This window comes from Pholis gunnellus, assembly GCF_910591455.1.
Source record: "Pholis gunnellus genome assembly, chromosome: 19".
Lineage (NCBI taxonomy): Eukaryota > Metazoa > Chordata > Actinopteri > Perciformes > Pholidae > Pholis > Pholis gunnellus.
The window spans coordinates 14468676-14540764 of record NC_136546.1 but is presented as its reverse complement, the minus strand read 5'-3'; the positions used below and the strand labels follow the sequence as shown (position 1 = coordinate 14540764).

The 72089-nt window shown below is 42.2% G+C and overlaps 3 protein-coding genes across 5 annotated transcripts; 2 read left to right on the top strand and 1 right to left on the bottom strand.

Annotated features, from left to right (window-relative positions):
• Positions 1-15003: 15003 nt before the first annotated feature.
• Positions 15004-19692, top strand: chrna2b (cholinergic receptor, nicotinic, alpha 2b (neuronal); the record flags this gene model as incomplete). The annotated part of the gene is made up of 6 exons (XM_079180713.1): positions 15004-15046; positions 15863-16047; positions 16666-16710; positions 16887-16996; positions 18099-19266; positions 19567-19692. 6 exons carry the CDS (start codon positions 15004-15006, stop codon positions 19690-19692), a joined length of 1677 nt encoding a protein of 558 aa, XP_079036839.1.
• Positions 19693-21532: 1840 nt separating this feature from the next.
• ptk2bb (protein tyrosine kinase 2 beta, b) lies at positions 21533-39154 on the bottom strand. 3 transcript variants are annotated; one of them, XM_079180322.1, is made up of 31 exons: positions 39045-39154; positions 33481-33707; positions 32960-33138; positions 32754-32841; positions 32285-32364; positions 31948-32010; positions 31637-31691; positions 31370-31510; positions 31194-31268; positions 30439-30540; positions 30168-30285; positions 29959-29998; positions 29690-29721; positions 29524-29565; positions 29334-29431; positions 28535-28616; positions 28345-28445; positions 28019-28134; positions 27037-27137; positions 26752-26841; positions 25669-25873; positions 25407-25515; positions 25236-25295; positions 25034-25159; positions 24712-24864; positions 24439-24474; positions 23620-23644; positions 23479-23513; positions 23089-23223; positions 22860-22940; positions 21533-22097 (listed from the first exon to the last, which is right to left on the bottom strand). In XM_079180322.1, the coding sequence occupies exons 2-31, from the start codon at positions 33670-33672 to the stop codon at positions 21882-21884; spliced, it is 2976 nt and encodes a 991-aa protein (XP_079036448.1). In that variant the 5' UTR covers positions 33673-33707; positions 39045-39154; the 3' UTR covers positions 21533-21881. The 3 variants fall into 3 exon arrangements, with proteins under 3 accessions (XP_079036448.1, XP_079036447.1, XP_079036449.1); XM_079180321.1 differs by having other exon boundaries at positions 24439-24864; XM_079180323.1 differs by lacking the exons at positions 32285-32364; positions 32754-32841; positions 32960-33138; positions 33481-33707; positions 39045-39154 and having other exon boundaries at positions 24439-24864; positions 31637-31686; positions 31948-31969.
• Positions 39155-66080: 26926 nt separating this feature from the next.
• On the top strand, positions 66081-70930 carry bmf2 (BCL2 modifying factor 2; the record flags this gene model as incomplete). The annotated part of the gene is made up of 3 exons (XM_079180952.1): positions 66081-66309; positions 67564-67781; positions 70814-70930. The coding sequence occupies 3 exons, from the start codon at positions 66081-66083 to the stop codon at positions 70928-70930; spliced, it is 564 nt and encodes a 187-aa protein (XP_079037078.1).
• Positions 70931-72089: the final 1159 nt, after the last annotated feature.

The window sequence follows — 72089 nt, the reverse complement described above, 5'->3', positions numbered from 1 at the left end:
AACCCAGCTGCCTCTGGCACTACTCCAGACATGTGCACTATCTTTTCTTGCCGTTTTGCTGGCTTTTAGTCAGCATTGAAGAGACAAGAACATCTGTGGACCAACTGCAACTTTTCATCAGACATATCCTTAATTTATATTCCGAACCTACAACAAGACAGTTTATCGTCGTAGGACAGTTTGTTTTGTTTCCTTTTGATTTTTGGATGTATTTTTCGCTCAGTTGCATCACGTATTTCCTTTCATGCAGAGTGTTATGTATGTCGGCTGCTTTTGGGGATGCATTCAATTGCAACGTTTTTTGCGGGTCGTTGTTGGTGCTTGTTAGTTGAGGTCAGTCTGGTGTGTCAGGGCTCTAAGACAAACGACATATCCCTGTTAAAGAATATCCACTAGCAACAGCCCTTTACATTTCACAGAACATTTCCAGTGTCAGATGTATTCATCGTTGCACACATTTCGACATGTTATAGATTTTTTTAAAAGAGCGTTAAGCACAAATCCCTGCCCGTTACTGCCAAGGCTCCCTAATCTGAGCAGTAAAAAAGGGAACATGGACAAAGTGGCAGAGAACACTGGTTCTGGGCACTAAAAGAAGAAGCCTGAACTATGTTGGGCTCCCAGAGTGGATTAGCAGAGTTTATCAGCTCCAGCACACTGTGGCACTCATTGCTTGTGCACTGCTGTGGATAAGTGGCTGCAGAGAGCACAGAGTCCTTGGCCCTGGTCAATAACAGCCCTCGGGGTACAGAAGGTGCTGGTCAATTAGAAAACGCTGAAACAGCTTCTCGGTCAATATATTCACGGTCACAGTCTAATCTACTATGTATTTTGCAGACGCTCCAGTGGAACGCTGCGTGAATTCATATTTTTGCTTTCATTTCAAATCACAGACGGTATCGTAGACAGTGTTGTTACAAATATTTATACATTATATTAAAGTATATTGAACAAGATTAAACTTGAATATCAACAGAATGTTTTGAAAGTTTTCTTCAAATTAATTTGTGATGCCTTGCATACCGAATAAAAGAAAATAAAGTTATAATTATCCAGCTTTAATCATCAGAACGCGCCGCACAATACAAGTCCTCTATGTCTCCGAACAGCAAATCACTTCGAGGTTTTTAAAGGACATTTAGTTCAATAATCATCTCCCTTTCAAAGAAGAAGGACAGGATCTTTTTAACCTGTTGTAGAATTCAAACAGATATCTCTAAAAACATTTTTCCTACAAACTTAATGGAAACTGCTGTTTCATGTAACATTCATTGCAGAAGTCAAGGATTTTGCAGTCAGTCGGGCCACAGTGCTTACATTGAGAATGATAAACGGCTCCCATATGGCGCCTTCCTTCCTGAGTAAAATGGAGCATCTTGGACATGCTACATGCATGTCCAAACATGGTTGAGGGCTTTTAACTCTGTGATGGTTGACAAGACCATCTCTGCAATATGAGGGCAACACGTGTGTGACTCAAAAAGGTGCTGGTGTCAAGCTCTTTGAAATGTTAGAGTAAGAAATATGCAAATAATACAATACAAACAGGAAATGATGATGAAATATGTTTTTCTGTTGACGTTATGAGAGGGCATATAAAAACAAGTTTAGTAAACTAAACATGAACTATTACACTAGTATGTAAATCATTATGTTGATTTAGATAACGAAGGAGGCTCTCACATGTAACCGTACTTTAACCTCGCACAGCGTCTCCTCTCCTCATCCCTCTCTGTGTGTGTGCGAGTGGAGGCATACCTCAAAGTCATGTTTGTCAGCCCTTTCCCCCTAAACAGCCGCGTTTTGAGGCTGCTGTCTCCGGGCATTAGGCACCGCCTCTTCATCAGTGCCCGGCTGCAAGCCCTCACGGATTAGACTCCGGCATAAGCAACAGTGACAACGACTCAGCAAGATATTTAAAACAAAAACAGAGCTAAAAACGCAACAACGCTACATTTTTATACCAAACTAACGATGCGAAGGTGACCTAAATACAACGTGAGGTGAGGATAAAATGATGGTTTAATATCATATCCTCATTCAAAGCTACATTAAAGGGTGCTTTATGGTTATGAAAGCATCCTAAAAGGGAAACCCAAAAAGGTAAATATGTACTTTCAACACAACAGCCAGACAGTGATGACACATGCCTGTATCTGGTATCTCTATCCGATATTCGAATTAAATGTGTTTAATCCTCTTCTTAGAAAGCTTAAACATGCCAGAGACCCGTCAATGTTGTTGTGTCTTGGTTGCCGATTAGAGGTCGATAAAAATCATAGATCTCTTTCCACGCCCTTTTAAAATTCAGCCTCTGGTGAGATATTGTTCTGCAGTAGGTTTTTTTATGAATCAGTCAAATCGTTGCTGATCTGGATTATTGGCAGCCATCAGCAGCTGTCATTAATTTGTACCTCCAAGAATAAGAATTGAATTTCTTCTTCTTTCTTGTCTTGTCAGCCAACCCACCGGCCTGTGGCACTATTCCAGAAACATGTAAATTATCTTTTTTTAGCTGTCTTTTATCCTGCATAGAAGAGACAAGAACATCTGTGCAGGGTGGGGGAGAAAGACAAAATATCCCATTAATCCCTGGCGTTAAAAAGCACTCTGCCTATATAACATTGTCAACAAAACAAACACAGCTTGGTCATTAGATGAGAAACTGTTCCATCTCCATTTTATTCTGAATAGTAGGCGTTGTCTTTTATATTGTGTTGTGCAGCTGCGATGCAACAATAGACGGTGGAAGCAGGTTGCATTGATGGAGCCAGTCAAAGACACACTTCATCAATTTTACAAACAAAATATCAGCAACCGTGTCACCAGAGGAAGGTTGTTGTTTACAGTTTTGCAACTATGTAGTTCCGAAGTGCATTTTGGCCGATTCATCTTTTGCTCTCCACACAGACGGTTTACCTGCATGCAACCAAAGCCTGCTCAAAGGTGATCGGTCAATACTCCCAAACAAATACAAATACTACAGACGGACCACAAGCTGAAACCAGAACACTTGCGATACCAAAAACGTGTCCTACAGATTCCGCTGTCATATGTCGATATCTGTTTATAGAGATAACAGAAGAATTAACTTAAATCGCCGTCAGGTAAATTACAGATAGAAGGGCACAACTTTACCCTTTAATACCAGGTGTTAATGGGATAAAGGCTCCTCGGCCTTGCTTCAACCGAAAAACATGTGGCGTAACTTCAATAAAATACCTTAATGACAAATTGGTGAAGGAATTCAAACGCAAAACTGATCGGTTTTTCGTATCATTAGTCATTTTTCATTTCGTATTAAAGAAATGTTCTAAATTCAGTTTCACTAGTGAGATAAGAGGGGAGAACTAGACCCCCTTTCAAGAACTCAGTGTCCTTTTAAGAATACATTTCATGAAAGAAAATACAACTAGACCACATTAACGGAGCTTCATCAACCCTGCCCACTCAACTCAGTGCGTTATTAATCTGTCACCATTGCAGATTGTCTTGGTTTGGAGGTCATAATATCTGCTGGAAAAAAGCTTGGTGTTGTATTTCACGGTTTAAAATACTTCTGACATATCTAACGGGACACTACCTAGAATGAATGAGAAATGCATATACAGCACGGTCATAAAACGCATTTCCCCCTATGCTATGGAACCCTCGAGCTTCCTCTGTCCCCCACCAGAGCCCACAGATGTGAAGTAGATTACTCCCCCTCTTTGCCCCTCCTTTTGCCAGCCCCTCTTTCCACTGCAAAGAAAGAAATCATTCAGTTTCAGCCTTTTTTACAAGCATCCCCCTTCCCTACCTTCCCCTCCCAGCAGCAGTCAGGGGCACACAGACGGCCACGCTCTCCAGCCAAACCCTAATTGTGTGTGTGTGTGTGTGTGTCTGCATTTTTTTTCCCCTGACATGAAGAAGGAAACGAAGTGAGTATTTGTTCTCTGAGCCTTTTTGAATCGTTTGAGTGGACTGAGAAAGTGGAGGTGGCAGAATTTAGCTGTGAAAAACTGGAGTTTTGGTAAGTTTTGTTTTTTTGGATTCATAAAACTTTAGTTATTGTGTTTAATGGGAAGCTTGGGCTTTCTCACCTGGCGCTGACATCACTGGTAAAAGGAGAGAAACATAACTTCAACTTAAAAACAACCCACTGCTAATTTCATAGGACACCTATAAGTATCTTATATGGATAAATAAGTTAGTGTTTGGTTGTAGAATACTGTAAAGGATGGTAGAGAAGTGACACTTCTATGTCAGATGGTATTTATGTTCTGTCGACATATATGTACGTAGATGTGCTTTTGTGTGTGTATGTGCAAACATATCTTTACTTATCTCTTGACTTATTATGCTGACAAGTGTGTCTCTACTTTACATGAAACCCATCATTGAAATGTACATCAACACTGAACCTGTGAGGCCTCTCTATGTTGAATTGTCTCTTTGGCAAAGACCTAGCTGTCACAACATTGAAGCGGTGCAGTTTTGTGACACCTGTGAAACATACCTGTTCAGGCTTTGACAAGATCGGGGCCACAGGGTTGAGCTGCAGCTGCATCGCAAACAATCAGATTTCTAGTGATTTCAAGATGCACTGTGACAACTTAAAGGCTGGAAAACAGTTATTTCATTGGTAAAGATATCAAAACCATGCAATTGTGCCAAACATCCCCTTGTTTCAGCTTCTGAATCGTGTGAATTTGCTGCTTTTCTGATCATTAATTGAATAGATTTTAGTCCTAGATAGGTTTTTTTCTGACATGTTTTAGACCAAACCAAAAATGGAGAAAGTAATCTCAGTAGTCCTGATTAATTTACTCAACAACGAGGGGGGGGGGGGGGGGGGGGGGGATGAATCCTGATTTCTTCAAGGATTGCATATTTTAATGTCATTGTGCAGCCTACACTACAGTAGCATCAGTGTGCATACTGGCTAAGTTGTTCTGGGTATTTAATTGACATCTAAAGTCATTTGAATTATAATAGTAAATCAATGAATCAATAACCACTGCACTGGTTACTGTCACAAGAACCACTAAACAAGGTGCTTTTCTTTGACAATTAAACACACGTGAAGTATACTAATGAACTTCTTTCCCTCTGCAGGCGAGCTTCTGCTATTTTAAGCCAGAAGAAAAGTCAGCCTATAAAAGCCAGTTCCTTCACAGCAGAGCCAAAACAGTTCACCACAGGCCAGTGTCTAACACAAACACTGTTTCAACTGAACCATATAGACGCCAGCGTGGAAATTGTGCAGATATTTTCCAAAGACAAAGGCCGCTGCTCCTGCCAATCTGTGACAGAGACGAGCACGCGTGCTTCTAGTTAGCCGGCCTTTTAGAGACCCAATAATGTCACTAAATGTCCTTTGCCGTTTACTGCCGAGACGGTAATTGAACACAGATACCATAAAGCGATATTTTAGGATGAATTATATTTCCATTGGCTTCATTCTGTCATTAGGCTGAATAGGCTGTCACTCTGTGCCATGAGGTTTTGATATATATACACATCTCAACAAGAGCAGTACAAGTTCAGAGGAATAAAGAACCTTTGGACATGCTGTACTGCAGCTCTCCCATGAGAAGTGTGTTCTGCTCTCACTCATCTTATGTGTCACAGTAAACTCACCTACAGGAGGGCTTTCTGAATCATGCTAACCCAAAGTTAGGTATAATGGAGACTCTAAAATGTTTTTGCAAAGATTTGCACACTTGAGGGTTCACATATATATGAGTGGTGGGTTTAAGGACAGAGAATGACTAGTCAGAGTGAAGCAGCAGATATCTATTGTAATACAAAGGTGTTTGTAAATGCTCATGGCGTGAATAATATCTGAAATATTCAATCTGTCCAAATAACCGCCCTCAATCATTCCTCATGACATGCGTCTCCTCTGGAAATAACTTGATAAATCAGTTTTATTCTAGTTGATTACATCGGCCCGTCACTTACAATGGACATGTCAATCAAAAGAAATGAGCAAATGCATTACTCAAACGTCATGATGCAACGCTGCTGGATTGTGCCCCTGCTTGCAGTCTCTAGTGGTTTGGATATTTCTGTTTACTACTGTTCTTACAGCTGCTGTAACACATGTGAGGTCAAAGTAATCAAAAACAGAGGGAGGCAGAGAGAGCGGCCAACAGTTGGTTGCTTTATGGGTCCGGGCCACGGCCCAACTCATCTTAAAATAAACAGACGATTTTACGGTGTCCGTTGGAGCGAGCATGACTGGGCACTCGCTCTGCGTTTCTCGACAAAAACGTGGCAAAAAGGTGCAAGTCAACAACCGAACTCAAATTTTCGTTTCAGCGATGAGAAGTTATAATTACAGTCTCAAGGCTGCTGTTAAAGTAGACTGCAACTGAAACCAAACGTCTCCTCCAACAGCACAGAAAGCTCTGCAAAGCCGCTACCTCACAGGCCGGGTTTGGGTTTTTTTTTAATATATTTCCAGACGCACAAGAGAGAAAATGAATGGCGCTCTGCAAAATGGTAAAATGACACCGTTGCTGTCTGACTATTACACATGCTGAGTGGCAAACAGTTTGAGAAAACTGAATCCATTTGTAATAAAGTCACAACTGATGTTTGACATTTTGTAAAAAGCAGCTTCCACACTGTACTCTCGTAAGTTGTGAGGATTTACGAGGTGAACAGATTTTATGAAAGATCCCCAGACAGCCGCTAGTTACCAAAAGCAACACAAGCACAGCTGTAAAAAGGGGTTTGTCGGCTTTAACAGGCCTACGTTCACACAACTCTACTGCATCTGTTCAGCCACGGCCAAACCACAGAGTATGAGGTCATCTACAGCATTTAATCACAACACAAGCAGCAGAACTAAATGCTGTTTACAGCTCTGGTGTTAGAAAACTGTGGAAAAAGCATGAATAAATACCTTTTCTCCAGGAGAATCTTTCTCTTGAAAAGCAAGTTTCTTAAATTGAATGGGCGAAAATCAGGCACCAAATTCGACATCTGAGCTACAGAGGATTCTTCTTCATGGACAGGACGTAACCTGATCGGACTGAGGTCTGATGGATCTTTCATAGTCTCCATGTCAAAGTTTGAATTTTTTATCTTGAATTTTGGTGTCTCAATTTCTCAGGTTGAGAAACCACATTGTTTCAGGTAGTGATGGTTTACAAAGATAATACATCAATGCTCTACATTCAGTGGGATTTTAAGTGAATTTCAACTTTAAGTATTCAACATTAAGAGATAAAAATTTGCCAAAAAAGTATTACAAATTTGATTAATATGGCGTGTACATTCCATCTCTACTAACAGAGTGGCACATGGGATTTTTCCACTGAATTTAAGATTATTGCAGAATATATTTCTTATTTCTGATTCCGACTGAGAAATGCACACAATAAATGTCTTAAGGTCCTGAAAGGTCAGAGTTAAGTCGCCTCAGTGTGGTTTAGACTTTAAGGCCACAAGAGAACTTTTCTTTTGGCATAAAGCAGTTTAAAACATGGAGATGCAGAAAGTACAATGGATAGACTTTAGATTAGACGTTTAGCTGTGCTCATGCACTGAATACACAGCCGGTGGATCTTTGGATTCACAGTTCAGGAAAAAATGTAAATGTTTATCTCTGATTACTGAGGAGGCCGAGTGGAGAAGCTTTGATTTAAAAAAAGGTGATAGTGGACAAATGAGGGTGCACACTTAATATTCCCTCAGTGCTCCAAAGTTCTGCAGAGAACTTTTAAATGTCTTTAAACACGGATTTAAATGTATTTATCTTGGCGTCGTGACTTATTTGGTAATTAATAATTGGTGCAGTATAAAAGTTACTGATCTTTATACTGGCTGGTCAGTGGATTTTGTTAATTTTCATCAGCGCACAAACCAGCCTCGCTGCTGGTTGTAATCTTGCATTTACCGTTAAGACACGAGCGTGTCATCAATCTCTTCATCTCACCCTCAACAAGCGAGCGCATCAGCATATTTCCTCAAATGTGCGACAACTCCTCAAAGGCGCATCTTTACCTCTTAATCAAGTTCACAGAAGTTATTCACAGTCACTCACCTCCTCCTCCTCCTGCTCTTTTTGCAGGTTACCATGTGGTGGTGTTGGACGCCCTTCGTCTTGGCCTGGGTATCCATGGCAACCCCAACGTTCTGCCAAAGTGGAGATTGGGGTTCAGGCTTTGACATCTACTCGGCGATAATGGCCGCCAATGACACGTCTCAGGCCGTCGGTGACGAGCCCGTGAGGATGGGACACCATCAGGACCGGATCACACCGGCAGCTTCCTCGCCGTCACTTTCGCCGACGCTGCGGTACGAGCCTCAGCCGGACGAGTGCTCGGTCCACTTCAGCACGAGCGCCGCTGCGGCTCGAAGGCTGAAGGCCCGGAGAGAGGAGCTGGCCTATCTGCAGGCCATCCAGCATGGCAACAAGGCAGTGATGGAGAACCTGGTGCAGTTTGTGGGGGCGGAGCTGGGAGACCAGAGCTACGAAGATGTGATTAAGGAAAATGTCATTGGCATCGCAGAGGACAACAAGAGTTGCCATGAAGCTGTGGAGAAGGCTGAGGAGGATCTGGAAAAGCAGCTGGAAGGGGAAGTGTTGAACGTCGGAATGCAGAAGTGAGTGTAATGAATCTGTCTTTCAAGACGTTTTCATAGAATGTTGAATGTGGCTGAGCTTCATAAAAAGGTCACGGCTGGAATGTAAAGGGAGCAGCTAACAAAAGATGTGTTCTTGGTTTCTTTTTTAGCGTACTGAAGACGTAAAACGTCGGGAACAGAAATTGGAGAAATTGTGGGCGAACATCTGCGTTCGACTGACGGCAGAGACAGGCCATCTCTAGCCTTTTATTAAAGCATAGACGACTGTGTTGATGACTGCCGTTTCATCCGGTCCTCCATAATGCACGTCAATCAAAAGAAATGAGCAAAAGTATTAATATCTTGTCGCAAGGCCCCTGCATTGTGTCTCTGCTTGCAGCCTAGATTGGAATCACGGTTTGTGTTTGCTACATGAATACTAAAGAGCATTCATGTCTACACATACAGATATTATTATACAAGGTATGGTGCACCTCTAAATTGACTGTCTTTTTGTCTCCACCGTGCTTTGCTATATGTCTTTCCTCTTTACACAAGCTTTTCCATTACATAACCAGCATTAACAGCAACCATATGCATTACCCCCCCCCCCCCCCCCCCCCCCTATAATGTATTTAACGTCCTCCGCTTCTCTGTCACTTACTCCGTCTCTCTCCACACCTGATCGCTCCTTCCTTTACCGTCCCTCCACCCGGTGACCCTGGATTGTCCGTCTGTCTGGAGCAGAATCAGAGAAGAGTCGTTGGCCTTTGAAGAGATGTTCCGCGTTGCGGCGGACATCGCCAACAGGCTGGAGGTCTCCTCGAAGGCCCTGCACGCTTCGTTCAACAAGCAGCTGAAAGACATTGCCAAAATGCATCGCTAAAGAAGTGTTGGGGAAAAAAGTTTGCTGCTCTTTTGTCATCCTCCAACTTGGTGAGCATGTTCGGTATCAACAGTGAGTCATGGTCGGGCATTACATCAACTGTATAAGTTGAAGAGAAAGTTAAGAGAATGAATGATTGACACAGCAAAAACGTACGGTATATAACCCCTATGAAATATTACTTTCCATCCAGGCCCTACTCGTGGAATTGGGTGAGGTCACATGTGGTAACAGTATGTGGTGCAGGTTTGAGCCAAGTTGAGTGTGCATGGATCAGACTAGATTGGCGGTCAGAGACCAAACATAATGGCTCTGTTAGTTTTCTCCAGAAGAAGGTGTGGATGGACCATCTGGTTCCTGGGTGAGGATGGAGGCCAGGGTACGCTTTAGAATGAGTAGTGGACAATTTGTTTTCGCCACAAAATTGTTTATGTGTTTGTTATGAAGCATTGTTATCTGTTGTTTGCAGGAATGCAATAACCTGTGAATGAGGGAAAAGATATTCTCAATTAGACGACTTCTGTGATAAGGAAGTAATGAGAAGGAAACACCAATAAAAACCTGATTAAGCTCTTAAACCATAGCACCTCTGAATCTGCACAATGTTTAAAGGAATGCTTGCGAGGTTTTACACAGAATATAAACCTTAGGATCAGAAAAGCAAAAACAATTTTTGGGTCTCAGCTGGATTCACCTGTTCAAATGTGAGAAATGTGCTTTTTGTTGTGTATCCAGCTCCATTGTGCTATTCTCACTTTAGCCTTGCCAGGATTCACGAGAGGGAATGCTTTCATGTTTGAAATAATAAAATGTGTAATGAATTTGTACAATGCATAATGAAATATGTTTTATTTATTGTTTTTGTTTTCTGCATGTGTTGCAAAGGCTTTTTCATCTTCTACTCATATCAATATTTAAGGGGGACTAAATCTTCACAAGGCATATTCATTCACCTAGTCTGCCCTCTAGCTGTCTCCCACAGAAACAGGGGTGTTTCAGTTGCGTGTGGCATGTATTTATGTATTCTAATGTTTTACAAAAACAAATAAACTATCAGTCTAGTACTCATTCTGAGAAAACGGGATGCAATTTGAGTTATTGGTCGATAAATTCCCACACATGCAAGTTACCACTTTTATGGTGAATACTGTGTGTGTGTGTGTGTGTGCGTGTGTGTGCGTGTGTGTGTGTGTGTGCGTGTGTGTGTGTGTGTGTGTGTGTGTGTGTGTGTATGCGCGCGCGCGCGTCTGTGTGCACAGTTGAGGAAGCGCGAGAAAGGAGGAGGGACTGTTATAGGTACCAGATGAAAGACGCGAAGTACTCAGACGTGTCCTGTCTTCTCACACTGGATGATGCGGTTTTACGGACCCAGCCGATACCAGAGTGGCCACTAACAACGCTTCTAATCATGGAAAAGAGCGAATTAAAAATGTAATGGATATCGAATACTTAAATCGGAGCACCAAGGACGCGTAAAATCTTGGCACCGTGCGTAAAAAGGTGAAATTGTTTGGATAAGACATACACAGCAATAAAGCCGGACTCATTTTCGTCAACGAATTACTTGATATCTGAGTTAGGCAGTATTATGATCTGGTACTTTAATCTGCAAATACAGCAGAGGTAAGATACGGTGTTCCGCTGCCGCTCCCTGATTCAGCACCGGATGGCTCACCAACTCAGGCGCGCGGACAGGCTTTCGGAGCGCGCAAACAAGAGGTGCATGACTCGCTCTCATCCCGTCTAGGCAAGGCTATAGTGCGAGGAGTGACGCATACATCGATTCGGAGCTTTAGGGGAAAGTTATTCAGTCAGAGTATCGTCATACTCACTCCCCGCCCACAGAAGTAAACGCTGCTCTACTAACGGTACCGGGCCAAGTTGTCCTGATATGCCTCCCGGCTGCGAAGATGCCAGGTTTTGCTCACAAATCACGGTTTCACGGTAACGTTTTGACAGCGGACGGAAACGTCTCCGTGCTTTCCGGTGAAGTGGGACTTCTCAATAGCAGAGTGCAAAATGGGACACGACCACCTGTTCTCTGCGAGGATGACCGTTCTATACTTGCTGCTCTTAAGTCAGTCAGGTAAGCACTTTTCTTAAGTGTAAGTGTTTACAGCGGCTTCAACATGACTTCTATAAAAGGAGCAGTAGGTTAACAAGCATGGAACATGTTTAAACCCACATTTTACCTCAGCGATAAGCTAACTCTCTGTCAGAGTGCCTCACAACATTTATTTGCACTATAGTAAGTGATAAACGTCGAGTAAGTAAAAAAGTTACGAGGCTTAAAAGTAGTTCATTGTAAGCTCACCTGTCAGTCTCAACACCTGCACGCTTGCTTTCATCGAAAACTCCCACAATGCTTTTCTCTTATATGCATTAAATCATTGCCATAAAACACAGCGCTAGCGTTATATACTCAAGATGAATGAAGCAAGATTCTTTCTGTTCCCATCTGAGAGTTTGGAATCCGTACCCGCGCACATTTAGAAGTTGTCAGAGAGAGGCAGCTGCGCTTCACAAAAAAAATGACAAATCCTCAGAAGAGTGTGAGAAAATATTCCACACAATATGCTGCAAAAGCTTAGTAATAGTCATATTTTCAGTAGGTGTTAATGGTCAGATTTGTTTGATCGAAACAGCAATGGATAAGAGAAAGATGCATATTTCTAGTCAGAATTTGGAGCAGGTTTCAGGGTTCAAGCCCAGAGTTAATACCTTTAAGGCGAGCTGAAATTTAGATTCCCTCACTGTAAATATACTCCATACATTGTGCACAATTTTCAAGAGAATATATTTGTTGGAAATAGAATCTAAGAATGTATTAGTTTAGAGCTGCAACGATGTATCGATTAGACAACTATTTGCAACTATTTTGTTCATCAGTTTTCAGTAATTTTTCAAGAATTCTCTGATTCCAGCTTCCTAAATGTGAATATGTTCTAGTTCCTCTATACTCCTCTGTGCAGTAAACTGAATATCTCTGAGTTGTGGGCAAAAAGAAGACATCTGAGGACGTCATCTTGGGCTTTGGGCAACGCTGACTGACAATAATTTAATCAAGAAAATAATCAACAGTCGTAAAAAGGTTACTTTCAGTTTGACTCTAAAGCCATCATCTAGACAGTGGAACTCAGGGCAGCTTTATTTGATTCAGAGCTTCTACATTGACGTTCCCCTTTAACTCGAATGCAAGTAAGAGTTAAATGGACAAACCAGTGCTCACTTAGAGGTCTAAGATAACGTATGTCTTTTTGTGGCGTATGTGAGAAAGGGTTTAAAATGTACCGTTGCTCTCTTGACTTGCTCCAGCAATCACATGTGCAGGTGCTTGATGTCGTGCCAATCTCATTATGTCACTGACGGAGTTCAGCTTTCTGAATTTCCTGCAATTTCAGTCAACTAACGGCCATTTTTTGCATGTTGTTTTTTTAAGTGATCTTTTCACTCTTAAATATTTGACAGCCCAATTTCACAAGATTGCCTCTGGCTTGAGAAGCTGCTGACTCTTATCATCTAAACTGGTCAGTGTTTTCAAACACCTCGCCAAGGGGGTTGGCCACGGTACAACATGCACGGCCCAATGTGCTGGATGTCGGCGGTGTCATCTCATTTCAAGTCTCTGCTGGCAGGAGGAGCCTTTGATCTTTGGCACCCAAGAGCCTTTCTTTTGTCAAGTCCCACATCTGGTCCTTCCCCAGATGCACGGACAGATGAACATGTGCCGCCCGGACTGTCAAGAGAGCAGATAAGAAGGCTCTGGTGCATGCTTGTTTGCCAGAATCAAATTAGTCCGTGATGGCAGGGGATGAGCCCAAGTGCACCATGGGCAAATTCATTCTGAATCCATACTATGCCTCCTTTTTCTTTCTTTCTTCTTATTTTTTTTCTACAAACAATTATGTTTTCTAAATTGTCACTTCACATGTGTAAGTCTGCTGTGTTACATAGACTTCATCTGCATATTTGTCCAGGCGTTCTCTGTTAAAGGCCCTCGGGCTAAGGAATTAGCATGGGCAATAAATCATGTCAACAGATTTGCATGTATCCCTCAGGTTTAAGCCCCTCACCTGGTTATCCTCCACTGGCCTATCCTACACTGAAGAGTTGTAAATACTTGTCAATGCGGTCATCAGAACCACAACTCACCCATGGCCAGGTGATGATGTAGGCCTTTGCTAAGCAACCATGACTGCTGCCAGATGCAGGTGGTCCAATGTCCCGTTTTAGGATCTTTGATGGAAGCACTCCTCATTAAGGTTGCATTACATCCTCACACTGTCAAACGGAGATCCAGAGGCAGTGGGTGTTTATGGCATCCAAACCCAATGGCGTCTCTATTGATTTTCTTTTTTTTTTTTTATATTGATTCTTGAGGCAAGATGCTTTACTTTCCTTACATAAATCTCTAGAGAGAAGCTGCCATGAGATATTGGACAAGAGAGATAAGATACATTCTCTGTCTGTACATTAAACAACGAGTACAATTTGATTACACACATTACACACTCTACACACTAGCTTATTGCAGTAATCAGTGGTGTCATGAGTCAGTCTATAGGTGACTAGAAATTCCATTACAGTAAAGCCAATTGGGGTTGATTATAAACAGTGGTGCCATTACATGGTTTATTTAAAGTTACTTTGAGGAACTTTTAACTGCTTATGAAACAGTCTCAATTAAATACTGATGCCTCCATATGACCTTCATATCAGCAAGAAGATTGGCTATTTCTTAATGTTTGTCATCGGTGCCACGGGGCCGGATTCTGAAGCCAAATCAGACGAAATCCTGCAGGTTCACCAGAGAGTCCTTCAGCTCAGACTCCAGCGGGGCCTCCAGCAGCGACCATCCCGCCGCAGAGAGACCCAGCTCCGGCCTCGCAGCCACCTGCAACCTGCAGTTGGAAGCTCCAGCAGGAGGTGGAGAACTCTGCGCCCGGCGGCTCCACCTCCAGCCAGCAGGCTAGAGGGGAACCAGAACCAGGACTGAGCAGGAGCAGACTGTCAGACCCTGCTGGAGTAAAATGAGAGGTTTTCTAAAGGGACTCTGGTGCGCTGAAACATTATCACTTTTTTCCACAGGGACTGACAAAATCAACGCAAAATTAAAGTTCCATGAAGTAGCTTTAAATGAAATTAAATGTTTTTAAAGTTAAGTCCCACTCCGTACGTATTTTGGTTGCAATTATTTAGAAAAACAAATTTAAGGGATGCTAATCAAACATTTTTTTAATTCAATTCAATTTATTTTTGTATAGCCCCAAATCACAAATTTGCCTCAGAGAGCTTTGATGATGTTAAAAAACACTTTATGATCATCTGAGTTTTAAAAAAAAAACTCTTAAATATCAAATATGGGTTTTACAAAATCCAGTAGCGATAAGGGAATACACAAATGTAAACATGTTATCATCACCCTCTGCCTCAAGTGAAAACTGAGTTAATTGTTTCATGCATCAGCTGTAACACAGAGTGGCAGACAGCTCAACAATAAACACCCTTCACCGGTGAGAAATTAGCTCACCTCCACTTAACACAAGCAAGCAATGATGTGTGTAATTGACTCCGACTACATTGATGAAGGTGGAAGCTGTAATCCCCAAGAGGAGGGATTTACTGTCTATTTCCATGCTATCCATTCTGCAGAAAAATAATACAGTGACTCAGTTTGAGCTTGTACGCAAATCTGTCTAGACTGCATATTCCTAATCGATTTGATTAAGCCACCCCTCGTTGTGAAGCAACACGTACATATTAACAACATTTGAGGGATAAAAAGAGAGGTTGCAGCTGAAATGGTGTTGCTGCCGACGGACACACTTCCCCAGCCTCCACCTGCTCACCTCAAGAGGCGACTCGCATGGGGAGCTCAGATCAAGAGATCAAAAGATTTGCTAAGATGTGGAAAAGTCGATAAGACTTTACCAAGAGCGGTCTGGGATGTTTAGAGGAGACTTCTGCGCCGAAACACGAGATGTTCAACACTCTCACCTTCACTCCCAAAAGCCTCAATATCAGGCCAGCCTGATTCACTGCAGTTTGTTACGCGAGGATTAGAGGAGACAACGGATGAGAGAACATGGATATGATCCCTATATACTGTGCAATTTACTCCTTTGGTCTCCCTCAGTAGTCACTTTACATGCATTTATTATCATACCATCAAATATTAACTGCTGAGCAAAACTTGTCACATATTATTACTGTCAAAATGACCTTGATGTCAAAACGTGTAAAGGATATTTGCACTAACACCGGTTCATTTTAACAGTTTCAGATTATTTAAATGTAGAATAGTAAATGCATATAAAAAAAAAGAAGGTGAGTGTGAAATGTAATCTGGAATAGTGCAGTGTTGTATAAACACCCATATTGTATCTGTCCTCTATAAATGTTTGTTTGATAAAGATGGAGATTTTACAAGAAAGAATGTATCTACAGTTCTTTGTCACGAGAAGACCCACTCGCACGCTGAGGACGAGCTCTTCAAGACGTTGTTCGCTGGTTACAACAAGTGGTCGAGACCCGTGCCGAACATCTCCGACGTCGTCATCGTCAAGTTTGGACTGTCCATCGCGCAGCTCATTGATGTGGTGAGTCGTCACGCATGTCTGTCCAATTCGTGTACGGTGCATGAAAACAAAAATGGAGGCGAGGTTTAAACACAAGCTATATATGTGGTGACGTGCAAGCTGCTTTTAATGTGAACCAAAGACTTCATGATGGGATTGTAGAATGTGTGTCCCTCTCTTTGGAATAAAATGAGTTTGTTTTACTGAAGTTGCAGGTTTTTAAAAATCCAATGCCGTGTAAGTGCAGTAATGTATCCCCTAGAGCTTTAATTAGTGCGTTTAATATTCCCTATATTAGGGAGCACTGCAACTTGAACCAACTCTACTTTGTTTTATGTGGTTTTTCCAACAGTATGGACTCTTTGGCATTTTAAAATACAGCAGCAAAAACAAACTTTATGCACCCTCTGCCCTGCCAGAGCAAAACTGTTACAGAACACTTCACATCCATCAAGTTATTGAAGTAAAGTTGCTGCAAGCTATATTTGGGTCTCCTTTGACAAACCTCCAAGAACCTCTCTCTCATATATTCCTCTGGCCTTAGTTGACAGACGTAACTCAGTCTCTACTGTATCTCTCTCTCTCTCTCTCTCTCTCTCTCTCTCTCTCTCTCTCTCTCTCTCTCTGTCTGTCTGCTAGGATGAGAAGAACCAAATGATGACAACCAACGTGTGGCTTAAACAGGTCAGAAAAATGTGTCAGTATTGATTTATTATTAAGATTTTCTTTTTTCTCAGAGGGGATCTGTTAAGAATATGAAAAACCTACATCTACAGTGCTCATTTGACAACATTTATGAGGAATTGAATGACAATCAAGGATCATAGCCCGCTTCAAAACATGTCGTTTGTGTCTCTCAGGAGTGGAATGACTACAAACTTCGTTGGAAACCATCCGACTATGACAACGTGACGTCCATAAGAGTCCCCTCAGAGCTCATATGGGTCCCAGACATTGTCCTCTACAACAAGTAAGTGTGATAAGAGACTAACATGACGGTAAAAAAGAACCTCACCATTAAGGCCGGCAATTATTATGAAGTTATTTTTATTATCGTTAAATCTGTCGATTATTCTCTTAATTAACAGATGAATTGTCGGAAAACCGTAATCGATGGCAATCACAATCTCCCAGAGTTGAAGATGACTTGTTATAATAACCCATAGAGGATAAAAAAAATCCATAAGATATTCACAACTGGTCAGCTTTAACCGGAGAATCTATTGCATTTCTGTTGCTTCAATGATAAATTGATTACTCAAATTGTTGCTGATTAATTTCCTGTCAATCAGCTTAGCGGTAAATTGACAAATCTATGCCGCTCTGCTCCACATAAGCACGTTATTTAATTGCTTTCATCATCAGGTCACGCCTGCCACTTTTCTTGACATGCAACAGTGGACGCTGATACAGAGTAACAGCTACACTCAAAATAAAACATTGGTTCAAACTGATGCCTCTTTACTGGATGGCGTATGGTATGAAAATGGCGCCATCTAGTGATAATAAAACATTCTGCTCCTCTGGTAATATTGCAACACCTTCACTTTGGAACACAGCTTTAAGTCAAATTATGATATAGCTTGAACAGTTGTTCCTGTTACAATTTACACTGAACATTTCTATGAGCTGCATTTCTATTATGCGTCGCTGTTCATGCGTGTTGATGCTGTCAACCTTCAAAAGGTGTAATAGATTTTGAGAAAGCTCTCCCTTCTCCTAAATCCACCTCAAGGAGATTAAACCGAGCGCGTTGATGATGGAGTTCTGCTCCATCGAGCCGGCGTGATCACAATCTGTAAATTAAATTTAAAAAAAGGTGTGAAACTGATGGAACGATAACGACTCATCATAACATTTTCAGCAGAAGCTGTTATCACCATTACAGCGATGAATGGAGGGGAGATTACTGGAGACGATTATTATTGGGGAATCAATACTTTTATACTGCATAGTTTCTAAAGTGAGAAAAGATCCTTTTCTCAGCACAAAGGGAAGTTGGAAGCAGGTTTATCTACTATCTCAGCCTTAGTTCCCAGATATTTAAAAATCGAGGTCTCTGCTTTTTCCAGCGCTGATGGAGAGTTTGCCGTGACCCATATGACGAAAGCTCACCTATTCCACAACGGCAAAGTCCGCTGGGTCCCTCCTGCCATTTACAAGAGCTCCTGCAGCATCGACGTCACCTTCTTCCCCTTCGATCAACAGAACTGTAAAATGAAATTTGGCTCCTGGACGTACGACAAGGCCAAGATCGACCTGGAGCGAACGGAAAAAACAGTGGACCTGAACAACTACTGGGAGAGCGGCGAATGGGCCATCATCAACGCCGTGGGGACATACAACACAAAGAAATACGACTGCTGCCATGAGATCTACCCGGACATCACCTACTTCTTCATCATTCGAAGGCTCCCCTTGTTTTACACCATCAACCTCATCATCCCCTGTTTGCTGATCTCCTGCCTCACGGTTCTGGTTTTCTATCTACCCTCGGACTGCGGTGAGAAGATCACCCTGTGCATCTCCGTGCTGCTGTCCCTCACCGTGTTCCTTCTCCTCATCACCGAGATCATACCGTCCACGTCCCTCGTCATCCCGCTCATCGGCGAGTACCTCCTCTTCACGATGATCTTCGTCACCCTCTCCATCGTCATCACGGTCTTCGTGCTCAACGTGCACCATCGCTCCCCCAGCACTCACAAGATGCCCCGCTGGGTCCACTCCGTGTTCCTGAACCTGATCCCACGCTGGCTGTTCATGCGGCGGCCTGCGCCAAATGGCCGGCGTCGCCGGCTGTTGCTGATGCAGCAGGAAGCGGCGATGGCTCGCCGGCAGGGACGGATAACCGGGTTCAAATCCAGCAACTGCCTCAGCACCTCGGCGACCTGGTTAAGAGATGGGACCACGTCAGAGGACCCCGACAGGAGCTTGTATGAGGATTTAGAGCTGGGAACGCTGACGTCGTACTTCTCCTTTCGCCCTCCTTCGCCCAGACCTCCAGGGGCGACCCCTCCACCGCAACAGAAAAACCCACAGAGCAGCCAGAACCAACAGGAGGGGCCTGCAGGGACAAACAGACTTTCAATAGGGGCCAGAGCCAATCTCACTCAGAGGCCCACTAAAGCTGATAACACAGTATCAGACTCAACATTCCTGCTTTCACCAAGTGTTATACGCGCTCTGGAAGGGGTGCACTACATTGCAGACCATCTAAGGGCTGAGGATGCCGACTTCAGCGTGAGTATCAATGAAATACCACTTCTTCTAATATCAGAACGACAGAATAATGTTTCAATGTACTGTGTGCCGAAGATGCACTTTGTAATAGCAGTAATACAAATATCATAGTGTCCTCTTGAGCTCAGCGAATGTGAAGTCCAGTTTAAGATTTTTTTTAACTAAAAGAGAGAATAATCGACACAACTCCAAATATCCATAAATGTTAGATGTTTGCTTACAAACTATGGACAATAAGCATGTTGCATGTGCAGCTTTTTCTCTAATTTTTCTCTTTCTGTTGCTCTTAATTCCACACAGGTGAAAGAGGATTGGAAGTATGTCGCAATGGTGATTGACCGCATCTTCCTGTGGATGTTCATCATTGTGTGCCTGCTTGGGACCATTGGCCTCTTCCTACCCCCTTGGCTAGCTGGCATGATCTAGCTCACCTGAGACGGTGTGAGGAAATCCATAACCACCACTAGTTAGTTAAAATGTAGCTGAACTCTCCTTCAAGACTCAGAATGTGAAAAATGTATGTAATTTGCTGCGTTAGCGGGTTTTTTGGTGTGCTAAATTTTAGATCCCTATAACTAGCGGGGGAAACATCAAAAAGGGTCTGTCCTCTGTACAGTGTCCATTTTAGGGGATATCAGACTGTCACTTGGATCGACTTTCAACCATCTAAGCCTCACTTTGTTGACCTCACCTGTAATGTTAACTTTGGTTGAGTTTGACCTACATGCTAACATTAGCATGTCAACATGCATACTCATGTTAATATGTTAACGTGCCAGTGTTTAGTATATCGTCTCTTTCAGCATGTCAGTTAGCGTCACATGCTAGCTAAATAGCATGAAGCCAGTGTCAGTGCTGGATAAAGCGTTGCAGTAATGCGATTACTTTTCTCTGTTGTTTGAAGAATACTAGTTTTAAATTGAGTGATCTAATTAGCGGTACATTACATTAACTTGTAATGCAGGGATCAGTAATGGCACTGGGACTAGCTGTTAATGGACAGAAGCTAAACAGCTCCAATAGCTGGCTGAGAGCAGCAATGAGATGCTAGGTTTGTGACTAATTGAAAAACTGAGTGAGAAACCTCATTCCACCTCTCTTTGGTTTAGACCAACATTGGCATGCTGTACTGGGAGTATATAATATACTGGACTAGACACACTAACTGGGGTAATTTGTGCTGGATTTTAGAGAATTTCCCATTTTTTACCTGTTTTCTTTCTTACACCGCCATGATTACAATTAATTTTGAATGACCATACTATGTAATAAATACCCTCTTGAAACCTTTGAAAGCTCTTCTCTGTAGCGTTTATTGAGTGTTGTGAAAATTACCTAAGAGTTGTCCTTCCTAAACACAGAACATCTAGATTTAAATAGTCAGCAAGACATGTGTTTCAATGAACAGGCATGTACAGTAGCATACATCATGACATTTATTTTTATATCACTTGATTTACGTGCATTATACAAAAAGACAATCTATTATTCAAATTGTTCTCGTCTTCATCTTATAATTTTAATAGAATGCGTCATAGTCAAACTTGAGATATCTACTGTATATATAAAACACTTTTAAACAGTAGAATGGCTTTCAAACTATTTGGTTTAATCATCTTAACATTTCACTCACGTCAGGATCACATTATTTTGCAATTGTTTTGTTTTTCTCTGCTGTAAAAAACAATTGTGCTTGACACATTTTATATTTACAAGGAAAATGAAATTTCTGAGCAGATAATTAAGTCAATTAATCACCAATCACAAATGAGAACAGTCAACATTTAACATTGTCTGAAATGAAGGCATTGTAAATATGATGCCATCGACCATTGTTAGTATACATACTACCTTGATAAGCACATACACTTTTTTCCAAGTTGTCCATGCGACCGTGGTGTAGTCCATTCATAGCCTAAGGTTAGCTAACGTGTAAGTATCATAACCTTTCCAATGGAAAAATACCATTGCTTTTTTGTCGAGTGAACAAGATGCTAAGTTCTGGGGTCGGCCTACAAAAACTCATCACACCTGCAGCGTTCTATGTTGATTAAGCCTATCGCCACCAGGGAAACCCGGACTCTTTGGATGTGGTGTCTTTGGGATCTTTCCCGCGCTGGCCCACCGATGATGCATTTTAACATCAACCAGCCAACGGGAGCAAAAAAGGGTTGGGAGTGACGATAAAGATGGGGCATTAGTTAGAAGTATGACGGCTATTATGGCGGGAAATCCTAAGAAGTGGCCAAGACAAGTTTCTGTAGTGAATCCCCAGATTTAAAAAAGTGTGGAGGAAGAATTTAAGTAAAAAAAAAAAAAACGATCGATGTCGAGGTCAGACACTCCTGAGCCGGCTGAGATGCGGCGAGCCCACCTGCAGGCACGCATCATACGCAGCACTGACAGTGTTTGCGTATGTTACTTTCATTGCCAGAAGGGGGAGACAAAAACTTCAGCACCCCAGCTTTAACAACACACATTTACAGGTATGATGAGGATTGACAAAGCCTTAATTTAAGCAGTTTAATCACAACAAAAATGCTCAACTTTGTGCAAATGTTATTTCCGACTGACAGATGTGAATCGTTAGCTTGAATGGGAGAGCTTACAGTCCACTAGGGGGCCACCGGCTTGGCTAAGTTGGCCCTGACTCTGGCTTGGTCCACAGCATCTAACATGTTCTTACTGTCCATAGCCAGATTGTGCGCTGCAGCCAGCATCTGTTTCTTACACTCCTCCTTCAAAGAGGTGATGGAATTCTGCTGGGCCAGCCGCATTTTGCTGATCAGCTCCGCCATGTCGTTGTTCAGCAGCTTCTGGGTGCCCTCGATCTGTGGGGACGGTAAACAAACATAATAGATGGCACTGTTGGCCTTTTTCCGTGGAGGAGATTTGGACGTGTCGCAGTTGGAAAAGCACAGGTGAAAATGATAAAACTGACTGATTGCTGATTCCCAGTTTAAGCGTCCTGGTATTGTGCATGCTGGCTAACTGTCACAGCGTATTGGGACACTTGAATATAACAGGGCCGTTGTTAGTCATTAATAACACCTGTGCTTTTCCGACTATGACAATTAAAAATGCCTGCTGCATAAAAGGCCTATAGACACACCTGTACAATATTTTGTGATGCAAATAAATGGGGCACTACCTTTGTGACGCTTATGCACGTTTTGGTTGAAATTCCCTGGTTGTGTTAATTCAACTCAACTGCATTATACTGTCAACTGTTCTTGTTATTTTGTCCATACATTTTGCACATATATGGTCCTTTACGTACATTGTTGTTTGAAGTAAGCAAGAAATTCGTAAAATAAAAAATGTCTGTACTCTTTGATAAATGAATAAACATGGCTTTGTTCAAACTGCTCTAATGTGAAAACTATGGATTTTGGGGTGTCCTCAGGCAGAGTAGTCAACACAAAATGGTCATTTCCTCTTTGCTGCTTTGTGTTTGAAGAGGAGTTCTGTCATTTTTTGTTTCGGGGGACAAACAGCAGGAACGGCTTGGCAGGAAAAAAAAAAAATCAATAACGACAGGAAGCAAGGAGATGAGAAAAGATGGCAAACAGGCTGCAGAACATATACTGTACCTCAGTCCTGATAGACTCGTGTAAGGTGGGCAGTATGTCATCCACACTGCGGATCAGATCTCGTAAAGCCATCCCAACAGACTGTGGGCAGAGATCAATGCAAGAAATTAATCAGCTGTATGACTCAACAAGTTTGTTTTCCATTACAAGACATACACCTTCAATTTGCTTCTAATGTAGCAACAAACTGTAAAACTGAAGTGAAAAACTGAAATTTCTCCCGGCGTACCTGCACGATGGTGATGTATTTTTCCGGTGGCACCTCTATGATGTCGTTCTTGAGTTGGACAACAACTTTGACCAGGTCCATGACGTATTGGTACACCTTGTCGTCAGAGCGGTCCAGCTCAGCTGTGGGCGCAGGCTTAGTAGGAGAGAATAATGTGTTTTAATGATAGAAATATTCATCCTGTTTCCTTACACAAAGGATCACTGGGCCCTATTTTAATGCATGGTGTCATCAATTTCCTTTCAACTGAAGGGTGATTTTACTTGAAATGACTCCATAAGTCATTATGAATTCTCTTTATCTAAAAATCAAAGCTAATACAATTAAATAGTCTTTTCAGTGGGCTAAAAAAAGGTTTAAAAATCCCCAAAAATGAATCAATTAAATTACCTGTGCTGTGAGCCTCGGGGGCTTGTCTGGAGGTGCTGCGTGGCAGAAAGATGAGAGGAATGAAAGTCAGGAGGGTTTAGAGAGAGATGAAAGTGGCCAGAATGAGTCAAAATAAAATGTGAATGTCTTTTAAGCACTTACAATGTTCTGCGTCACCTTCAGGGGACTAAGGAGAATAAAAAAAGATGAATCTCAGGAGGACTAGAACATTTTCTATTTCAACACTAAAAAACAATTTCATGTTTGACATTCCAGTCATTTACTGGTGTGCTCACATATTACAAAAAGGATTTCTGTACCTACTGCCCTTGAATATAATTGAAATGCCTTCAATATTTTTTTAAACTATAAAACAGTTCAAATGTTATATGTGAACATGTAAATAAATAAAAGGCTTAAATGCCCATTTAAAAGATAACGATGCAAATGTAAGTCTGTAAAGCTAATCTTCAGATGTAACAAACATATCAGACAGAAATGGTAATTTATTGGTTTCTGGGCCAAGAGACAAAGTTTAGTCGAGTTTTGTTTACTAAATTTAGTCGACACCTAGTGTTTAAACTAGGAGGAGTTGTACAAACACTGCAATTTATTAGAAATATGCACAAGCCATAATCTAGGACCATTTCAAAAAATGATCACATGGCACAGACCCAGCTATAGACATTACTGCGTTAAAGTAATATGCATTTGAGGATAAAAATGTTTAAGATATTTTCTCAAATATGAATGCCTACTGTTGGGCTGTTTTTGTCATCACTGCACTCCGCTTGAAATATCATGAAGACTACACAAACTACTACATGTTGTGTGGCATCATGCTGACTGTTTGCTCACTAATGGGAATAAGAATATGTTGCCAAAGAAAACAAACTGGGCCCAGAAATGTGAGACACATTGCCAAAAAGCATTTGGTAACAGTGACTCTAAAAATCACAGTTTGTATCAGAGTACACCTACCGCTGGGCCGGCAGCGTCTTCTGGTCCCATGGGGTCCTGCAAAAGAACAGGCAGGTTGATTTTATACATTATGGACACGAACCCCCTCTTTGGAACTCTTATCAGGGGAACATTCAATTTAAGGCTAGCAGGGCGTCGAGAGTGGACAAGTGGGTTGGTATTGTTTAATGATGCCTCGTTCCACGTAGCCTCCAGGGCCACATTCAACTGAGTGGGGGGGCACAGAGACACAGAGAGGGGGTTGACACAAGTTAATGATGCTCTGTTTCCCACCAGGAGTCTCTCCTCCTTCTCCAGCCACTTTTCATCCTCCATCATCTGCTCTTTTTGCCGGCGGAGAGTGTTCTGCATGTGCTGTCTCTCCTTCTGCCACAGGCGCGTGGCTTCCTCCCTGCTGTTTGCTTCCACTCGGAAAAACTCGCCCTCCTGTAGTCGGTGGAAGGAGTAAAAGGAGAATAATGGATTAATAACACACAAAGCCTCTTAGGGGGGGGGGGTCTCTTAATGCGTTCATTATGAACTCCAGCTTCATCAACGTTAGAACACGTGACTTCAAATGTAGGAAAATTGGCACACAGGCAAGAGTCTTTCTTACCCCTATGCTGCGACGCCGAGGGGACCTGATGGCTGGCAACCCAATAGTGCTCATGGAGTCCACGGGGGACTGGTATTCACATGGGCTGGCCAGGTCGGGTGAGCTGGCACACAGAGCCTCGTTCAGCTGCGCAGATACACAAATCACTTAATATGTTTTAGAAGTCTTGGAGGTTAGAGATTACCTGGGTGCGCTACAGTACCTGAATGTGTAGACCAATACTGAGTGTGTTCCCGAAACGCCCTGGTTTCATTCTTGAAGGCTACGGTGAATATTCAAAATATGTATTAAAAAAAACAGGCACTCAATTAAAACGTTTTAATTTGAATAATGTGCAGTTTTATTGTGAAATCACAGTGGCTGAGATCCGTACCTTGGGAGGAGGTTCGTTGAATTTGAACTTGGTGTCAAACACTTTGGTGGAGCGCGCTCTGTCCCGCTCCCTCTCCACTTCCTGCTCCTCCTCCATCTTGTGGACATCACTGACAGATTTTGGACAACAAGTTACTTTATATGATGTCTTAAGAGAGGCACAAAAACGCATCTAATGGGCTGTTATTGCAGGTAGGCGGATTGAATAAAATTAAAACAAGTTTAGTCGTAATTAGAGCTTTTTTTATATATTGAATAAGTACCTGATCTTCACCACCAGCTCGGTGAAGCTGGGTCTCTCTCTGGGATCGTAGGACCAGCAGCGGGTCATGAGTGAGTAGAGGGCAGGAGGGCAGTTGTCTGGCTTGGGCAGCCTGATTCCCTGCTCCAGTTGGTTGATGACGTCTCTGTTCTCAAGCCAGAAGAACGGCTGCTGTCCACAACTCATTATCTCCCACATACATACAGCTACGGAGCAGCGCAAACACAGAGAAACAGAAGGTTCTCAGACGCACGCTTACTGTGACGCATTGTTCAGCCAAAAGGATCAAGAAAGGGAACAAAAGAGAGCAGCATGTTGTTGTCACGAGGCAAGTAACAAGCTTTTTTACCATGAATACTATATTAAGGAACCTCAAAAGGAGGAGGGCCACACACATATACTATATTAACCTTTTTATTATCATATTATTACATGCATATTATTATTATTACCATACATAATTCTATATTAACCTTTTTTTATAAAACAGCATTGTGCTGAATCAAAGCTAACAGAATGAATCACTCTCAAGTGCGTTACACTTATTTATGCCTCGTTTGCTTTTCACCGCTCTCAAGAAGAAGAGGGTGTTTAAACACATCATCGATTTTCAATTTTTGTGTCTGACATCTAAAAAAAAAGTAATAGACATTAGGAACTAGATCTAAGATGTTGATTGTGAACAGTTTCATTTAAATGTATATATATCTATATATATATATATAGATATATATAGATATATATATGTATGAAATGCACCAGATCACAGTGTGGCTATGAAGTGGACCACAAGGTGGTGCTAACTTGGTTATTAAGACAGGTAGAGATGCAGTTGGTAACAGATGATACAGCAACTTTATAACTCAGTCGTGTGATTAGGAAACCCTGTACATGGTCTATACAAATGTTTATAAAGTGGTTGTTTCAGTCCATCATCCCTGTTTGCCTACACGAGTCTCTGTATCAGTTCAAGTCATCTTTACCAGCTTATAAAACCACGCAGTGCCTTTTTGAGTGAGGGTGGCTTCCTGAGCTGTTCTATTTGATTTAGTTATTATTTAGATGTTTAGTATCACAAGCTCACCAAACATCCAGACATCGCTGGCGGTGGTGAAACGTCTGAAGTTGATGGATTCTGGAGCCATCCACTTGATTGGCAACCGAGTAACAGACGCTGCAAAGAAATGGGAGACGTCGTTATCATGTGGTCAACATTTTTATATTTTCGAACGGGGACATAAAAAAAAAGTGCATTTTCCAAATGTGGCAACTGCATTGTTTGATGTTCCCTCTTTCTGTCAAGGACATAGTAAATGTGTTTTATACATTACAATTTAAACAATTAGAGTTTCCTAAAAGCATCTCTTACCTTTGTAGTATTCTTCGTCCTCAATGTATCTGGACAGACCGAAGTCTCCGAGCTTCACACAGTCTGCACTGGCGACTAAGATGTTCCGCACAGCAATGTCTCTGAGACGAAGCACGAATAACACAGAAAGAAAAGTTAGGGTTCATGTACAGATGGAGATGATAGAAATGTAGATTATACAAGCAATGTTTGTGGGGCCCCCTCTCTCGTTGACCTGAATTTGACAACTGCTATGCTGCCACAATTGCAGCAGAAAGAAATACAAAAGGAATCTTTGCATTTTCCAGCCAGAAAGTAATTTCCTTTGCCTGTGTTTTTCTTCACAGGAGATTGAATCCAGAGTGGCTGCTTTGCTGCCTGAAACCTGTTGATAACATTCTGCAGAAACATGCTTTTCTGTCAACTTTCTGTAAAGGTGTGTCTTAGTATAAATATGTCAACGTCCTTTTTTCATTACCTTATATTTACATTTAGATGCCGTTTTAGGTTGTTGTTGTTTTTCACTAACTATATCTATCGATAGGACCGTCAACCATCCCTGTGAATCAACACTGTGCAGCAAATAACAATTTTAAGAACACGCTGTAACTCGGCACGATCGGCAGAGAACATTACAGGTTGTGCCTCTTCTCTTAAGACCGTAACAAAAGGACCTCGTTTATTATACAACCCTGCCTGAGAAAAAGTACGAGAGCTTCAGCACAGACATTATCACCTCATACAAATTCAGTGTGGATTAGCTGGTCGCCGTGACTTCGTAGTTGTTGTCGAAGTGACAACTTTGTCTTTACTCTCTTAACATGAGGCCTTGGTTTTCTGCATAACGTTTTAGGGGACCCGGGTTTACATGTATATATTACAACATGGGTCCATCACTTTACAGAAGATTTGTCAGTTGATTTGACAAATCGATCGTGATTATCATGTGATCGTTCTTCAGTTATCTCCACTTCCTGGATGACAATAAAAAGGAGCCTCTCACCTGTGTACCATGTTGACCCCTTCGAGGTAGACGAGAGCCTTGCAGATCTGCAGGCTGTACAGCACCAGAGTTATATTTGTCATCGTGTTCTGGTTCTCTGATAGGTAGTTCCCAAGCTGCAACGTCAACAATTGAGGAAGTCAGTAATCCACGTACTCTGCACTCAGACGCAGAGCATTTGTCACACTTCTTCTTTCTGTCACGGTGAGATGCACGAATCGAGCTGCAACGCCACGACTCGAGCACAGAACTGTCCAAGATTTCAGTTCAGTTATACAGCGCGACTGCATTAACATTGAAATGACGAAATTAAGATGGTCACTAACCTCTCCAAACTGATAAAGCTCCATGACTATCCACACAGGATCGTCCTCTATGATTCCGATCAGTTTGACGATGTGCTGATGATTGAGGTTCTTCATAATTACTGGCAAACACACAAAGTTCACAAAGTAATCGTCATAGTTATTGTTATCACATTTCATTCCTTATAATCTACAATGTTTTTCTAATTACCTGCTTCACTCATGAACTTCTCCATCACATCCGGTGAACAGTCTTTGCAGGTCTTCACTGCCACGTTAACCCTCTCGCCACTCTGTTGAATCAACAACGGAAAAAGAAGAAGTGAGGCTGTGGATATCTAAATGGAAACTAGTTGAAGCATTTACACAAACAGACTGTTGCCGATACACATAATTAACATTTGCCTCCCGCTCACTTCCATTCTATGGGAGCGAAGGGGCAAAAAAACATTCGCTTCCGAGGGCGAAGCAAATTTGCATCTTTAACTTTGATGAATTCTCAGTACGAATATTGCCTCAGCTGCATCCGCGCAGGTATGACCATGCCTTTATTCTGCAACCATTTTGATAATTGATCAATTAAAGCAAAAACACCAAACATTTTCTGGTTCCAGCTTCTCAATTGTGAGGATTTGCTGCTTTTCTTTGCTTTATGAGACAGTTAACTGGTATTCTTTGAGGTTTTGGACTTCTTGAGATCAAGATCTTAATTTAGGCTGTAGATAAATTTTGAGTTTCAGCAGCAGCAGATTAATCGATAATTAAAATAATTGTTAGTTGCACTACAAATGTAATGCAAGTCAACACTCATAAGGTTTTATATTCTATAATTACATATTTTATGCAGCGATTGTGACTCCTGGTAACACAAATCTTGTATTACTTTATATTTTTCCAACAAACTTCCCATCATTATTGTCTGTTGTTAGTTTATGGACAGTTATATAGTTTTTGTTTTATCCTTTTTTGCTGTTAGTTTTGATATAATTCAACTAGAGAGATGCACTTACATCTTTTTTGTAAACTCCATCGTAGACTTCCCCAAAAAAACCCGCTCCAAGGATTCGGCCCAGAACAATGTCACTCCGGTCGATCCCGTACTTAATAACTACAGAAAAGAGATTTAAATGTATTGAAGTTCAAAAGTCAGTTCACACACTAATCATTCTGCAAAAACATAAATAAAAACTTTGAACGGACCTGATTTCGGCCTTTCGAGAATCTCACAATAGATATCCGACCCTGAAAACACAAAAGAAAGATCAATATGCATCTCCTTGTTTTCGTAAGATAATGATATAACGGAGGTGCTATGTATTGCATTATACATAGAGGTTATGTAAAGCTATGAAAACTGTCAGCTCACCTATACTGTGTCTGATCGAGCTGGTGTCTCTTCTGCTCCAGAGAAAACACAGAATGAGAGAAAGCCCCGCTCAAACATTTTCAACTTATTGCTCCTCAGAGCGCTGACAGAATGATGCAATAAAACAGCCTTTCACATCAATAACTCTTAACTTTTCACTTCTTATTACAACCAAAAGGAATTACTACAGCTTGAACTCTGCAGCTACACCGAGGCCGAGAGAGGGCACAAATCATCCAAAGTTTTAAAAACAGCCAACATCCACTCACTCTGTGGGAATCTCAGGAAGGGCACTCTGCACACTGGTATCTAGGACAGAAATGAGTTATGATAATTCAAATTAACTTTATATGATACAATACAAGTTTTTCAGAACGCTTCTAAGGCATCCAACGATGCTCCATAGTTAAAAAAAGACATATGTATTGCTTCAACCACGGTGATGTTGCAACAGGGGAAGTGTCTGAGTCGTACACACCTTTATTTGGTCGGTAGATAACAGTTTCATCCGTGTCATTTTCCAAGCGGCAGTAGCCATCAATAAGGTCCATCATGTTCTCTGCCATAGGGACTGTGGCCACATTGATCGACAGCCGCTGTCAGAAACCAGACAAAAGGGCAACGTAAGCGCGGGTCAAATATCCTGTGCAGACGCTTTCAACAGTAAATGTATTTAATTAGTATATTCTGTATCTTAACACTGCACAAAGTAATAATATATAATAGGTAGATGGTGTTGTGGTACTCACTTGTCTGGCCCCCTCTATGTTGAGGTCTAAGAGAGCCTTCCCATCGCTCTGAGATAAGCATTGTATTTTCTTGATCTGTTTGAAGTCGGCTAGAAAAACCGGCTGAGGCACAAAAGAGAGGAATGCAATAAGTTAAATTATGCTGGGACACTGATTCAATTTTACAAGCTGCATTAGATACACTATCGTGGCGTAGCGTCCACTGACGGCAAGAGACAAGTTTCTGATGTCTAGACTTGAAAAGCCCAGCAGGAATAAATTAATACGACGACCACTAATTAATTTATACAACTTTCAGAGCAGCCAGATAGCAACCAGCGTGTCGACTTCTGGGAGCTCACTGTTCATTAGTGAGCTTTAGAGGTGCTGGTAAGTGGATTTTGTTTCCTTTGGACAGAGCAAGGCTTGCTGTTTCCCCCTGTTTCCTAATTAGCGCATGAATTCTTAAGTTAGGGCCCCAAAAACTGTTGTGTGAGGTTTTGAGGTTTTGCAACCTTTAATCTAATCAGTTCATGCTTGAGTGGAAGAGGACGGTTGTGCCACATTTGAAGGAATTCCATCAAGCCGCCCCTGAGATAATGCAATCACGAAAATGGACCGGACGGATGGACGGACAACCCGAAAACATAACGCCTCCGGGCCACGGAGCCGACGTGGAGCCGAGAAAATCCTGCTGCTAAGCTAGATAGATTTGATATATAACACAAACCGATGCAATATATGATACATAATACCTAAATCTTCACGGTGCTTACCGCTGAATTCTTCTGTGTGCGTTGGCGAATCCCCCTCCCACCGATGACCAGCTCCACTGCTAGACTCCAACCTTGCTGTTGACAAGTGAGCGTGGTTAAATGTTTGTCATATTAATGTGAACAAAGAGCAGATTAGGATTATGGAGACTACCACGGGATGTAGGGGGGCTACTCACCACTAGTTCACATGGGAAAACCTCTTCATCGTAGCTGCTGAACTCTTTGAGGGTCTCGAAAAACTTGTTCATGCAGTCCTCCTCCTTGAGTGTTGCGTACTGTTGAAATGTTTGCTGGATCAACTTCCGTAGGTGCCTTGACTGGATCACAAGCAGGGACATTTGAAAAACATATTCTTATATGTACACTCTGATAAGAGGTCTGGTGGAGCACCCAGTAGTAAATACGGAAAATACATTTGTGGTTTTGTAGTTAGGATAGTTCACCTTCATGCTGTTAATCAGCTGTTGAGGAAAGAAGAGGTCCAGGCCCACCTCTTTTCTTCATTTGTAAAGGAAAATTCAGAAAAACAGGAAGAATACAAATTAAAAAATATATATACATATATATTACTACCAGATTAAAAACATCATGTTCTTAATGTCCTCTTTGAATAAATAAATTAAAATAGTCGTCAAGCTGCTACAAGGTGCGTGCAACATTATCCAGTGGGGCTTTAAAAGGGTTTCATGAATTCAAGGCTCACTGTCACTCCATGCAGAGTAATACGTGAAGTTATGAAATGAATAAAACTCACTCTAGCAGCTCAAAGTTGGACTTCTTCTCGAGACCTTTTGCATTCATGTCTTTGTAGAACCTCCTGAAACAAGAAAACATCTCAGCGACGAATACATTCTACACAACCAACTGTTCATCATCCTAAACTACAAGCTACTTTATGACCTCCTCATAATCTGGACATCATCTATTATTAACCCAAATCACCAACATGAAACTCTCCACAGTACATGCTGTGTAACACGTGGACAAGTTGTCAATACAACTTTAACCAACTGTGTTATCACCGCATTTAATAAAACAGATTAAATTAAAAGTTTTGAGAGCAAAAGAATGAGAGAACTGCCGCGACTCACCTGATCTCCAAACAACCGAGCTGCAGCGCCATCCCATCACTGACCTTAGAGGCATGATACTGCATGTAATCACTACGCACCTGGTGCAAAATCAAAGAGAAATCCGTTATACCAACAAATACTACAACAAGACCGGACTATTACACTACTGTCAAAATCATTTAAATATGGTGGAAAAGTAAAGATTCACAGGTTTCATTTTCTTTGCCCCCATCCCATCACGGGCCGTTTTTATACTGACAATACTGGCCAACAGCATGTATTTCATGTACTACTTAATGCTGAAAGGTGGTGATGACAGACTGATTTCCTGTGTACTGATGACCTTCTTTAGTTAAATACAATATATCTGTGTATACCTGAGTGCCACCAACACAAAACCAGTGAAGGAAAGCGTCATTACAATGCGGTGTGAAAACATCACCTCTTAGACACAAAGTTACAAATAAAATACACTGAAGCTTGTTACCTGTTGGTAAAAAAACACTAACGTAGATCTGTCATCTTTGAATTTTTCCAAGAAATTGACGGGAACGTATCTGATACGAAGGTCATACCTGCAATGGAACAGAAAACAGCATGCAAGTTTATCAAAAGCCAAACTTTAAAATCAAAACACTGCAGAAGAGATAACGTCAAATCGGACACAAAACGTCCCGGTAAATCAATCGGTACCTCCACTCAGCTTCCACGTGATGGCTCTCGTAGCGTTGCTCCACCTCCCCAACGGTCATATCCGGATGCAGCCAGTGAAGTTCTTCTGACTTCAGGTGCTTCAGCAGGAGACCGTAGCATGCTGCGTGTTCGATGTTCGGCCCCAATCGACCACAGATCAGAATCGAACGAATGATAGCCTGGAGGAGACCGAATGAGTATGAGAATTTCTAATGATCCTTTCTTTTTATTGCACTGTGTGGTTGACACTTTCTTTATCTTTTCATGCAAGGCTGAACAAATTAGCTGTAAAAAGTAAAAAATGATGAGATTTTTGCCTGTTGTTGTACACGGAAAGAAGATAAGATTATTTGATAAAGGAAGGGGCCAATTAAAACAGGTATCTGGCTCAAATGCAAAACACCACCTTCTATCTTACATTTCTAATCTAAAGCATCTCAGATAAACACCATCCCCATCTTCATCACAGTCTTCTGACACGTTACCTCCCTTCCCCATGTTTCTTTTGGGATTGCTCTCACCCTAATTTGCCAGGAGCTGTCACATTTAACCAGCTTGAAGTTCTTGCCCACGTTGTTGTTGGTGCAGAAGCACACTTTGAGGATCTTGACTTGCCCTCCGTCTCCAGCGGATTGCGAATCGGTGCTGGACTCGCTTTGTCTTGGGGTGGGCACCTTCCAGGACAGGGTGTCACCGGACATCACCTCATACATTCTCACGAGTGGGTCGGCACCATCATATCATCAACCTTCAGACCGACAAAGGAAAGAAAACTTAAAATCAAGATTTAAAATGAGTCGCGAAGCGTTAGGGGTCCTTAACTGGTTGCAATCTTCGACCCTGAAGTAGACAAAATTAGAAACAAGGAAGAGTCAAATCTCTTTCACATAATAAGGTGCTGGTTTTCTCTTTAACAAAAGAGTACACCCTGTTCTGTGACTTGCTTCATCATAGTACTACAGTCATGCTACAATTCACATTCATGCTGTGATCTCGTGCCATGTGGTGTCCATGACTCACATCATTTGATTCTGAGATCCGCTGATTACATTCCTTCCTGACCGGGATTGCAAGTGAGGGCTTGAGTGATTCATAAAGAAGAATTGTGACAGTGTGGAGCCTTGTATCACCTTCATCCACAAAGAAAACTCCAAAAATGAATATGCAGTGTTTTAAAAGTTAAAACTACCAGTCTACAGACTGACCGGGACGGTGTCGTAAAGCGAAACAACGCCTAAATGTGTCCAAAACCAAACCACTTGATGACTAACTGACTCGTGTAGTAACTTCTTAGCTGTGGGCCGTTATGCAACCTGTGATGATTTGTCCTACTTGCAAGAATCTGAGGTGGAAAAACATCTCAGTGTTGCAGGGAAGTAGCTCATCTGCCCTTCTTTGAAGGAAGAAATTGACATTTTGAGAAGTACTCGCTTCATCACCGTCAAGATGAAGAATATAATATCATATCCGTCTGTTTAATATTAAGCTAGAGCTTATAGACTGGAAACAGCCAGCTCTGCCTAAAGGTAACAATAGAGTTCTGCAGGGTTTATGCATTTTTGTAGGCCAACCCAGAAATTGGCCTCGCATTGGTTCCCCTCTACAAAAAGCCAATGAGATTTTCTATTATTGCAGAAAATAAGCACTACTTACAAGTTTTGTTCAGCATAACCTTATAACCTCAGCATAAGCGTAAATGCAAAGTAAAACGTTTGTCGTACGACTTCACGTTTCCACCACTAAGCTACAGGCGGACTAGTTTTCACCATGATGACACTGTGTATCTTAAGCTTGTGTTAACCATAGACCTTATTTCAGGCATAAAAAAAAAACAACAACATTGACTTTGAGACACCGGAACCGGAAGGTTTTAGGACTCATTCCTCATATTTATCTGCAGACTAGCACCTCTAAAGCTCAACATCTGATGTGCTGTATCTTGTTTGCTTAATACGTACAAAGGGGGGATTTCTGGGCCGAGCGCAGTGACTTCCTGCTTTACACTCCGGCTTGTTAGCTCTAAGGGACTGCTAGGTGGATTTATTTTGTTACCTTTGGAGAGAGCCAGGCTAGCTGTTTCCCCTTGTTTCCAGTCTTTGTGCTAAGCTATGCTAACAGGCTGCTAGCTCCAGCTACATATTTACCCTACAGGCAGAATTGAGAGTAGTATCAAACCTTCTTATGGAACTCTTAGATTAGATGAGTATTTTTCCAAAATGTCTATTTCTTTAAGACATGAATACCTCAAAAAATACCCCCCAGCCAGAGATCCTTCTCTGGCCTCTTAGCTTTAAACAAACATGATGACGGACGCCGACCATACATCATAAAAAACCTGAGCACACAGACACAATCACAAGCACACACCTGGAAATGGTCAACTAATCATCTTGAAAAAGCTGAAAGCCTGCACACACTTTGATTGAACTTCAGCTTACATGTAGCAAAGAGAAAGGCAGCAACCAACTGATGCATCAAATAAAGAAATCGGGGAAATAAATCCAGAGCTGCTCCCACCTGAAGCCCCCAAAACATGAGTCTCTCCAGTCATCACACTAATATTCTGCCCTGTCAATCAAGACGGCTGACGGCATGTTGACTCAAACAGCAAAGAGAGCGAGAGCAGATCATTCTGTCAGTGACCCACCTCACAATAGCGTCCGTCAGAAAAGCGCCATAATGTGTTTTCTCATAAATGGAGCTCCGTGCTGTCAGTCTGCTGCGAGGGGAGCTGAGCTGTGTTAGTTCCCCGCTGTTGGACGAGGTTGTGTTTTGTTAGCCTGAGGCCATGAATTCCAGCAGCAGGGCTGTGTGGGTGTGTGAGTGTGTGTGTGTGTGTGTGTGTGTGTGTGTGTGTGCGTTTGGTGAGAAAGGGAAAGAGGGAGAAGATGAGCGTGCAGCGTGGCCGGCATGTTGCACCATCACCTGGGTGTGGGAGGCCTGACAAGAGGGGATGGAGGAGGGTGAAGTTTAAGATTACTTGTCGGGGGGGGGGGGGGGGGGGGGGGGGGGGGGGGGGGGACATCCATCCGTGGATTTGAAGTACGTGGCGCTGTGGATATACAAATACATTCCTTGGCTCACGTGGAAGAAACAATGAGTCAGCCTAGTGACAGATATACATCGCAGATTGCTACAGATGTTCAGACAGAGTTGCTATATATGCTGTGCATAAACATTTGTCCGCTATGTAAATAAAACTTAAACAAAGAAAGAAAAAGTCTCGTCTGAGTGATGAACGGTGGAGCTTTGGACCAGTTGTCTGCGTCACTGTGACCTTGTGACCTGCGGTTAACTTCAGGTAACAAGTGTGTGTGACTCGATTTTTGTCTAGTTTTAATTCTTAACACTTAAACTCTAAAACCAAGAACAATGGGGCATGGAGAAAGACCTGAGAGACACAAATAAATATACGTCTCTGAGGAAAATGTCAAATGAACCAGATTAAATGTGTCAAACATAGATATATATCTGCTCTTATGTAAGAGTAAGCTGCTTCATTAATGTGTTATTGCTCACAATCAGCTAATACATACATATAAAGAACTGTTATACCCCAAAAATGGCTCTTTTGTAAGTGTTATTCTTAGATCTTAGAGGTTTGATATCTACGGGTCATGGTCTGGCATTGAAAGTTGCTATCAAATGCTCTTTAATCAGATATTAATGGCTTTAAATCATAATTGTGTTAATATTTTACTGTTTTATCCCAAGCTCTTGTACATTTGCTTGTATTTTAGACATTTTTCATTAAAGACATTTGGCTTATTTTGCTAAAAATAAAAAGAAGGCTTTTGTATTTGGTAAAGAAAGATATCGCTTGTTATCGCGCCAAAACTCAGGTATTGTTTTAGTGTTATAAATGTTGAAATGATGCCAAGCACCGGGCTCTTCTGCTTTTAATGCGATCACTGGATTCCATCTTGTGAAATCATCACTGAGCTCACTCAGGTATTCATGATAATATTGTTGGACAATAGTCTCGTCAACAACAAAAGCCCCGAATTAAAATCACTGATGGCCAGGAAGTCCTTTCTTCTGTGAGTGTCTTTTAACAGCTCTCTAGCTTTTCTAAGTGAACAAAAGCGTCACTTTCCAGCCACACGGTGTTGTTGTCTGTCTCTCTCTGTCTCTCTCTCTCACACACACACACTGTCATGCTGGCACTTGAGTTGTTATGGTAACAACTGGTCCCGAGGGAGATTTCTACCACAAACTGAAGCCAAGGTGGAGTGAAGTAACTCTTTCAAACACTCCATACAACAGACGAGGCTGCACCGGATACATGCAATACATTGCTCCGGCTGATATATCGGCCGATATTAGCTCGCTGCAGATAAATCTGTGTCGTGTTAAATGTCTGGAGCAGCAGCGATGACTCGATTAATAGCGGATCAAAAAGGAAAAAATATTCGGCAGCTATTTTTTATCGTCAAATAATTATTGAAGTAGTTCTTAAGCAAAAATGACAAACATCTCATAGCTCTGTAGTGAGGATTTGACATTGTTTGTTATGTAAAAATGTAAACTGAATATCTTCAGGTGTTGGACCTTTGCTCATACAAAACAAGACACTTCATAAGATATCACTTCTTTTTTTTTTAAAGACTAAACAATTAAAACTAGAAAAATAATGAAACAAGGTTTGAGCTAACTCTCTTTAGTAGCACCTGTACTTACAGGTGTCTGTGTTTTTTTTGGATCGCACTTCCCAGATATCCAATCTGTTCAGCCTGTGTGACATTTGCACTTATTTTTGTCATCTGTACCGGTAGTCATCACTCTTTCTCTTTGTTTGTTTGGCCATAGTAACCGTTTACTCGCCATAGCAGCAGATTAAAAAAAAACATTTTGCAACTTCACACACAAGTTTGTTGATTCTTGCGGTAGCCCCCCCACCAACCACTGCTGGCTGATGGAAAACGCGTCACTTCCCAGGAATGTCGCCACAGACATTTATTTACAAGAACATCTTCAAGAGTATTACTTTAAATTAGCTGACTTTTCAATTGTGAAATGTCCCACTCAGTTTGCATCTTGTTCACATTTTTAAACAAAAAAAAATCAAAAAGGGATCTGAACGCAAAGATTGCTTGTTTATGAGTACTGTAGGCAGATATTGTTATTGGATTCTTTTTATATCCAATAATTCAGTATGGGTTGGGCTGTAGTTCCTATACACAGGTTCATCCTTTTGAGTGTCTCTCTGCTGGGTCTCTATAAGTAAACAATGGAAGACACACTGCCTTTACCAGAATCATGAGTCAGAGTCATGACTTGCTCACCTGACTGAATTAATATCCGTTCCATCAAGAAGTATCATCAGATGGTGTTTGTGGGCATTATAAGAAAACTGTCAGCAGCAAATTCTCAGAAATCCCATTACACCCATGCTACCTATCCAACGGTCTGTTTGTTTTCTGTATCAGACCGAAAGGTATTTTGAGAAAATCCTGACGGTTGCATAACCGTTACACATATCGACAAAGCCCTGAATTAAACAGTGTGAACCTGTAAAGACAGCGTGAGAGCAGCAGGCAGAGTGAAGCCTGGTTTCCTGGTATAAGCGCTTGTCAACACAGGCAGGTACTCAGCAGACAGGCCTGCTCTCTTAACTGAGGGTCTGCTCACTGCACCGTCATGACCCCAGGCACTGGAATGTGGCTGCTTCTTCACCTGCACAGACTTGCTTTGATAAGGAACATGAAGATCTCTCCCTCTCTCTCTCTCTCTCTCTCTATGGGAGAAAATGGCAGCTAGTTCTTCACATTAAGCCATTGTAATCAATATCATTACCTTGGACCAAATTAAATTATACAAGCTTCAAAGGCAGGTTTGACATATTGCATGGTCCCACCAAAGATAAAAATCTTTTTTTTTTTAAAGAAAAAACATGTTTACAGCCACAAGCAACCTGAAGGGTTAGGGTCATGGAAAGGTATGCATGCAGGTCTATATGTTCATTTCGTTAACCTCTATGAATGTGGGCACATAGCACACTGTTAGTTGTAATACCGCTCCACGGCAGAAGTTGTAAATCCCTCCGCTGGAATACAATTACGCGTCTATTAGTGGTGCGTCTTACCTGGTTCTGGTTTGATTCCGCTAAGAATAAAAGCTTGACAGAAGGTGTTTTATTCCTCGCGGACAGCCCGGGCCTGACAGTTCGACTCTCACACTGAGCAGGTGGCCACTCCCTCACCTATGCAAGCCTGCCTTGAGGTGGGCCCACTTCCTTATTTCATGGACCTCAGAAACTGGGAATATGGCGGCTGACTGCCTCGTACTTTCCCCTGCAACAAAAAGAAACGTTTTAAAAAAATTATATTTTGTGGCAGTTTTTGTGAGTGTCGCAGTAGTTTGGGACTGGGGAATTTCCGAACCTTGCTTGTAGCAAAAATACGTCGTGTAACTAAGTTGTTAGTTAGAAAGAACGACTTTAATAAACACAATAATTACTTTACATACTAATTTGAAAGAATACGACACGTTGTGTGCATTTCATTTTAATTTTGGTCTTTAGTTTTATAGCTTACCTTCGACAATGTTGTCCCTATTTTCTGGCGTCTTCACTTAACTGTTTTTGGCGTTATATTGATGTAATTACACGACCTGAGCAGCAGATGGCGCTACAAGCTAAACAAAATAAAAAGGACTTGTAAACGCCTTACTCGCCTTTATACTTTAAAGGTAGATTCATAAATAATTTAATGGATGGATTGGAAAAGACAATAAATGTGTGTGAGTGTGTCACTAATATTTTCATTAATCTTTATTCAGGGAACAGAATTTACAGCAAGAATACAGGGTAAGACATAAGGTATCCAATGCAGACATTCAATAAAATAAATATTAAATAAAGAAAATGAGGAAAGCAAAATCTAATTCTCTATGATGAACTTATATGATGTGCAGTCTTTCTTATACAGTTTTCTTTTTTATTGCCAAGCAATTCTGACAAATTTCCAGATAGATACTGGCGTTAAATCCTGTGAAGTTTTGTTTTTGTTTTGGGAATATTCTTGTATGAATACAAGTCATTTGAGGCTGTACTTTGAAATTTGGCAGGCAAGGCTCCCTTTTGTTTACATGTCTAGCCTCATTGCAACAGAACCACCAGCTGTGATGTAGCCTACAACTGAGTGTATGAAGACACAAGTATCCTACAAGTGTTCAAATCCTTCACTTAAATAAAAGTAGTAAAAGTAATACATTACAAGTTGATGTCCTACATTTGTATCTTATTGAAGGGAAAGTAGGGAAGTATCATTACCATAATGTCCTTTGTATCTATTATCATAAACCATACTGTTGAATTGCATGTGTTGCATACACATGTTTAAACAGCAATTAAATGTTGTAGCTCGTGGAGGTCGAGCTAATTTAACCATTTGATATACATTTGGGTATAGTGTAACTTCAAATTCAGACTATTAATGAAGAATCAAACAACAATTTGCAAAGTAAAGATATAGATGATTATAGCTGTTAGCACTGTAAGCCTGCAAGCCACCGTCTCAGCCGTTGCCATAATGAGAGCCGTTGAGAGGCAATAAAAATGCTTCCAATCTCGTGTAATGCACCTTTAACTGATTGTATGATTCGTTTGTGTTGTAAAAGTTACAGAGTAAGCAGTAACTACAGCTGCCAGAATTAAGAAAGTAGCATAAAATGGAAACACTTAAGAAAAGTACCAGTACTTAATAGTAAGAGTAAATGTACTTTGTTACTTTTGACCAATGGTATAAACTGTCCCCAAAAAGTTACTTGTAAATGAAATGCAATATATTGGTTGATAAACACGCAGCCTGTATGTTCTCAACAGCATATAGGATGAAACATATATGTAAAATGTAAAATGCATTGCTTTTTAGAGCGTCATCTCCTTGAAGCATCCAGTACTATTTCTCTGTGCCAGAGGAGTTTGGAATAGCTGTGTGGAGCAGTGACAGCTGTGAGGGAGTTCAAGTCTGGGTCAGAACGAGACCAAACAACACCCTCCATCCAGCAGACCGGAGCAGTGTCAAGGGCAAGAATCCACAACAGGTGCCCGTCAAGCCCGGATTTGTATGCATTCAGACAGTAGCAGGCGCAGGCTCAGCACTGGTAAGCTTTAGCAGATACAATGGTTTCCCTGTTCGCTGGGCTCTATGTGATCATTAACACAAGACGTTTTGAGACCCCCTCTTGCCCCGAAACTCCTAAATCCTCACCTTCACACCCCCCCCCCTCCTCCTCTACTTGTGCCCTCGCTGGGTGCCACCGCCCTGCATCGAGCTGTGCCAGCATTTAGAAACATAAACTCGGGGCACACGGGTGGCTTTGAGGCACGCAGAATGTCTCTTCTCCAGGGAGTCTGAGGTGTTGAGGGAGAAGTATCAGATATGTTATGGCAGCAAAAGAGCTAATAATATGATTCACTGTTATTCTAGTCATCCTGTCATCGTCGTGGGTGTATAACGTGATGATAGAATGGAAAACACTCAAGCAATATCAGACTGCACAGTTATGCTTTGTCTGGTGTTTTGTTGATTTCATACCGAGGTCCTGAGAGAAACTTTATTTCTGTTATATAGCTGGAATGACAGGTGAACAAAAACTTGAACATGAACTGAACATGCATATTGTTGTAATCGTCGAGCAATAAGTGCAGCGGTGGAGGAAGTACTATACTGATGATGCAAGAGTATTTGTAAAACTCCTAAAAACTAAATGTTAAGTAAAAGTTCATTCATTATCATTAATTTAAGTAGTTAAGCAGCATTTTTATTGGTTCCAGTGGTTGCAGTTCTGTCTCGGTCCACAAGAGGATTTATAACACAAGTGATCTGATGTTCCGTAAAATGTGGTTTGTCATGTTTAAAAACCGTAATGAATGACTTTATTCTACCTTGAAGACATTTTGAGGTTGAACCATTTTGACTTATTTTTAGCCGCTGCCCTTTCATGAGGGATAAAGTGTTATAAAAGCTCTGATGACTCCCACTCCTGTCCAAGCATCCCACCCTACTTACCAAAGTCCCCACCCTGAAAAGCTTGCTGTGCCAACGGTCGACGTGGTATGCTTTGATCTTACAGGTCCGCTCCCCCCACCTCCTACTAACTCATTATAGAAATCCTTGCCCCACCTTCCGTCTGTTTCATGATGTCTAGAATATTTATCTTTCCCCTGATGGTCATTAAGTCCACATTCTTCCAGCGGTGACCTCTGAGGTCAAAGTTTTGTTGACATCACTTCTCTGACTAATGGTTCGAGATGACTTGTCCCCGTTTCTCTATTTGCTCACCTTTTGACTCGCGGAGCGGACACCTGCGAGACAAAGAGGTGGGACAGCAGAACCGGCGAAGAGAAACGGGGGAGTTATTTGGTTTGGTAGCAGGTGTGTAGGTCTTTGGTGTTTATGTGAGAATGTCCTGTAAAGAGGTGGTCATTGAGTCCCTTCCAAACTCAGCGGGAGTCCACAGTGTTCATCGAGGTGTGAAGTGGCCCGGGCCAAGGAGTGGATTATAAACCTGGCCTGCATTACAATAGAGGTGAGAAGCAGCAGGGGCCCCACATTACAGTTCAGCAAACAAAACTGAAAAGCACAAGAACATCCCATGCGTATCCTTAAAGAGGTAGTTTGAATAGAGAACCGTTGTTTGAAATGATATACAATTAAGCCTCCTGGAGGAAAGAATAAAGGGCACAGTGGTAGTTAAATTGTAGTAAAAGCATTAAAAAAAAAAAAACCAGCATGTCATTAAAGACAGGTTAGACTGGTAAGCACAGGTTAGACAAGGTTGATAACATCACAAAGCCCTATTTAGATTTTCACACAGGCTGTCAAATGCTGTGGAAATGTGGTGTTAAATGGTAATCCTTTGACTTCATGTAGCTGTTTCTATTGTTGAAATACTTACATTTAACTTCAAAAGTACACAAGAGAACCGAAAAATACTGCTCTTGAGTCCGATTTTTTGTAAAACTTAAAGCCTTATCACGATGAATAAGATCAACTTTATTGATCCCATACAGGGGAATTTAGAACAACAAACACAGATGCATAGCAAAGAGTAACTTTACAGAAGCATGAGCTATGAGCATCTACAAAACACAAAAAGGCGCATGAAAAATCACAAATACTATATACGCCAAAGTATACCGAGACAAAAATAGTGTGACGACACAAGGAAGTTTCAATAAAAACGAGATCCTGTTTTACTTTAACTGCAAAAAAGTAACAGATCAAGAATAATTGAAAAAGTAGAATGTCAGTAAGCTCCTGTATTGCAGATCTTTATTAATTGGTTTATTATATATATATGATTATTTTTGTATGTTCTGTGGATCCAAATGTTTTATCCATTTGTGTCAATAAAATAAAAAAACTAACTAGTAAAAACACAAAATACAATTATGTGACGGTGACTGACATTCGCCAAAAGCTGCTAAAATATACCGCTGAGCCGTACAATTTGATCCACTGTTGACATGACACCATTGATTATAGCAGCTTTAATTTAGAAACTGAGCATTGCTCCACAGACATGACATGAATGGGGCGTTGATTTCGTTGACCCAAAGGATTTTTTGCGGGATGGCTCGCACTCAAATGAGGTTTAAATTCCAGCTCACACACACCTGTTCTAAATGCTGGAACATTGAAGTTATTTTTGGTGTGGTAACTTAAAGCTTTCTGCTTACATAAAGTCGCCGCCCTTTCCAGATCTTTATTTTGCTTTCCAGTGACACCTCAAGGTCAGTGGTTTCTCTCAGGCTTGTAGAGCGACGCAGTTTTCACGGGCTGTAACAGAACTGGGACGCAGAAATAACCTCCAATTAGACTGGACTTTATTTACCTGTCACTCTCATTCTCCTTTGACTCGATCGAAACGAGGCATTCGTGGGACGTCGTCCAGAGTGAGTGTATTCGAGGGAGTGTTGAGACATCTACAAAGGGCAGTGATGGCATGGCTGGCATGCGTTGGTGGATTTTATGAGCGTCAGCTGCCGATAGCATCAGATGGTGTAATAACATGACAGAGGTCAATCCTTGCAGTGGTCGACTAGATGAAGACACACGGTGAAGACAGGAGCGGTCTTTAGCCCAATGAGGCGAGGGAGTTTGTTAAGTAAATCTGTAAATTGTTAAGAAAGTTTATGAGACGTTATTATAAGGCACTTGTAATATTAAAGCCTTTTAACATAGAGGAAGAAAAGTTCACTTTGGGGGGATATTTTGCCTACATTAGATAGCCAGCAGTAGAGAATTGACCGGGGATGAGGGAAGAGATAAATTGGGGATGACATGCAACAAAGGCCTTGGCCACAAGGGAGCAGAGACCAACAGCTCATCTTCAGTGTTTCCCGCACATTTTTTTCAAACCATTGCAACCCAATTCACAGTAGGCCTTAAATTGTGGAAATAGGGAATTTTCCCGTAAACGTATGTTCCTGACCATTTTTACTGCCAGTTCCGCATCACCTCATATTATCTTAAATAGGTAAACCAGCTATTTCAAAGATATATACGTTTGATAAATCACAACTTCAGGGCACCCCAGAAAAAAAGTATTTTGAAAAAAGGTTTCATTCGTTTGGATGTTTATTTGTGATCCTGTCACTGAAAGCTTTTCAGCCAATGTGACTCTGTAGTGTCATATAGGCAGGTTGTGTGGACAAAGCACTGTGTGGAAGACTCAAAACTGACATTAAAAGGTCAGTTTATCCAAATTATTAATTAGAATTTACGAGGGACGACTAAAGAAATCTGTACAGTGATACTGTATCTGGACTGAGATGTTTCTGCAAAATGTTTCAAATGTAATTTTTTTCAATAGTTTAAGCACCAAAAGCAAAGAATTCACTGACCTAGATTGGTATTGTGGTGGAGGCGGAAATCTCAAAACAATCAGTATCACTAAATACTGTCAGATGCAGACAGATTGTGAATCCACATTTTCTGTGAGAAAGAAAGAAAGAAAGAAACAACAAACTAGAGGCCAAAGAGAAAATACTTCTTTCATAATTTGGCGGAACTGACTCTTTAACATTAGGTTACTAGTGTGACTTCAAATATCGTTCACATTGATCATATACTTTAGATACTAAGTAATATGTGCAAATAAACATGCAAATCAACATACAACTGAATAACGTTTCCGTCAGCTAAAGACACTGATTATAATTGTATCCACGCTAAACGAAGCAAATACCATTTAAGTCTCATTGAAGTCGGCTTTATTCTCTGTCAGTTTAAAGGCATGAAAGACGGAGCGCAGACAAACATCCACTCATGCTTCCCTTGAAAATGGTTTTCTGCACACACTCACACACGCCTGCTTGCACATGCACAAAAACAAACACACTCCCTCACCACATTCAACCTTGCAGAAAACAGAGGGGGGAGGGGCAAAGAGAGGATGATGTCACCTCTGTAGACAGCTAAGCCGAGGCTTGAGATAATGGTGACATTTCAGGGGAGGTGATGTCATTCTTCTACTGCTACCTCCCCTCCTCCCTTTCTTTCCCCTACTGTCCTACCCTCCCTCCCCCCACCCCCTTCCTCCTCTCCTCATCATCAGTGCAGGTGGCCGGCCAGGCTCTTTGAAACACAGCGCAGAAGAATTAGCTTTTGAATAGGCGCTGAGCATGCAGGCAATGTGAACCCAGCCCCCCCCCGTGCTGTGCTCGTAGCTGTGATGTGTGAGACTCTTTTAATGTGTGTGGGTGTGATGTGGGTGTCATGTGTTTGGATGTGGGCGGTATGTGTTTTAATGTGTGGGTGTGCGTGTGTGCGTTTGGATATGGCTGTCCTTTCTTTCGCCACTGTTTAAACTGGCATTTTTTTGAATGTCATTAAAGCATTTGTGTGCATCACTCCATGCGCGCTCATGTGTCAGCCTGTGTATGGCCTTCGCGTCGATGCCGCCTGTGTGCGTGCACGTGCATGTCGATAGGGTTTCTGCCCTCCAACCCATTTGCCCACTGAGACCAATCAAGCAGAGAGCTGCCAGGCTGCAGGGCTGGTTGGCACAGGGTCCCTCGCTGAGCTCCTCACCCTGAGGATCTGCTCATTTAAGGTTTCCCTGACTTCACACAAACCCTTTTTTCCTTCCAGAAACCTATTATATTATGTATTATAGTCGGTGGTTAAAGCTTAAGTGTTTTTATCCGCTCCTCAGCCGTTATGCGGGCTGTGAAAATGTGCATGCTGTGGGGTAGCTTTATTCAAAGAGGATTCGGGAAACAAGGCGCGTGCAAAACTACATACCTTCAACCAAAAAAACACATGACTTCTATATGGTGTAGGCAACTTCACTTTCCAGAAAGTTTAATCCGAAGATTTACCGGGCATTTGCATATTATGGAGATTTGGTTTAGCCTACTTCAGCACACTGGGCTGATTGCCACTGATAGTGATGCTTCAAAGCCCAAAGGCTGTTGTACCTCTAGTCTCACCGCTGAGCTCGAGGCTGCTCACCGGCAGTATTTTTATCCCTGAAAACTCACCGCTAGTGCGCTGCACTTTCACTCTGCCAAGTTCTGGTTCGCTGTCTTTCTTCCCCTGTCGAAAGGACTCAAAGCAGCGTGTGTGAGCTGTAAACAAGTTCCCACCCCCCACCCACACCGCTACACACACACACATACACACTCAGGCTGTATCTGGGCAAAAAGAGCTTTCTGAAACCATAAGCATCTGTCTTATCATATGATTGCTTTTCGTATGCCACACACTTGAATCACGGGTTACAGAAGGCTTCCCTTCACACCTAGAGGAAGTCGACCAGAAACCAGAGCACATGTCACAGCCGTAGAAAGAACAACTGTCCACGAATGTGTGCAGAATATGAACATGAGCAATAACAAGGCGGCATGGCTGCTAAACACTGCGGAAATGTAGCACATGGCACACTGTTATTCACTCCTTGCAACACAATGACTGTGGCTGTGAAAATTCAGGATGTAGCAATTTGTTTTTATTCTGTCGTTATTATTACATCCCTTTGGGTGTGCCAACATAAGACTTGATGCACTACGCTCAACATCAGCACATTTTTAATTGAAGTTACAGCAAACGTTTGACTTTGATGCAGAGTATCTTTGGGAATAGTAACATGCATGCCCAGCTTTAAATGTATTTGAAAGAGAAAGTGTTGCAAAATGCAATGTTTTACAGAGTGATATTGGGTTTTAGCCAACGACAGACTATATTTTGAAAACAAGGCTACAGGACTAGCTTTCTTTCTTTAGCTCTTTGTTGTTTTGAGTTTTTAATGAACACATGCGTACGTGAGGTGTCAAAGAGCTCGAGTGTGCTCAGTTAAATCATGTTTGGCAAATCAAACACACCCACTCTCGCTCGTGCGTTATTTTCACATCTCTTTTGACCTGGTTTTAAGATTTCTCACCACTATAGAGGGAGTTGCACCTGTACGTGGCGCGAGACAAAGGTAAATTACCAAATGATGACATGTCACATGATGTTTACATGCTAGCTAGTCATGTCGACTGATGAAAAGCTTTCCATCTTCAGGATGAGGATTCATAGCAATAAAAGACACGGTGGAAATATTTACTGTATCCGAGTGAAAGGGAGGTGATATTTCCAAGTGTTGACTGAATGTGAGGGTTAAAACCATTCAGCACGAGGAGCTATGAGCGGGGTAGAGGTTTATGATGTGTAGCGTGCGACCGCTTTTTAATATTATGAGTACTTCCACCTCACTGCGTCTCCCTGGGGACCCTTTTTCAGTCCTGCAATGCAGAGTTAAGTTGATACACATCATTTTCAGTTTGATTGCGTCACCTGATGTGTGAAAATTGTGTTGGGTACTAACGGCAAGAAGCATCAATATTTTAAACCTTAATATATTGCAAGTGCTCTCGAGGTATGGCGGATAAATCATTCATATCTTGGTGGCTTTTGACATATACAGACCTACATGTTATGGGCCCTGAAACTCCGTCCATCGCACACGCACGCCCACATTTGGCCGAGAATATGGAGTAATGTGGTGGGAAGTTGTTTTAATTTGCCAAAACAACAAACAGGTGCACTTGCACATGAATTACCACGTACCCCTGTTTGGTAAACATACATTGAGATGTAATGACAGATGGCATTCTCAATCCAGGAACATTCGTCTGTGACACACTGGTAATCGTGAACGGAGGGTCCCCCAGGACGCTGTGCTGTCAGGCTGATGGACTCATTAGACACGCATCAATGTCTGTGCAGGAGTGGGTCTGTTTCTATCACCCCTGGGCTATTTGTGACATAGTTTCCCCTCACTGGATGGATAGTAGAAACACTAATTAAGATGTAGAGACATTCAGCGGCACCTGAGGTGTCACTGAGGTATACCTTTAGTAATACTAAATGCTCTCAGGGTTCCCTTACTTAGTTCCTCATTAATGAGTTGCAGTACAGGTACAGAGCTGCTGGGAAACTTTCTAGGGAACAGAAACAAAACCGCACAGCTCTTTAACAACTCTTTAACTTTATTTATGACTGTTAAATCAACTAATCATTTTCAGATTAGATGGCTTATTAGACAGTGAGAGCAGTGTGAGCCTTTTTTTAATGACTTGTTAACATTATTAACTGCAGACTTGATGGCTAATAAGAATGTGAGGTGGACATTAACAAAGGTTGTTTTTCTTTCTTGGCTGTAACTTTCTTGAGTCTTGTCATCCTCGTGAGATTGCCAGGCGACAAACGCCAGGAAATCACTGTGCAAGAAAGAGTCTCGCACATAACCCATGTAAAATCACAATGTGCTGTTACTTGACAATAATGGTAACTAGTGAGTCTTTGATGTGCTGAAAGGCCGAATCTGTTACCTTACAAACCAGCCAAGCTAGCTGTTTCCCCCTATTTCAAGTCTTTATGCTAAGCTAAGCTAAGCGGTTGCTGGCCGTAGCTTCATATTTATCGTGCAGGCGTGAGAGGTGGTATCAATCTTCTCACGTAATTCTTGGCAAGAAAGTAAAAAAATGTGTTTCCCGAAAGTGTTAAACTATTCTTTTAACTTAAAATCCTCTTATTTTCCCGAACTTCCCAGATCATTCAAAACATAGTAAGCAGATCTTGAGTTTAGATTATTTTTGTCAATCTACTTTTTACGTTTTGATTAAACATTTAAAAAAGTAAGACATCAATGGCTTAGTTGTTGTAATAAAAATTTAATTAGAGTCTGTTTTGATGAATGAAGAGTATAAAACCAACAAGGTTGCACAGCCAGCAAATTACTAGGCTGCCATCATACTTATTCCTGGGGGGGGATTTCCTCCAATCAGACTGACAACATGCAACAGGAATGCGGTGGCGCATTAGTTTAGGCCCTTTGCATCTCTTACGCTCATTGTTGGTCATCTGGGCCGTGGCCCTTTTCTGTGACCCCCCCCATGATATGTGCACACGGGTGATGTTTATGAGCTGCAGGTGGCTCCTAAGGGGTCACAGAGGCCACAAAGGAAGACCACAGAAGAGCTGCTTAGGAGATGACATCACTTAATCCTGATGTGTCGACGCCTCGATCACCACAGGAGCAGAGGCTGCACTGAAATGTGTGTGTGTGTGCATATGCGTGGGAGGTGACCCTGATGTCATTGTTTGCCTCCGCTGTTCCCCAAAGTCCTGTCCACCCACCTAAAAGAGGGGCGAAAGTTTTTGGAGCTATTTCTGTCTACCTGCATACCTATCCCTTGACTTTCTACTGAGCAAACATCACTTCCCCTGCTAAATCTGGACAAGAACTTCAAAGCAATTGCTCTAAAAAACAAAAATCCCAGTCTGACATCATGTGGGGCTTTTCAGGAAAAAAGAAGTTGGCTTGAGGATGTTGTGGCAGAGATGAGGTTCACTTTTGGGAATGTAACTGCCCTGTAAGTGCTGTAGGACTAAATATATAAAACCACATACTAAAATGAACACCACAAGATCACTTTGAAAATATATTCAACAAATGGGATGGATTATGAATGAAAGACTGACGAACACTTCAAGAAAAGCTGACTTGTTGGTTAAAGATGGTAAACAGCATCTGTTTTAATGAGGTATTTACAGTAAGTAGTGTATTAAACTTCTGGAAGTTTCTGGAAGTAGAGGTTGATGCACATTTGTTCTCACTTCCTCACACGAATGTGTGATGGAAATGTAAAGACAATAGGTTGTCATGTACTCTATTATATGATGATGACTAGATTAAAATACTGGAGGTGTACGCTTTTGCTTACATTTGGTCAATATGAGTGAGTAAGAAACAGCTCTTAGGAAATCAAAAGTCATTAGTTTTGTCCATTTTTGTGCAAATGTATGAGCAACTTTAGGGCTGTCTGATCTCATCCTGTGTGGGGGGGGGACAGTCACAGTCACACAAAGAAGGTCACAGGTCATATGATGCATGTGGGCTCCAAATCCTCCCACAGCATTTAATCCACAATTGCATCTTAAGTCGTGGACTTATGGTCTCGACAGGAGGCTAAAGGGATGGCAGGATCTTATATTCAGTCGGCGGTTTCATGATGAGCTATTTATTACAATGGTGACCCATGTTTGTTTAATTCTCTATTCATATTTTTCTGGTTTTACTTTAAAAAAATGCAGCTTTGTAGAAGCAGGCACCATCTGCATGGCTATATGTCCCTTCACGGCAACAAGCAAGACGCAGCTTTGTGTAAAATACACTGTAATTAAGTGATGGTGTCATCCGTAACATAACCCTTTTCATGGGTTGTTTACACGACTTCTTTTGATCCCGCACCAGTTGTGCTGCCAGACGTGGCGCTGGTGCTTTTCGGGAGGGGTGGGGCACGTGCTTATTCAGACAGACTCAGCAGACAATGAACAAAATCATTCAAGGAGCATGTATGCAAAATGAGCCATGAAGGTTACAGTGTAAATGCTGGTGAAACTAAACGAGTGTAATTTCTTTTTCTGCGCTTACTGTGCCGTGTGGCATAAACCGGCTTGATGTGGAGAATGATTTATGAAATCACCGCCATAAAATGGCTCTCGGGTGGGTTTTTTTTATGACATGCATAAAATGTATTCATGACATCCAATCTAATGATGTTCTGTAGGCTATAGCTCTGACATATGCATAAATGCCATTTTGCTGATACAATGCCAAGTGCCTCACAGGAACATACTGTGTAATTCATCTTGAGCACGGGTAGAAAGACAGTTCAACACTTCACACACTCTTACTTTAGCACAGTTTATCTGTGTCTAATGTAAAAGCTGTTTTGCATAATGTTGTTTTTGTGTAATTTGAATCTTAGTGACAACTTTGGGGGACAGAGAAAGTACCCAAAACTCCTTATTTTTTTCAATGGCACCCACACAGGAAATGAGGTCATCTCCTCTGCCGAGTCACATTACCGGCTACTGAACACATGACATCATTGTGGGTTTGTTTGCACTTGGCTCCCCTGCAGTGCATGTGTGTTTGAGATAATTAGATCTTTGTGATGTCACTGAGGTCATGGACACACCGAAACACAGGGCTAACACACTTCAATATGTTATGACTTGAATCTATTCTAAATGATGATCTCATGACTTATTGATGCTTCTGTCACAACTATAAAATAACACTGTTTATTTACAGCCATAAAACGGTGGAACATATCTGCCCAGACATTCAGAGGAAACTGGCTATTTCTTTCCATATGTGGCTCATATTGTTGTTGTTGTCTTTTGTCTGGTGGTAAAAACTTTAAATTCTCCATCACAGCTTTTGCTTCGGAGACAGCTCTACCGATCTCCCGGTCGTTCTAGCGCACAAGACACAGTGAAAAGCTATTTCCAAAGCTATTCGCCGTGTCCTCAATGCACCCAGATCTGCGCTTCCATTCCTTCACTGCTAAAAAGCGGAGGCAGTCGTGCTGACAGTTGCCTCTCTTCAAAGCCTCTTTAATGGCACGTCAATTCCTGCTTCCCCTGGGACGGTGACTGAGGGAAGATGAGGAGGCTGATTGTGACTGCTGGCTATGGAGGACCAGCCCAGCTGCAGCTCACATCCACTATGCCAAAATCTACTCATTCTCTCTCAAGTAGGCAGAGACATATTCGCCTTAGTGAACTCCCGAATTTAAGGCATAGCTGTCAAGACGCTGTCTGAGTGTGTGAGCGGTCCTGGATGATGATCGTTTGATCCGCACAAAAAGGCTCTGGGCACAAGACAATGTCTCCAGCCATTACTGCTAGTTAGGCTCCTACCTGGTATATTCTATTATTAACTAGGCAGAGGAGAATTCTCTTACAATTAAAAAATATCTGCAGTGGGAACATCTTCATAAATATTTGATGCCATTTCTTGAAAATCCTAAGACAGGCTCTGAACACAGCTCGTGAAATCATCTTATTTTATACTCAAGCTTTGAACGCTGGTGGCATCCTCTCTTGACTTGACTACGCGGATCTTTAGATTTTATTAATGTGTACCCCGCCACTCCGTGTAGGTATGGCATGGCCTGAGGTGAAGTTGAACCACTTAGGTCCAGACTGAAAGCGTCTTAACAACATTTGGTACAGTAATTTATGCCCGCCTCAGGATGAATTTTAATAACTTTGGTGGTTCCTTAAAGTCCAACTGAAATAGTTTGCTCCCTTGAGAAAGAAATGATAAACCAAAAATGAATAATGTAAATGGATTTAAGATTGCACCCCTTATATTCCCATTAATTCATCGGAATACCATTAGTTTTATGTAAACATAGATGAAGCACTTGTCGCTTAATTACTTAATTTAACAACCCAGATTTCCTCACATGACCGCGCCCTTGTCTTAAATGTGTCCTGTACCGTGGTTACTTGCAGACTTTGTGTGCTGAAAACAAAACTGTCATTATAGATCTGAAGTATTTTTTAAAGAATTCTGATTTGATGTTGAATCTAGATTTGGTAAACACTATGAAGTCTGCTAAACATCAGCATGTTAGCATTGTTATTTTGATAGCATGCAGGCGTTACCATTGAACTCAAAGCACTGCTGTGCCTGCTTACAGCCCCACAGGGTCAGTAACATGGCTGCAGTTGGCACCTGGTTTTTGCCACTACAGTATTTGTAGTGTTCCTTTCCTTCCCCCACACACAGAGAATTCAGAAGAACCCATTAATTCCACCGACTGCAAGCTGCAGGAATGTGCTGGTCGTCAAAAGCAGGTGGTCCTGGCCACAGGTGTGTTTCTCAAACTGAAATAGAGCCACATCTGTTGAAACAGTACAAGGGGTCCCAATATCATCCTGGCACACAGCCTGCCAACATCTGCTTCCCATGTGCTGCGTGCAGTAGTGACAGAAAGCTGTGTAAGCCTCAGTCAGTCACCCAAACAGCAAAGCCCCTGGGAAAAGAGGAAGGACGCCAGAGACCGTAAAGACAGTACAATTAATTTGCAGCTCAGTCATGCAGCCTCCTTCTCTCTTAAATTGACCAGAAAATAGAATTTTGAAGCATAAAATTCCTGAGAGGTAACTGGATCATTTCTTAACACAAATTTCAGCAAAGCTGCCGCTGTGGGGAACAAAATTGCATTCAACGTATTCTAACGTTTGAGGTGTGAAGCATGGTGGGTGTTAGTTGAAATGCTGTGCACCACCACTCTAGTGTGCACTGACTGAGATACTGGCTAATGGCTGTCTAATTAAGACAACCTTAAAATTATTCAAATCATGCCCGGGATTGCTGGTTGCAGTGCTAGTATCTGCCTTCCTCTGAGATATTCTCCAGCTCTTTATTTTCAGGAAGGCGGTGGAAATCAGGGCTCACGCTGTGTGCATGCTTGGCTTGCTCAAGTGCCACCGCTTTAAAGTGAGCAGCGCTTGCGACTGTTGAAATGGGCAACGTCTGTCCTCAGATCTTCAGAGGCTCCGGTAGATCAGAGGGCGGCTGTCACACCTCCAGGCGATCTTCAGCAGCACAGTGGAGATCCTTCAGAGCCGCTGACCCCCCTGAGATACACCGGGGCTGCCCAGGAAGCAGCACAAGTGAAAGAGATTTCAAAGAAAGGAGCAGCTGCTCAATTGATTTTGGTTGCTGTATCTCCAAACCATGTCAGAGAGGTGATGTTGTGGAATTCTGGCGGGTCTTTTATGTTGCTGCTAATCCAAGACGGGATCATTGATTTGGTTGATAAATGATTTTTTGGGGGAAAGTGGCTATGTAGGTCACAGCTGAAAGCATAAACGAGAGGCAATTAAAGTTACTAAGTTCCCAACATTTGTACGATTTAAAATTCTCTTATTCCACGAGTACATTGAGTTTTTAATTATACCATATTAACAACCATGCAGCTAGTGTGTCAAGATGATAAGAACAAAGCTAAGCAGTATTTGGAAGATTTGTAGCTGACATTGTGGACTTCTTTTAATCTGAATGCAAATTGCATATGTTAATCCCTTCCTTGGCATTTCCTGCTAAAGAAATTATTTGCATGATAATACTACATCCTGTGGAATCCAAACTAGGAGGAAGGGTGTGTCAGTGTTTAGAGGAAGAGAGAGGATTTTGCTGTCTATTCACAGACCTGTCCAACATCTTTCATTTTTTTTCTTCTCTCCCTGCCAGCTTTTTCCGGCGACGGTGATGCGCTTAAAATGCTGAACGAACACTGTGTTCATGGAGACAATACTATGCGTTATTTCCTTGAATTATTCCTCCTGGCTGTGAAGCCTGCGCTTGGTGCTCTGCTGTATCCAATTAGCTTCACACCGACAGTAGAGGCGATCCTCAACAGGACAAACAACAAAAAAAAAAGAAAAGTTGAATAGGTCATTTCACGGATGAGCACAGCGTACTGCTGATCCCCCCCACAAAACCAAGGATATGTAAATCCCTATAGCTTGGAGGGATGACGTAATGCAAAACATAAAATCTTCAAAATCATGACACATATCGGCTTCTGCGAAGTGCTTAGATTGGTTGAAGACAGTTCCATGTGTTGAAAGGGAGGATTTACGGGCCCCTTAAACACAACGTTGAATTAGATGAGTCATCAGATGCTCGGGGCCATTTGGAAAGGCCCTCAGGGGTTGTTTGTCTTGAAGTCATCCCCTCTGACATTAATGAGGCCTTGGCAAAGAGAAAAAACTAAGATCGCCGACCTTTAACAAGTAAGATAAAGGTCTGCGCAGAAAATAAGAGTCCTGACCCTGTTACAGCAAGGTCTGCAAAATTCCTTTAGGTGCTGACAGTTCAAATTTCAACTTTGAAGATCAAACCTCCTGATGTCTGATTTGTTTCATGATATAGGGCTCGCTAGGGTTCCTTTCATGGCAACCGTACAAACCATGTAGACCGTGCTAAGCTCATATTCATCTTGACAATAATTATATGGTAGAAACTCACATCTAAGATTTCACTAAAGTACATTTCCCTATGAGAAATCGTCCTGGGATGGCTGCTAAATGCAGTGTGATCTTTATCTCGTCATTCCTCAGGCTACCAAAGACCCAGGGGACTAATAGCAATTCATTTGGCGAACAAAGTCGGCTTCCATCATATGCAACAGAGCATGCATACTGACTAACTCAAATGCATATGCACACCTTTGCACACACACGAAATACAGAAGGGCAAAGCTAACGTCAAAGAGTAAAAGTCCTGTTTTTGTCAGGGGACTGTTGGACCTCTTGACTGAGTCAGTATAAGAAATAGTGCAACATTTTGGAAAATACGCTTATTCATGCTGAGGTGAGAAGAGCAATAGCACTCTCATGTCCGCTCAATATGAATCTATGACCAGCAGCCGTTTAGCTTAGCACAGAAGATGAAAGCAAAATGTGGAACTATTCATTTAAACACCAGTTCATGAGGTACACCTAGCTAGACTAATGCAGCGCTAAAGCGTGCTCAGACAGAAAGCAAAGTGTGTCTTTGCCTTGCGTCATGCATGGGAATTTGGCTGCTGGACCGCTTCTGTTTTTGTTTATTCGCCCCAATGCACCAACTGTGCAGACGTTAGCCGGAAGCTAGCTAACAATATTCACATCAACGGTGACTGTGTGTGTGTGTTTGTGTTCAGCTCAGATCTCACCAGGAACTCCAGTTCTCTCTGTTATTTCCCTCCAGTCTCTACTGGAGAAGCATTTGGTTGACAGCCGTTTTGTTCGACTCGTGCATAAATCTTCTGCATCACATGTAGTGCGGGTGAGTACAGTACAAACTACTGCACCATTGGCAAAGAGCTTGAAAACACTTATTAGCTCCAAATCACAATTTGAAAACGAGGCATTCGGTGCAGAATAAATAACACAGTGCAGCATTTGTTGTTGGGCGAAAAATAAATTCTCTAATATAGATTCAGTTTATCTTCCAACCTGAGTAAACTAATTTGTTAGGGGGCTACGAGCAATTTCTGTGTTGGCTGGTAATGTTGTTTTTACTAATCATCGCAGTATAATGTTCCTGCCTGAGTGAGTTTTTGCCTGCAGTTATGTTAAATTAGGCAGGATGCATGGCATGCTCGAATCGCAGAATTATTTGAGTCCTTCTCTCCCCCAACTCATTAACTATTCAACGTGAACTCCTGATCCTGCGGGGTATTGACATTAATTCCCCACACTACTGGAGCAAGCAGTTTGAAAGACTGCAAACCTCGCCCGGGTTGCCTTCAAAAGCTAAGTTTTTCAAAACAAACTAACCATTTGCTTATTTGTGTGCCGCAACCTGCCCGGAGAACAGCCCTGTCAAACGCTGCATTATTAAGGGGAAAGCTAATTACGCCTTTCACTGGCCCGTGTCCATTACAAGCAACACAATAACAAGCTCATCAGCGGCATCAGCGGCGAGAGCACTTGTGTTGTTTAACAAGTTGTTGATGACAAGCTTTAATCCCGCGCTGACATGATGAGGTAGACTTGTTACTAGGATCTTGTTCTGCTCCTGCCTGCCTAAACCAATCCCATTCCAGCAGCGCAGACTTTGCCTTGACCTTGGGCAGCGGATTTCCTCGAGGGCAGGGTGGCCACTGTGGAAGTTGAACGAACTGGCTGAAGGTGGAGGAAACCGAGGAGCAAGTGCTGAGGCAGGCAGGGAAATGTATGAATGACTGCAAAGAGGAGAACATCAAGCCAATCAGAACAAAGAGGAAACCTGTGAGCCAATCACGGAAAGCTTTCCGTCTCTCCCTCCAGCGTCTCCCTGACATCTTCTCCTGACTGTTACCAGGTCAGGCCTCTGAATAATCTGTTTCATTGGGTCAGTGTGCCTCTCACAACGCGCCTGACTGGCTGGTCGGGCATACACGGTTGCTAGGGAGCTGAGCCAATCAGAGCGAGGCGGAAGCTTCCCCCACCGGTTTCTAGGCAGGTTTCTCGTGCTGTAGATGTTTTGGCGGGAGAGTGAGGGAGCGGGAGGGGCGGCTGCAGGGTGAAGTGGAGCATGTGATTGTGGGTGCGCGTGTTGAGAGCGAAGCTGGGTGTGTTGTGCGTGCGAGTTGAGCGTGCATGTTTTGCAGGCGCGTGTTCATTTTGCCCTGCCTCTTGCTTTCTGATGCAACATCGAACTGTGTCTCCTGGGCTACTAGGGGACCTTGTTATGTTTTTTTTTTTCTTCCTGTCCTCGCAGGAAACGAGAACCAATTGCTGTGCTGTTGCCATCGGAGCGGGGAGGTTTGTTTTCCCTCCACTTTCATCCCTGGTACCTCCCCATCGACAGTTACCGTAGAAACAAGAGCAACTCCAACTCTATTTCCATCCATGTCTCCTTCCTTCAATGATTTAGCGTTGCTTTCTTTTTTTAATCCACCTACCAACACTTTAGCAGCCAATGAAGTATTCAGAAAATTGTGTGACATCTCTCAAAAGGAACAGTATATAAGCAGAGATGAAGAAGTGCAGAAGCACATGCTGAGGCACATCTCGTACAGTGCCACTTCAACTTTTGAGCTGTCTAAGCTTAAGACATGTCAAGATTGCAAGGTTAAGAGATTAGCTTTCTATGTTTCTCAGAAAAGCTAGGTCTCCCCCACCCTAAAAACAAACTCAGACGTATCGTTCGCCGACATGTTATCTCCCCCGACCCCCTTGAACTCTTTGTTAACAGCACATCTGACTAGGGCTATACCCAAAATCACATTATTGCCACTTGAGTGCACACTGAGTTACATGGAATTAAACTGGAGAGCAGCAAGTGAGTGGACAGACCGCCACTGTGTGCATCCACTTCATTCTTCCTCAAAACACAACAAAGCAAGGGTTGAGCGACCTCAAAACGACACGATCACTTATATCTCAAAGTCACAAACTCCAGGACTTATTTTGAGAACTAATTCTTATAGTTGAAATAGATACCAAGGCAACTGGAATTTGTGTTTCTTTATCTCCTTGTTAGAGGATAGCTGGTTTGTTACAACTTGAACAATATTGCACTCATCACGCTCAATTGTTGAGATTTGGAGTCAGGCTAACAACACAACACGCCTATCCACCACACCCTCACTTTGAGCCTTGCCAAATAAAGGGCTCAGTACTTCCTGCGTTAGCACTGAACATGAATACGTTGAATGTAAATTTAAGGGTGTGAAATCATCAAATATGGACGTAATTCCTGAGATACAAGGAGCAATTATGAAGAAATTAAGGAAAACCCCATATTAAACTGTAACAGTAGTCGTACGAAACCATAAACATCCATCACCAAAACCACTTCCTCGTTCAAAGTTGCACGCATAGTTTTCCTGTCCAATGAAAGATCATTACCGATAGTTCAATTTTTCTTACTTTCTGTTTCCCTATAAAAGTGTTTTGAGTAATCCGGTTTGTTTACAACCTGTCTGATTATCTGGTTCCTTGTGATTTTTGCCCCACCAGACAGAAGTTGCCGGGTTCTAATGTCAGCATTTACACTGGTGAGTAATGCGATATCTTAATATTATCAGGAGACTACGGCCAAACGTTTTAATAAACCCCAAATTATCCTTTAACTTCCCATAGATGCATGATTTCTGCACAAAGGTCATTGTGCTTGTCCAGTATTGTAATGTGGTGGTTTTGTAATGTGGTGGTTTGCTGAAGAGCACTTTGTCACTGGTAATTAAAAAAGCTGTCTTTTCAGGTCACATTTTAACCGCAAGGCCAACCTAAAAGGTCGGTCAAAGCAGTTTCGATAAGAAGAAATGCTAAATATGTAGGGGTAAAGATTTCTCACAACTCAGAAATAAATGATTTGGACAATAATATGTATACTGTATGTTGTATCATGATACAATCACAAGTAAAATCACACTGGATTTCAAGTAATAAAAGGTACAGCTCAGCGATATCAAACTGTAACAACAACAATATATATATATATATATATATATCACTACAGTGCAAGGACACCTGCAAATTGGATGGAACTGTTTTGGATGTTGCACAGGAATCATCAGTCTAGTCTGCCTGACAAATGGTTTGTTTACCACCTGAGCTGCTGCTGCTGCTGCTGCTGCTCGGTAATCATTAAGCGTCCATTAATTTCAACTTGCCATCGCAGCTGGAAACATGACAAACTGAAAGACACAATGCAACAAATTCATTTCCATACAACACTTCATCCAAAACATAGCCAGCGTTATTTCTGTTCATGGCATTAAAGTGGTGTCAAAATACGCATAATGGTAAGGGTTTCCCTCGGGTGGTTCTGGGCTTCGAATGTGTTACCTTTGGATGAACTCCGTGGGAGCCACGTTCATTGGCTGAGCCCCTGCTGTACCTGTGGTTAAAATTGAGAGGTGTTGACAGAATAGACAGAAGGAGGAGGGGTTGGAGGTAGACAGAGGTTTCCAATAACCTGTGAAAACTTGCCATCGCTGTCACGTAGTTTCACAATCAATTTATGTGAAAAACACCCTACCAAAACAGGGATTTGGGAAGATAATTAAATGGCATGGGGATAGAAACCATAAAATTGTGATGCGAAAGTGCATGGAGTACAAGCACAAACACTGGCGTAGTTGTTTGGGTGCGGAACGGATTGAAGATTGAAGACAAAGCGTCTGGACGTCAGGCACCATTAGGGAAAAAGCCACAAAGCAAATTGTATCATTATGCAGTGAACTTTGAAATATTTCAACATCCAGAGCCTTATCACCTCTTCTGGCAGCACGTAGTCAGAAATAACTCACTGAGGATAATTTTTGACTTCCTCGCTGGGGAAAAAAGCTTGAATAAAAATGGGCCGGGACACATTGTCTGCCACTGTACCTGACACATTAGAGGTACTGGAAGTTTTCAGTTTAGATGACAAGTTCTTAGTTCAGCGCCAACACAAAGGCTGTTTTCCCTCTTCAAAGGGGTTGAAGCAGCACGCTTGAAAGTAAAAGAATGCAAATGACTTAAAACAGTGGATGAGATTGCACAATGCATGACGTTTGTATTTGTGAGTCTCTTGCATTGACAGCGCATCATGTTATGTTCTCTGCCAAAACAGAGAAGAAAAAAAAAAATCTGATTTGCAACACAAATGTGGTTAACAGCTCTGTGTTCAAAGAAACAACAAGACTTCACCAAACTGCAGTTTAACTGAAGAAAAACTACTGTGTACCCCAGAGTCCACTGACAAGGGGATAACTGAATGTGATTGAAACGCACTATTCTTGGAGCTATTGTTTGGGAACATTAATTAGTTATTGATAAAGGGAACTCGGGGGAGAAAAAAAGCAATGAACTGCTAATCCGCGATTCGATTGACAAACTTTTTTTGTTTTTTTTCTTTGTTTTTCGAATGCGGCACACAGTGGACTAATTCATTTTTCCGATTTCGCACCTTTGACAAGCTGTTTTAAATGACCACATCAAACTGTTGCAAAACTAATGTTTTATACTTTTTAATTCCAGTGTTTTTTTGTTTTCAGTCAGCTTCAGATCCAGCTGTTTATTCTTCAAAGGGGGCTTTAATGATGAGGTTGTTTTTTTTGTCACATTACAAAGCTGTGTCCTTCTTATCATAAATATTTAAACGGATGAAATAGTAACGTAATTTCTGCCAACATAAAACTGGTGAAAGTCTTTAGTGAGATTTAGCAAAATAGCAGAACATTGTGTTATTTGTGTTCATTCCTATGCATGCAATGCCTGAAATTTCAGCAAAAACAACGACCATGTGATCTCTTCTTCCAAATTGTGGGTGGGGTCCTCCTCGCTGCAGGATTGGAGTTGGAGGGGGTTGGTGTGGATGGGGGGTTGGGAGCCGTCAGGCGGCAGCTTAAACAAGGCTGAGCAGGGTTTGTTTGCTGGTCTGCCAGTAAACTGAGCATGGGAATGTTGTCAAAAGTTGAGAAAATCACACTTCACACGTAACCAGCTGTACAATGAAGGAGCGGGATGGTGTGAAAACAAAACATCCTGCACAGGCTAACCAGCACGCCACGTGTAAGCAACAGCATCTGCTTTCATCCAGAGATTGTCTCCTGGGAAAGATCTGACTCACGCAATAGATCAAATAGTCTCACTCTTCTTGACTGGCTGTTTTGCACTCAGTAACCTCTTTTTGCAGATGAGGCTTGATTTCACTGTACTTTTTTTTTCCCTTCCTCTTTTGAGTGATGCCATGGGTAGGCGTGCCCCCACCATGCAATGAGGGTCACCAGCCACGGCTGCTGTTTAGTCCACTGTCACAGTGCATCCATCAGACACCATGTTGAACAATGGATGCCCTCAGGGGCTGAACTGAAAATGGCTCAATGCTTCTATCAATACATTGTTGTCAAGCCATTACCAAGCCAGGATACATTTATGAATCCTACTATACTATGCTATGCTACGTTTTGTTATGTTATATTGTGTTGTGTTATGCTATGTTATGCTATGTTATACTATGCTATGCTACGTTTTGTTATGCTATATTGTGTTGTGTTGTGTTATGCTATGCTATGCTAGGTTATGTTATGCATAAGTACAACCGTACTACCTGCAATATGTATTACATTTGTATCAAAAGTAAAAGCACTAATTAAGCACCCGTGAAGAGGGTTACATCATAGTGATACAATAGTAATACAACGTTTTCGTTTCATAGTCTGTCACAGTGGAGATCATTTTAACTATTATATGTGTTAACACTCAAATTAAGAACATACAAATTGCATTTAAATACAGCACAGTACTTAAATGAATGTACTTATTTACATTTAACCATTGGTTATGTTATGTATGTTATGTCTCTCAAATAACGTTTACATGACACAGGTTTAGATATAAAAACATAGAATATCATGCTATATAATGGGACACTGCATGTGTGACTATGACATTTTTTATCTATTTGTTACCATGACAGCAGGCTACACAACTCATCATCACACCGATCACAGCAGTAACTGGGTGGGTGTAATCACTCCATCCAGCAGCAGCTCCCAATCAGCTGAGCAGAGCGCTGAAAGCAGTCACATGCCTTATCTGGGTTTGTGTTTTTCCCCCTCCACGTGTCTAGATACACGGAGCAGAAGGCGGGACCAAAACAAACCATCTGATTGGTTCCCTGCTGGTCGCGAGGAGGACGGTTCTCTTAAAGGGCCAGACACGATTTATGTTTTCACCTCTGAAAAACAATACAGCATGAGCTCGACATGTCATGCATAGACCAGTTAGAATATGTAGCAGCTTTTAATGTTTTTATTATAAATGCTGCAGTTATTTGGCATAAATACCAAAATATAGAATGGTGGATTGATTTGGGAAAAGATGACATCAACCCGTTTGGTCGTAGTTTAATACATTTACTAGGCTGCATCAAGTAAACATTTGAGGTACTTGGGCTTTACTCGAGTAGGCCTACTTCCATTTGAAACATTTCTTTCATAAGTAGTTAGGCTACTGCGAATTTATATTTTGCATACACAATATATGTGCACATGTGAGATATATAATATCCCTTAGGTGTGCTTCATTTGCATAACCTGTGTCGCTGACTCCGCTCCACCTTCCACATTATTAAGAAGGGGCGGTTCCCCAGTCATCGGGGCGGACCGCTAATTTTACACAGGGAAAAAAAACAACCCCCGCTCTAGTCAGCAAACATGTACGAGTGGCTGTAATGCAAAGAGGGATACAAGTCGCATCAACGCAGTCCGTGGAAAACAAGGTAACGGCAAGTTGTCAAGATACCACCGATCACAACGGAAAGAGCGTTTGCTGGCGGTGAGTGTAACGCTCGGTTATTTAAAAATGTAAAAGGGAGAAATTGCACCATTTCACCGACGCGTGCTTCGTTGTTTTCTGGTGATTTGTCAACAAATGTGCGCGCAGCTTGGGCATGCCCGGACAGATACGGGGTGAGCGGACTTTACCGGAGCGTTGGCATATGGAAGGGAGCTTTTTTTTAATTATTTTTATATATGTATTTCTGTCCTGTTCTTCACTTCAGCGAGAATCAGTTATTTTGTTTCAACGGACCAAGTGAATAAATGATGATGTGACTGGTTCTATCCATCGCCTCCCCGAGCGCGTGCGGATTCTTCACGTCCCGGCTGATGTTCCCCGATCTTTTGGGACACACGCGCTGGTCTGTAGCTGTTTTGTCATGACACAATATTCCAGATAATTAACTAAGAAGCGTAGCTGAACTCAACACAGTGACAACTGGCCTGTCCGGTTTTTAGTCCACCCGTTAGTGGCTAATATCTGTTTTGCGCGAGTGGATCTATCGGCTCTGTTATTTATCAGAGGTGTTTGTTTTGGGGAAGAGTTGTCAGGCGAAGTGGAAGAGAAAGTGTCAACGCAGGATAATGGGAGCCATGCGAGTAACACTGTTATGACACGCTTCTGAAATCCTATAGTTTGGTGCCGCTGTCACGAGTAATAAATTAGACACCTAAACTTTTACCTGCTTATTTTTTTTTTTGGAGCGAGAAGTTTTATTCCACCATTTCGGCTGTGGTTCGCATCATGTGGCAACATCCTGTTTCTTCACAATATTGCGGCTGTCAAATTCGCGAACGTAGTGTCGACAGCGACGAGCGAGCGGACTCCGCGTGTTTCCGCAGCGAGCTGCACCGGGCATCGAGCTCCTTAATGCGGGTAAAGACGCAGCACGTTCCCGGTGGTCCTCCGGAGCCCACTTAATGACCGATTTGAAACACACAGATGACAATCGTGGTAACTTTTATTCCAACTGTGTAGAGAATACTTTTGCATCTCATCAGTAACTTACATCAACAACACAATTATCATTTACCATACAGACACAACAACATTTAGCTGGATCTCTGGATTGGGTTGGATCATTTTCCAGTGATAGGTGAAGTAGTGTGCATGACTTTATTAGAGCCTGTCACCAGCACACTTATATCCACGGGATTATGCATCCCCAAGTTACATGAAGGCAGTGGGATACATAGCAGCAGAGCTCACCTTGAGTTCACCCCCACCCTGAGTGGTGCATGGAGGAGAGCCCGGTGCACAGATGGTGCAGCAGAGGGAGCCACTTTCTGCAGCAGCTTTGAGCCTCTGACCAGCACTGTGGTGGCTGCCAGGCCTCCCTGCTGCCCCAGGCAGTGTGCGTGTAGCAGTGTGTGTATGTGCGTGATGTCTTTCTGTGTTTCCCTTGTCTGTGTTTTTTTTTTTTTTTTTATGTGTCTGACACTATTGTAATCTTGCCAGTCCTCTGTTGACTGCCAGTGGAAATTTCAAGACAGGGCTCACGTTGCCAATGACACTCAACACAAGTGCATAATTGATGTCAGTGAAACTTGTTGTACAGTTGCAGAGAAGCCCTTGGTGCATTCATTAATGGACAAACTAATTTGCCTAGAGGAGAAGTTAGATTAGCGCTGGTTTGAAGTTCTGTAATGCAACTTCTAATTAGTTTGCAGAGTCAAAACGGACTGATTTCGCTATTAATTGCCCTGGGAATAATGGAGGCCAGAGGACGTTGTGGGTCAATCATGTGTTTTTTTCTTTCCCAAAAAAAACAACGGACAGTCCCAATTCAGAGACTTGCATCGTACACTATAATAATGAGGCATGGATAATTGGATAAGCCCGTGTTTTTCCACAGTTCAAAAATGCAGTTTCGTCATTTTCGTCATCATATGATATAACATCAGGCGCGGGGACACTTTCACAAAGAGATATAAACCAAAGGGACCGCATCGCTCAGTCAACACAATTCCAGTATATCCAGTTTTAACTTTTGTATTTGACAGTCAACCCAGCCCATTTATCTCCACTCGCACCGCAAAAGGGAAGAACAGAAAACTGGGCCCCCTTTGACGAAAATATGAAACACCAGTTCAGATTGTGGCATGTGGCCAAGAGGAAGAGTGTGAGTGTTTGTGTTGAGCACCCACAGTTGAGGATGGAGTGAAACTCGTTATCTCCCTCATGAAACGGCTGCTGCGTGCAGCACATGACAGTCTAGCCAGGACTTTGGTTTCACTCACCATCCGCTTGATGTGTGTGTGTGTGTGTGTGTGTGTGTGTGTGTGTGTGTGTGTGTATGTTTATAGTGTAGACAGGCAGCTATATCCAGTTATTGTGTGGTTTAGAGAGAGAGAGAGAAGGGGGACAAACAAGCAGGTATTAATGTTGAGCTGAGGAATTGTGCAGGAGGTAGCAAATCTCCTGACTGTGACTCTGCTCTGTGGCACACTGTTCCAGATTAAGGTATTTTGCAGGAACAGCTTGATAAAAGAAATCTGCTGCAGGAGGATGGCAGATTTGGAGTAGCATTTTTAGCTCCCCCCGCACAGGGTGTTTCCATACGTTTGGCTGCTGTTGCTACTCATCACTATATTACGGCAGATGATCTTGTGTGTTTACATTGGCAGATCCATCTGTGCCTCTGAGACTCTCCATCTCTGCCTGTTTGTTTTCAGTATTACCTCACACAACATGAGCCTCTTACTGGGCATTATAATGACTAATGATTTGTTTTCATCTAATGTAGACAGGGTGAGATCATTTTATATCTGCCAGAGGGCAAACTTTCAACTGATAACAGGATGATATTTGGCATATTTTGTTTGGCCTTGAAACAAATCCCGCCCGAATTACCTGCCAGCTAAAGATCATAACCACAAATGAGTCAAACACAGTCCCACAAATACGTTTTTCTTGACGTTTACACGCATACTTGTCGCGTCTAACTCTTAACGTTTCCATCTCGTGTCCCCTTCTCGTCTCCAGGGACTTTACCGCTGAGGCGTCGGATGGATGATGAGGAGGAGGACATGTCACGGCCCATCTCGCAGCTCTGGGGAACGCCCTTTAGGGACATCAAGTACGAAGACCGCGCCACACAGATCGCGGCTGGACAGGCCCTCGCTGCTGTCACTGCTGCCGTGCCCACGTCGCAGAGCCACAACAACAACAACAACAGCATCGGCATCAACACGCTGCCCTGCAGCTTGCACCGGCAGCCTCGCATACCCTTTCACGGTAAGGAGGGGTGAGATGATGTGAGCCCGGGCTTACGGTTTTTTAAAAAAACGTGTGTTCTAGCACAAGCGTACGTTATTAGTCATTCCTTTTATCCGGCAGGTTACTCACTGGGAACCTTCCTCTAAGACCCAAGTGATAACAAACTGAGCGGGAGGCAGGTGTTTTTCTTTGTTCTTGGGTTATTAAACGAACTAAATTAAAATTTTAAATTATCACTGCAAAACAGAGAATATGTTTCCTTGTAACTGGGAGATCCCCATGTCCGATTATACGCATGCTGAGAACGTAAGAAACATTCCATTCAAAGAAACGGTTTGTTTACTGTGTAGATTTATCTTTACTAATAATATATTAGCTATTAACTATTAACTTAAATCTGATAAATTAATTGCATTCTTTTGGGGATTTTAAATGACCATTTCTTGAAAAAATAAAAACAGACAACACTGACTTCATAGACACATAAAGGCACATACCAACACTAATATGACTTTTAATCCAATATGGTTTTCCCATCTCTAATCAAATCAGTGTGAGAGCAACCCTAATTGAATTGAACCAATGTTGAAGTAGAATGTTGTTTGTTTGTTGACTCAGTGTCAGTGTGTGTGACGTACATATTGTTCTGGGTTTAAAGTCCTCAATACATAAACGCCACTGACTAGTTATTACCTTGTCGTACATTGTAATCTACCCACTAATGGATGTCATGCACTTCTCCTGAATAAAGTCCAGGACGCTCCGTTTCTTAGAGGTATTATGGGCCTCTGTGAGGCATTCTGCACACATGATAACAGAAAAAATGTGTTTTCCCTCCAAGTGGCATGACTGCAGAAGCGCATGCTAGAGGCTCTGAGTAAACTCAGTGACACGACAGAGAGGTAGCAGTTCACCGAGGACGTTGCTGATTTAATACGGTGTTTGAATTTTCCACCTACCAACGCTCAAGAACGCAATAATAAGGCAGTGTAAAATAGATACTCTTTATTTGACTTCGCAGGTCAGACACAGTTGTGTTTGAGGCCATTAATATTAATCAAGATTATTTTACGACTGTCTGCAGAGTGTTTTCTGAGGTTTTACGCTGTCTCATCCAAAAATCAAAAAGGAAAACATAAGTGGTTTTACTGAACTGTTATGTCTCTTAGCCTGATATTCAACTTGGCTCTGACACGCACAACAGCCTCTTGGTGATTTGAAGAGATCCAACAACAACACAAGTTTTAAGAAAGCTTGATGTTTTCCTTTTAGGCAACGCTGGATTACGCTCACATTTCCCCGCTCAGTTTGAGCCCATGGAGGACCGGGGAGAGAGGCAGATTGAAGCGGAGGAGGAAGAGGGCAGAGGGGAGGAAGAGGACAGGATGGCAGAGAGGCCCGAGGAGCAGGCAGGGGCGAGCGTGGAGGCGCAAATCGGTCGTAAACTTCGGGAGATCGGAGACAAGTTCCAACAGGATCACGTTGAACTGGTAAGCCTCACTCCCAAGCAGTGAAGTGGATCGTTAAATGACCCCCCCCCCCCCACTTCAAACAACAGGCCGCAGAGCCATATGCACTTTTAAGTGTCAAAGTGTAAACAATATAATCACGAGTGGACTAACAGAGAAGAGATGGATTGTCACATAGATGCCTGCTTGTGCATATCACGAGACACGGCAGCAGCAGCAGGCTAGGACTTAATCTATATCTGGTTGACTTGTGACACAAAAAGTTAGTGTTTTGTGTCATAACTCTGTATGTGTGTCAGCTTTTACTTGATTAGAGACACAAGTCAAAGCTACCGTGTGCCAATGTGTGGCTCACTCTTGGGAAGAAAAAGGGGAAGAACATTTTGCCAGCTGGATTGGCCACAACCAGCTGCGGATAAAAATAGCTTGTGCAGTGATTCAAACCACTTTCTTTGCCACACTGAAGGAAAAGTCCTCAATCGCTAATACAGCATGATTTAGTGACTTCATGCAAATTCTAAAACTACAAAACTAATATGTGTTCAGTCAGTATCCTGGCTGCCAGGATGAATATCTAAATATTGATTCTTATTTCGGCCCTTTGGTCAAGGTCATGTTAAAACAGTACTTTAGTCCGAGCAGAGGGTTATAAACTACGTTGATACCATGTTATTACAGCCGATAGGAATATTAGAGATACGTTTTCTGGGTTACAAAGACAGAAGGAAAAAAAAAACAAATGAGTGAAATGCATGTTTGTACATCCAGATGTTTTTCTAGAAACACCAGATTAATTGACACCCTCCCACTCTTGACCAGTTTTCCTTGTCGCCGCGTTGTCATTTCTAAGATAACATCAGCTATCTGTTTGCTACGTGTGACCTTTACCTGAAGGTAGACTTCGTTGTCCTGAACGTACTTCATGAAACAATTTGGGACTTAGAGATGATGAAGGCAATGGAGCGTGGAGGCTCACTGTTTCCAAAGCTCCCGAGGGAATAGTTCAGCACACATAACCATGTCTAGTTCCTGATATGCGATTAATTGCGCATATCAAGAAATGAAATCCACAGGGAAACATTGCAGGACTTGAAACCAATTTGACAGACAACGACGTGTTCCACTCACACGTTTCTGTTCCCCTTTGGCGAGATTGGGTATCGCTGTGTGTTTTGATAACAGGTCCAGGGGGTTGCTCCTATCAGTGTTTGTGAAGCAGTCACTGCTCTGGCTGAGAGTCCACATAAGTCACGTGAATATGAACTTAGTTAATAATTACAAATATGCTGGGAGTGTTTTTTTGCTATGGGGGGGTCCGTGTCGACAGCGAGGCGTGGTCGATACGTTTCGAAAAAGCACTTAGCTGGGGTTGATGAAGACGGAAATAGAGAGTGAGGGAAAGAATGTAAAGAAAGTGACATATGGTGAGAGATTTTGAGGAAGACAGCTTGAGAAAGAGCAGGTGAGATCGATGTGACTGTCACAAACAGGAGTGAGCAGCACGTCTGTGTCTGGGTAGAGTTGGCCGGCTGTTTATACGGTGTCTAAAAATAGACTCTGACTCACGGCTACCACAATACCTCAGTTGTCCCGCTGACTGCCTCTGTGCGTGCGTCTTTTTTGTGTGTTTTGGTTCGTGTGTGCAACTCTGTGACAGAGAGATAAGAGAGAAACTTTTCTTTTTTGTCTGCTGTCTGCACTCAAGTTAGTTTTCATCCCGCCGTTGTAGGATTATTCCAAAGGGAGAATAATCACAAGTGATCTCTTGTGATATCCGATCACTTCTTCTGCATTGTGTCTGCAGCTAGACTTTTTCGCTCGCCTCTCCAAGCAGAAGTAGCCGGTGTGCGCTAATGTGTGGGTTGCTGTTGACGTGAAGTACATTGTATTTGTGGTTTGAGTCTGTCAGGGAAATAAAAAAATAAAAAAGTGAATCCATTCTAGTATTGAGCAAACATGCATGTTTTTAGTTTTCTTAAATGTTTGGGGTGCATTAGCCTTTTCCACACGATGACAGCAGAAAGAGGAGCCTCACGTGGAACAAGCCAGGGTACTGTTTAAATACCCTCAGCAGTGTAGAATTAAGGCAATTAAGGACAATTAGGGTTACATTTAGCTGTGCTGGTTCAATTCAGTTCAGTCTGCCAGTTTTGCATCAAATAGCCTGTGGCGGGCTCTGATTGCTGGGCTGGTAGAGACCTTGATGGAGAGAGCAGGGAGAGAGAGAGATAGAGATATCCTAACAGGAATGCTTATGCAACAGGCTGCAATATCTGAGCGCGGGCTGTTCGGAAAAGCCAGTGGGGAGCTGTGCAGGATCAGAGATGAGGAGGGGGAGAGAGGAGATTGCAGGCTTGCAGCAGGAACCCCTTCATCTGTCTGTAGTCCACGCGGGCTGCACAGCCCCCCCAAAAAAAGAAAATGACAAGAGCTGGGAGAAGGCAGCTCAAAAAAGAGGGAGCAGTTTCATTTTCCGTCGGCTTTTGTCTTGATAATTATTCGCCTGACTCCTCTATTACACGAGAGCTGTGATGAAATAGGCGGCGCGTTCTCTGAAAGCGTTTCACTTTGAGGTTTCTTGTTTAGAAGTAAACAGTGCGACACTTAATCAGAGGAACTGTCCCAAAGCCCAGCGAGGATGATCGAGTGGCATTAGGATGATAAGCGGCAGCTCCCGGAGGGGGGCGGGGGGGGGGGGGGGTGTTTTGCAGTTTTTAGCCTGGTCATTTTCATCCTCTCATCAAACAACTAAATCAAGTATTGCAATCAACTCCTGTCCGGGAGAACGAGAGGAAATCCTGATACTGTATGTGCTGCAGGATGTGCATGTGACAGACATGTTTGCTAGACACAAGGCCAATGTTGTGGAAACATCCAGTCTACTAGGTCATATGGTTTGAGCTCACAGGGTTCACCACAGTTCACGAGGCTTTACCTCAAAAGCCTGTTATGATGAAATGTGAGACAATGAGACATAGTAGCTGTGATTTAACATGCCCTCCCTGATGCTAACAAGCTAATGTGTGTTGTTCTTTCTCCCCGTTTCCTTGCAGTTCATGAGGTATCAGAGACAAAACCTGCCTGCCTGGATGCGCCTTACGATGGCCCTGTTTGGCTTTCTGTTTCCAAGAGAGGCTCTGGTCCCCCGCCTGAGAGGAGAGCAGAGATGAAGGGGCTTCCTGTCGGCCCTCGCCTCAGCCCTTGTTCCCACCCCCCCACCCCCCTCTCCCCCCTCCCCGCAGGGGACAAGGGTCCAGACTTTTAAGATGGCACTGTAAGATGGAACACGGGTTTGGATTTTGTTTTCTAATTGAACACAAAGATGAGATGAAGAAGACACTGGTCACCGCTGGACGGAGACTGATTACAATTTTTTTTTCTTGTTTTTCTTTTTGTTTTTGTAGTTTGTTTTTTCGCCTCTCCAAGAAGAAGCCATCGCGTTTGAAGAGATATTTTCGAAATATTTGTAAGATGACCTATTTTGTACAGTAAACTGCTCTTTTTATTTGGTATTTCAAGTCTTGAAGGACCTCCATCAGTCCAGGGAATGCCTTATTCTCTCCTGCTACAGTACTTTTGCATCAAGGAAGTCATAAAATATAGAGATTCATTTTAAGATTAGGCCACTTTTTTTGGCGACAAACTGTGGACGTGGACATTTTTGTGCTGAAGTTACTGACTTCAAACCTTGAGGACTCGAGGCACATTTCTAATTTATCCTCAGAAAAAAACAATAAGCCCTGTACTTATCCTTTAGTGTTCCACACTGGCTAATTTGAAAGTGGTCGTGATGACGTCGAGGCGGTGCTACACACTCAGTTTAGATGTTTTACCAGCTTCCACGGTAGACGTAAGGGCCTTTATATCGACCCGTCTCATCCATCAGCCTCTCCATCTCCAGCACCACTCATGATGTTGAGTCAAAGTGGCCTAAAGACCCACTATGTAGATTCAGATCCTGTCGATTTTAAAGGAGAAAACACATGTATACTTGAATGTAGGTGTGCTGAAGATATTCTAATTGAGTGACTTCAATACCTGGCATCATCGTGGTTACTCTTTGAATTTGCGATCACGTGTATGTAGGAGTGCGTGCTTACTGTTTCCAAAATCTGCAGTCATTTTGAAACCAAATAAGCACAAACAAATCTCCTTTGTGGGATCACGATCAGGGAACTAAAAAACAATCACGCGGCTGAAAATCTTTGGATGAATGTCATCGTATTCTAAAGCTTTTTCAGTATTTCTTTCTCTGGCTGGATTGACAATCGCAATTTTTGCCCTTTGCTGCGTTGTGTGGGCCGCCTGTGGGAGAGGTGACATTTATCA

Excerpts from the sequence above, each read along its gene's own strand:
- ptk2bb (XM_079180321.1), bottom strand. The coding sequence starts at position 33,672 with ATGTATGAGGTGATGTCCGGTGACACCCTGTCCTGGAAGGTGCCCACC. Across the intron at positions 31,692-31,947 it reads TCCAACTTTGAGCTGCTAGA|AAAAGAGGTGGGCCTGGACC; the intron begins GTGAGTTTTATT and ends TTACAAATGAAG. Across the intron at positions 29,722-29,958 it reads CTTCCTGAGATTCCCACAGA|AAGAGACACCAGCTCGATCA; the intron begins GTGAGTGGATGT and ends TCTCTGGAGCAG.